Genomic DNA, 64,231 nt, shown 5'->3' with positions numbered 1-64,231 from the left:
TATGCGAGATCGATGTTCTAATGTCAAATAAACTAGTTGACTCCAATCTGAAATTGGCATTAAAGCAAAAACACCTACAAATTAAACTGCATATCATAAACATAAGAACAAGATTGTTTTAAAAGTTGTTTTCACCCATGCAATCATTGGAATATATTATTACACTTTGTGCACAGACACCGTTAACATAATCTTGTGATTGAATGGTATCGTAGTCGTGGTTTAAATGGTTTCCGCTCTGCAGATGGTTCAAGTCACTCTGCATATTTGGTGTTGGAGCTGGTTTCGAAACGACGTAAGTGTCAGTTTCATGAATGTTGTTTGCTGACAAATGGAAAATGTTATTAAATGTTTAAAGCTTTCTTGTGTCATAATTTAACCAAAAGTGAATCTCACCGACGAATAGGCTTAATCTCCCAGAAGAATTTTGCCTGCAAAACAAATTAATAGTATCTCAATGTGTTAAGTTGCAATTTCTTGTGGCTCTGTTACTACGTTGATGCAAAACAATGTTTGTTCATCGAGTAATTTTACCCCAACATGCCAGGCAGTTTAATGCGCAATTTTTACAAATGTTTGCTTTGAATATTTTCAACTCACCTTTTCTGGCCACGTTTTCTTGATAGCGCTCCCGTAACGAAGAAAATGATTAAAACGGAAATGACGACACACGCAATGGCCGTACCAATGAAAACGGGTAAATTGTTGGTGGCTGAAATATGAAGAAGTTAAATTGGGAAAACTGAGGAGAAAAACTTTGAAAATGCGAATAAACTTTACTTTGAAACTATCTTAAACTTACTCAAGAAAGAATATTGCGGATTGTAAGTGCTACGTCTGTCAGCATTGTGTATGATTATTGCCTATAGTAGGGTGTATATTTTACTATTGCCGATAGTTTCGTTGTGGGCTGTTGTCATCGTTTGAACAAACTTCTTGGAGGTTTGAAGTGGCAATGTGGTGTTGGGGTTCGATATTCTCTGTGTCATGGCTACAAAAATAAGAAAATGTACTCGAGTGCAGAAACTTTTTCTGACAAATCGGAGCATGAAGTTTGAATTCACGACCCTGGGCTAATCAGGCCCAACGCTCTACCAGCTGAGCTACAGGAGCTCGGCGGTTTCACGGGATATGTTTTGGCCAAGGTATACACTGGTGCGCATGCACACAACTTACCTAAGCTGCGAAGTCTGCAAACCTAATGCTCTTTGTACGAAAGCTGTGATCGCCAAGTAAGGACCTGTGCAGTGGCAATCATGCGATTTGCATGAAACATTACATAGTTCAGGAATTAATAAATAACTTACAAAGGGCTCCTTCCCAAAACTACATATTCAAACAAACGTTTAGAATAAATACTTTTTTGGCAGGAGTAGCTCTGTCTTAAATATTAATATGTCTGGGAGCTTCTGAATGTATCAGTGCAAAATTGTCTTTTTACCAACCAGTTGTGTCTCTTTTTCTGATGGTGGACATTTCGTCGGTGGGTGTAGTTGTGTTGATTGTTGTTGTAGTTTTTCTTGTTGGTTTTGTACTTGAAATACCAAGCGTTGGTCGAACTGAATAAAAAAAACACAAACTTCAACAAACGTAACCAAGTTCACATTGATAAAATTTCTAAAAATTATTTCTAAAATTCCTTTAATGCTAAAATGGTACCTAAATTTGTAAATGCATTGTGAATAGTTTTTGTGTTTTGTTGTACAAAAAGCTTCTACGCTTTATTTATAACTGTACATCACGCGCACAGAAATAAGAACGCTAAAGAACATACAACATTTATTACAAGTATTTCGCCATTCCAACTATTGATTTTTTAAGTTAAACTATTCTAGATATAGTTACATAATTAGGCTATAGTTTGCCAATATATATAGACGTGCAATATGTTTACCAATGGATCTTTGACAAATATATCTCCCAATGCGATGACAGTTGTAAACTCTCCATCGATAACTTGTATCGTTTTCAGCAAGCGACCCCATAAATACACAATAATCTTTGTCATTGGCGAGTTGGAGGTCACTCCACTGTCCAAAATCAACTACGTTTGTTCTGTCAAGCCACATAAAATCAGTTCCTGTGATTCGCAATGCTCCGATATAAAACCCGTATGTTGGCACTAAACATGCAACAGGGGTTAGCATTATCATTTGCACTGATTATTTATAGCCAAAAACACCTTAGTATTTAATGCGACAGCTTGGTTTTAACAATAGTAAAAAATTACTTGGGCAATTTCGATACGTTTTAGGCGCAATGAAATAGGTATTTGCAAATTGGCGTTTATTACGAACAAAAAATTAAACCTTTTTACCTTTTAAAGTACCAATGTTTCGCTTCAGAAAATTAAAGGCAGACGAAGACTTGACGAAGGCAATTTGTGCACTCATATTTCCGCAATTTCTGATTGCCCCCACATTCCAAGCGGCAGTTTGATTTGCAATAAAATATTCTGTGCTGCTATTCGATTCCATCCGGATCCACGTTTGAGCAAATGAAAATGGCAGCAAAATCATTGATAATACGTATGTCAACCCCATCTTCTATGTGATATATAAAGAAATATTAGTCTCCATAATTTTTTTCCTTGCCACATTTTGGTTGGAAATTACATGGATTTAAATTTTTGAAACCAACAAACTTGTCCATAATGTAACGCTGCTAACATTCTGCGTGGTTCGCATCAATCGTATCCGAACAACTTAATGCAATGCACGAAGTTTCTCTGGAACAACCTCCCGGCCAACTGCATGTTACTGACCCATAGTATAAGCATAGGGATTGCTGTCTGGATTCTCCTATAACCTGTATGACGACCCCATAAAGGACAAGCGGAAGCCGTACCAGGCATTTCACAGACAGACGACGGACTGGCGCTGGTGGTTTAGTGACCGGAAAAATAATTTTCGTTTTCACGTGGAAACGAAAAAATAGACATACAAAGGTACGTCTCGCGTCTGTGTCTACGCAGACTGCCTTTTTTTACTTAAAAAGAAATCCAGTCCAAGTTACTCATGCTTCAAATACTGATAGAAGAACCTTTTTCTCTTCATGCTTTAACAATAACAAACCGGCCAGACTATGAGACGCGTGCAGTGACTCCACACATTAACATGGAAGCGCCAATGGTTGTCGGTTAAATTTTCAAATGAGCGTCTCGCTATTGACAACGTAAGTCACGATACAGTAGGTTTGTTGTAGTGGATAAAAATAACAAGCATTCAAACAAAATTACATCACGTCTTTACTTATTACATCACAGCGCGCTACTGATGGCGGCGTGAAGGGAAGCAGTTATCAAGGTATGGGGTTTTGTTTCAAAATATTACAATTAAAAAAACTTACCTCAGATTATCAAAATTGTTACAACTCACAAGTTTCGATAATGTTGTATTTCGATGCTTGAAACCACTCCGCTTATTTCGATCCAATTCCCAACAAACGCTTCCTCATACACCGAGTTGGCGTTTGCGTTTTGATGGATTTGATTTGCCAGCAATTAACGTCATATGCGACTTGTCAAAATCCATCAAGTGCGAATGTCTGCGATCGTACGACAGACGGTGATTCCTCACGAGGAAATCACTTCAAACATGGACGCCTGACTTGCTAAACCTGGTGGTTTTATGCGACATCTTGTCATTTTCATGTGTCTTGTTTATTGTTCATGTGCGTGATAACTTTGCGTGCAGAATAAAAAGTGATTTGATTTGAAGATGCCAACGACCGCTATCAAATAGAGCAAAGTCAAAGGACATCTGTAACTGTAAGTTATAAACTTAGGCAATGCTAACAACGGTCACACAAGAGACAGCCACGTTATGGTCTCTGGCACAAAGCAAGGAATCACTGACTAGTTACATGGGTGCAATATTACGTCATGCGCTACATTGTCTCATAAGTCCAGAAATTAGTGATAAATAAACAAAATGGAAATTCAGCGATAATTGTATATAAAAGAAAAAAATTCACGTTTTAGAGAAACAAGGAAATTAAGACCACGGGCGCAGTTTAAAATCTCTATAGACAATGTATGAAATGGTTTAAAGAGCGTCGACAATGTGTTGCCAAAAGGAAGTAACGTTAGGTCAACAATTTCGCATCGCACCTTCTCTGTGACGGTTTCGAAATCTTACAAAGTGAAATGGCAACACCGAAGCGGGTTTTGCTAGTTTTAAAATCTAAAATCCAAACAGGTTTTGTACACACAGTAATTTTGCTTGCTTTAAAACAATGGTTCCCAACCAGGGTGCCTATTGTAACTTTCAGAGGTTGTGCGCGAGCGTGTTTACTCTTGAAAATTTTTCATTGCATTGTTTAGCGGTTGTATAATGCCATATAGAGGGCACAAATTTCTACAATGATATTAGCCCCCCATTAAGATACAGATGGTAAAACTGCTTGCTGCATTCATGGCGGTAGCAAATCTTTGTAAATTCCACAGGGGTACCTTGAACAAAGAAAGGTTTGGAGCCACTGCATTTAGTGCCCTCTAAGGACAACAATTAGGGTCCGGATGGAAGCTTTATTAGGGCCTGTTTTTATTGGGTTTCCTGACCGCTGTGTAAAGTTGATCAACAGAGGTGGAGGCAGTGGTATTCCCACTCATATGTTCAACGTTGTTCAACCGGTCGAAAGTATTTCGGTCGTTGGCGTCTACCTCAGGCAAAGGTCCGTTTCCCGATGCCTTCAAACCAGAAGGTTGATGCAACTGTAGTTGATTGTAAGTATCCTGATAGTCCCTGTCTCGTTGCACTGTGCTGTAGACATCGCCCTTAATTGCCCTTTCACTATTTCCAAAAGCTTGCGATTGTTCCGGGTTGATTGCAAGGTCGTAAGCATTGTATTGGGGATGCCTTGTGACGTCATAGGTGTTGCCTGCTTGACTGGAGTTAATTTCGGCTCTCGCTGAAGTTTCGGCATAAGCTGGCTCTGGTTCATAGTTGTCTGCTGCCGCAACAGGAAAAGCTGTAAACAAACCTCTGTTAACGTTTTAGTCATTTACGTTTGTAATAAGTTATATGGAATTCAGTTTATTTCAGGTAGAAAATCGGCCAATTAAATGTGAAATGAATTGTTCTGTTGAGTATTCGGTCCCTTGCTCTTTTCTTACCTTCTGCTGCATTGTAACCGACTGCCTGTATATTTCCAGATCGTTCAGACCTAAAAATATGTGTTTCAATAATAAGTTACCATTCTAAACATAATTAATTGCTGTAATGAATTAAAGCACCTACAATTTTCCAATGTGTATGTTTGTAAACAATAAATATGTATCTGATTAGCACAAAGATTTCTTATTCTAACCTTTAACGAAACGAAAAACACCTGCTGGAGCCGAAATTACGAAATGGTTTTGTTGAAGTGGAAAATACACTCACCGTTTCGCTTTTCGCCTTCGTGAAATTAAACAGAAAAGAAGAATGCATATAATGGCGAGTGTGATGACACCAAAAATTGAACCAATCACAACGGACAAATTGCTCTTTTCCGAAGGATTTGTGGCTGAAAAAAACAAAAGTTTAATGTCGGATTTTCGTTGAATTTCAGGGTTCGCAAGTTGTAATTTTGCTTTCTCTGAGGTAAAAAGTTGGTTTGATTCTTTTTTTTGCATTCATTTAAGCAAGCTAAACAGAATTTGCTCATCCGAGACCACGCGATATTGAACAACGCTAGATTGTACACAGAGACAATAATGTATGTAAAATAAATGTACTTCTGGTACTGGTTGCAGTGCTTCCAACAGCAGTATTGGTCGTTGTTGTTTCTAATAGAAAGCAAGTGTTGTTGGGGAGTAAAAATAAATTCCAGCTCTAATACATCAGAATTGGATGCTCAGAAATAGCATCAATCTGGGGCATAAGTTGATATTTCAAGTCACCGCCATTAAGTTTTGCAAAAGTTATGTAAATATTTGTATACTTTAGGGCGTGTAGAAATACTTTGTTGCTTTAATATATCAGCATTGGTCCATTTGCGAACAGCAAAGCTGTTATTAACATATCCGAATTTTTGTTGTATAATCATTACTTGTAAATAGTTACACAAGTTTTCTGGGTTTATTTGTGGATATTTGTAATAAAACAAGGATTACAATATCCGTAATGTAATTGCCAAACACGGTTCGATTACATTAACTCTGTTTACGGATTATTTTTTTTTTCTCACACGTATTTTTGAACCATTTAAATTTAAAACACATTGTTTCAAAACGTTACGAAATGCTGTATAAGAATATCTAACCTGACCGCCTTTCACAAATATATCGAGCTGGTTCGGTACATGGATAATCCAACCACCTCAAGTCTCCGGGTTCCCATCTCCAACCCATTGTCACACAATCTTCATCTCCACTGTCGTTGTTTGGTTCATTAAACTTTGTACCCCTAACCATCCCCACCCTCCACTGTGGATTATCAACTCTAGATCCATCTGTCCATGCAAAGTTATTTGTACTCCTATTTCGTTTCGCTCCAATGAAGTAGCCGTATGGTGGTTCTTCAAAAAAATGACAATACCTGATTACTTTAACAGCATAAGTTTAACCGTACACATATTATTTAAAACAGTTTTGAATCTCACAACCTACATGTGCTATATCAGTATACTGATCCACGTAATTGATATCTTAGCATTACACACCGGAGTTATTCAATACAATAAAGAAAATAGTGATGACTTCACATTCCAATTGTGATTTTACGATAGACAAAATGCTTACCTGTGAGATTTCCAATCTTAGCCACCAAAAAATCAAAAGTTTCGTTTGTTTTGACGTTGGCTACATGAGCCTTCCATACTTGACATGCAGTTTCTGCTTCAGGATAGCTGCTAACGTTATTCGCTCTTGACCCAATCAAATATTCACTTGTCCCATGCTTGTGCCAGGTTTGAGATAAGACAACAGGTAGTAGTGTTAACGACAACATTAAGTATCTACTCATTCTGCTTCAATATTCTGCAAAAACTCAATTGTTTTGCATTCCACGCTTGGTAAAAATCATTGATGAGATTCCAAAATGAAACCTCGAAATTACACGAAAATATCTCATGTTTGTGGTATTTCAACAACCAATGTAACCCACGACGGTTTCAAACGATATTAGCTGCACAGTTTTGTTCAAGCCCAAGGTAACCAGTTGTACCGCTTAGAGAAGTCCTCTACTTAGTATAAATTTAAATCAAGCTGATTTGCGGAAAACAAAACGTTGCTTATTGTATGGATTAGACGTTTTCTGATCAATCGATTTAATGCCGTAATTGTTGGATTCCTTTCCATCGCGACTTTGCTACAAACGCCTGCAACCACAGGCGCGGAAATTCAAACCATTATAGACTAACCGCAAATCGTCTTGCTACAAGTTTTCTTTTTATTGTAGCAGGCATAAGGTTATACATTAATTTGATTTGGCTTTACACTCTGTTTTTCATCGTTTAAATCTAATTCCATGAAGTTTGTTTATTCTGTATATCCACTGACAAAAACTGCGCATGCGCACACTACGTAGTTGTTCCTGTGTCGAGAATCCACCAGCACACACACAGCACACATCAGTATATACAGCAAACTCTCAATAAATCCAACAGGTCTTGACGTGGCAAGGAAAACTACTCGATCCTTCTTGCAGTGAACAATAACCTACGGAAATTATACAACACAGAGCTGCGAGATAAGAACTGAAAGTAACTTCAATACAGTTAGAAGGAAATGGGCGAGGAGAGTTCCTGGTTCTACGCGTACAGCGCATAATGATGGCACCACCGACTTGCACGTAAGTGTATAACCTTTTTCGCACACAGTATAGCCATGTCTCTTATACGAGTTATACCCAGTGGATTTTAAAGCTATGCCATATTTGCAAATAGTTGTAAACATTTTCAGAATTTCCTAAGAGTTATTTCCGTACGAATGCATCATAATTAGTAGTAATATGCAAAACCAAAAACGGAAAAGCATTATAGCTCATATAACTGCTCTGAAATACATTAGAAAGTTTTGATTAATTTCTCAATCATTGTGAAAGCGAATTTTGTTTGTCACAAAGCCGTGACTTATGTTGGTAACAACTGTTTGGTATGAATCGGATAAGGTTCATGCATCACTACGAGATACATTATTTCTCAACATTATGGCAATCAATCACATGGCTCTATTAACATTCAAAAGCAAAATGGTGATCAAACAAATACGAAAACCACGCGCAGCAGCGTTAACGGGTCAGGTTTTTATTGGGTTTCCTAACCGCTGTGTAAAGTTGATCAACAGAGGTGGAAGCAGTGGTATTCCCACTCATATGTTTGATGTTGTTCAACCGGTCGTAAGTATTTCGGTCGTTGGTGTCTACCTCAGGCAAAGGTCCGTTTCCCGATGCCTTCAAACCAGCAGGTTGATGCAACTGTAGTTGATCGTAAGTATCCTGATAGTCCCTGTCTCGTTGCACTGTGCTGTAGACATCGCCCTTGCTTGCCCTTTCACTATTTCCAAAAGCTTGCGATTGTTCCGGGTTGATTGCAACGTCGTAAGCATTGTATTGGGGATGCCTTGTGACGTCATAGGTGTTGCCTGCTTGACTGGAGGTAATTTCGGCTCTCGCTGAAGTTTCGGCATAAGCGGGCTCTGGTTCATAGTTGTCTGCTGCCGCAACAGGAAAAGCTGGAAAAAAACTCTGTTAACGTTTTGGTCATTTATGTTTATAATAAGTTAAATGGAATTCCGTTTATTTCAGGTAGAAAATCGGCCAATTAAATGTAAAATGAATTGTTCTGTTGAGTATTCGGTCCCTTGCTCTTTTCTTACCTTCTGCTGCATTGTAACCGACTGCCTGTAAGTTTCCAGATCGTTCAGACCTAAAAACATGTGTTTCAATAATAATTTACCATTTTATACATTATCAACTGCTGAAATGAATTAAAGTACCCACAATTTTCCAATGTGTATGTTTGTAAACGAAAAATATGTATCGGATTGGCACAAAGGTTTCTTATTTTAAAATTCAACGAAACGAAAAACACCTGCTGGAGCCGAAATTACGAAATGGTTTTGTTAAAGTGGAAAATACACTCACCTTTTCGCTTTTCGCCTTCGTGAAATTAAGCAGAAAAGAATAATGCAAAGAATAGCGAGTGCGAGGACACCAAAAATTGAACCTATCACAACGGACAGATTGATCTTTTCCGAAGGATTTGTGGCTATAAAATAAAATAAAAGTTCAATGTTTGATTTTCGTCAAATTTCATGGTTCGCAAGTTGTAATTTTGCTTTCTCTGAGGTGAAAAGTTGGTTTGATTCTTTTTTTGCATTCATTTAAGCAAGCTAAACAGAAAAAGTTGGGTGAAGTGTTTTAGTAATTTGCTAATCCGAGCCCACCCGGCTTTAAGCATTGCTAGATTGTACACAGAGACAATAATGTATATAACACCTGTATATAAGCATTGATGACAGTATGTTTTTGTAATATAAACTTTATCAACTTTATTCATGCTTTCATAGATAATGGCGGAATTTTAGTTTGACAACATACTCCAATGTAGTTTCATACTCACAATTAGGAACAGATTTGGTTGTGGTTGTAGTACTTCTATTACTGGTTGTGGTACTGGTTGTAGTGCTTGGAGCAGTAATTTTGATCGTTGTTGTAGCTGATAGAAAACAAGTGTTGTTGGGCAGTTAATATAAATTCCAGCTCTAATACATCAGAATTGGATGCTCAGAAATAGCAAAAATCTGGGGCATAAGTTGATATTTTAAGTCACCGCCATTAACTTTTTCAAAAGTTATGTAAATATTTGTATACTTTAGGGCGTGGTTCGTATACATTCAAATCAAACTGATTTGCGGAAAACAAAACGTTGCTTTGTGTAAGGATTACACATTTCTTGGTCAACTGATTGAAAGCGGTAATTGTTGGATTCCTTTCCGTCGCGACTTTGCTACAAACGCCTGCAACCACACGCGCGGAAATTCAAACCGTTATAGACTAACCGCAAGTCGTCTTGCTACAAGTTTTCTTTTTATTGTAGCAGGCATAAGGTTATACAATAAATTCATTTGCTTTACATTACGTTTGCCATCGTTTAGATCTACTTCCAAAAAGTTTGCAGATTCTGTATGTCAACTGACTAAAACTGCGCATGAACACACTGCGTAGTTGTTCCTGTGTCGAGAATCCACCAGCACACACAGCACACATTAGTATATACAGTAAACTCTCAATAAAGCCAATAGGTCTTGACGTGGCAAGGGAAACTACTCGATCCGTCACGCAGTAAACAATAACCTACGGAAATTATACAACACAGAGCTGCGGGCTAAGAACTGAAAGTAACTTCAATACAGTTAGAAGGAAACCTAATCGAATGCACATCAATCAAAAGGAACAATACCCAATTAAAGATTAACATAAATCAGTGTCGTTTTGGTAGTGCAGAGTTCTTGGAGAGTTCACGTAATGTGATTGTTGAAACTGCTCGTTGGTTGGTTGATGTGTATTTTCATGTCGGGTTGTCGTTCCTATGAATTGAAAAAAGGCAATAGATCAAAGCTAATATGGATAATTCATTCCTTGTTGTTCAAAGTGACAAAGCGATTCATCCAACTGATTCTAACGTGAAGTACACGGCTGTAAATGACTCATTAGCTTTCACTGCGAAACTGAAACACGCTCTTTGCCTTTGTTTCGCGCGGTTGGTGAACCGCACTTCCTCCGCGTAAACGTATTCCACCAGAAATCCGTTGTAATCAACATTTATGACAGCCATATGTTTTTATAAAGCATTAAACACATCGATGATCATTGGCAAACTGGTTTCCTGGTTTCAAACTATGAGTTACAGTCAATAAGCACGAGTAACTTTAACATTTATCCTCAAAATCACTTCAATTATAATAAAAAACTTAAATAAAACATGCCTGTCTGTCCTTCGGATTCCGTGGATAAGAAGGGTCTGCAAATATAACATGCCGCGTAAAAAAGTTAATCGCAAGTTTGTCAAAGTTGTTTTAATGTAGCACCGTGTATAAATTTGCCACCATTACGTAACTGACATCCATACAAAACGACACAGATAACCTTCCAATTAATTACCTTCTATTGGATGTTACGTAGAGGATAGTGTGGAGGACTTGGAAAGCTGCACGCGCCTTAACTAGTTTTCGGAAAACACTTGTCCGGTGGGGAAGCTATATGTAGGAAATTCGGCTTGTTATGATTCGAAACACTTTAATATTTTGTTTTAACGTGGTCTTCTAAAACTGCTTTCTACTCTTTTACATTTACACCCGTCTTTCTGACGCCATCGCTGGTTATCTTGCTTGCGTTACGTCTTTCAACTTGCGCTACTTCTTCCAAGTCCCCTTTGTCGCGTAATCGCCACAATTATCTCTTTGTTTCTCTCTCGTCTTTGATGTATCCCTATATATTTGCGACTCTTTCTACAAATAAACAGATCCTGGTTCTCGGTCTAACAGATCACAATGTGATCTCTCAGATCATAGTTTTCGAACTCTCAGATCATGGCTTTTGGTCTCATTTTGTTCTGTCGGGATCTGCTGCCAACATGGTGTCGAAAGCTTGATATCGGGTCTTCGCCCATGCGGTTTCTGCTTCAGAATAGCTGCTAACGTGATTCGCTCTTGACCCAATCAAATATTCACTTGTCACATACTTGTGCCAAGTTTGAGACAAGACAACAGGTAGTAGTGTTAAGCACAACATTAAATATATACTCATTTTGCTTCAATAGTCTGCAAAAATTGTTTTACATTCCACGTTTGGTAAAAATCATTGATGAGATTCCAAACTGAAACCTTGAAATTAAACGAAAATACCATATGTTTGTGATATTTCAACAACCAATGTAACCCACGACAGTTTCAAACGATGTTAGCTGCACAGTTTTGTTCAAGCCCAAAGTAACCAGTTGTACTGAAAACTGAAAATAGGCTTTGACCACCAGGTATCATAATGAATTATGAATCTGACGCTCTTCTGGTGGAGAACAACAAATATACACCTTTTGTTTAAAAAAGATTGTATTTTCTGACGTTTCGCCTGTACGTACGACTAGGCTTCTTCAGAGAATAAAACAAACACAGTAGCGAAGCGAACCAACAGGGCAAAGAAATTGAGCGACGAAAACCGAAAGGGCGTAACAGCTAAAACACAGCGGGACATAATTCAATGGACAACATCGATCATGGGTCAAACGGCCAAACATGGTCTTTAGGTTTGGTTTGTAGGTTTGTTTCCCAAACCTAAAGACCGTATTCCCATGCTTCAAATGACCGGTGTAGTTTACTTAATTCCTTGTCTTGATTGTAACACTGTGTATATTGTCCAGACTAAGCGCAATTTAACGTCCCGTATTAAAGAACAAGGCAGCCATACGCAATATGGAACCCAATAAATCTGCCCTATGTGCCCACATGCTTGACACCGACCACCGTATCAATTGGAAGGAAGCAAAAGTATTAAAACAAGATACAATTTTGGCAAAACGGTTGGTTGTGGAAAATTATTATATTAATTCGCTACCGAATGTTTTAAATCGGAACGATGGAAAAGTACTTTCGCCCGTGTTCCGCAATTTCGCCCGTAATAATTCGTGACTTTTGTTTCCCATGTTTGGCCGTTTGACCCATGATTGATGTTGTCCATTGAATTATGTCCCGCTGTGTTTTAGCTGTTACGCCCTTTTGGTTTTCGTCGCTCAATTTCTTTGCCCTGTGGGTTCGCTTCGCTACTGTGTTTGTTTTATTCTCTGAAGAAGCCTAGTCGTACGTACAGGCGATACGTCAGAAAATACAATCTTTTTTAAACAAAAGGTGTATATTTGTTGTTCTCCACCAGAAGAGCGTCAGATTCGTAACCAGTTGTACCGCTTAAAGAAGTCCTCTACTTCGTATACATTTAAACCAAACTGATTTGCGGAAGACAAAAGGTTGCTTGATGGATGGATTACACGTTTTCTGGTCAACTGATTTAAAGCCGTAATTGTTGGATTCTTTTCCATCGCAACTTTGCTACAAACGCCTGCCACCACACTCACGGAATTCAAACCGTTATAGACTAACCGCAAGTCGTCTTGCTACAAGTTTTCTTTTTATTGTAGCAGGAATAAGGTTATACATTAATTTGATTTGGCTTTACACAATGTTTGTCATCGTTTAAATCTAATTCCATGAAGTTTGTTTATTCTGTATATCCACTGACAAAAACTGCGCATGCGCACACTACGTAGTTGTTCCTGTGTCGACCATGTCCGCACACACACAGCACACATCAGTATATACAGCAGACTCTCAATAAATCCAACGGGTCTTGACGTGGCAAGGGAAACTACTCGATCAAACAATAATTGACGGAAATTATACAACACAGAGCTGCGAGCTAAGAACTGAAAGTAACTTCAATACAGTTAGAAGGAAATGGGCGAGGAGAGTTCCTGGTTCTTCGCGTAGAGCGCATAATGATGGCACCACCGACTTACACGTAAGTGTATAACCTTTTTACGCACACAGTATAGCCATGTCTCTTATACGAGTTATACCCAGTGGCTTTTAAAGCTATGCCATATTTGCAAATAGTTGAAAACATTTTCAGAAATTCTTGAAAGTTATTTCCGTGCGAATGCATCATAATAAGTAGTAATATGCAAAACCAAAAACGGAAAAGCATTATAGCTCATATAACTGCTCTGAAATACATTAGAAACGTTTTGATTAATTTCTCAATCATTGTGAAAGCGAATTTTGTTTGTCACAAAGCCGTGAGTTATGTTGGTAACAACTGTTTGGTATCAAGCGAAAGACGTCCATGCATCACTACGAGATACGTTATTTCTGGACGTTATGGCAATCAATCACATGGCTCTATTAACATTCGAAAGCAAAATGGTGATCAAACAAATACGAAAATCACGCACAGCAGCGTTAACGGGTCAGGTTTTTATTGGGTTTCCTAACCGCTGTGTAAAGTTGATCAACAGAGGTGGTGGCAGTGGTATTCCCAATCATGTTTTTAACTTTGTCCAAACGGTCGTACATATTTCGGTCGTTGGCGTCTACCCCAGGCAAAGCTCCGTTTCCCGATGCCTTCAACCCAGAAGGTCGATGCAACTGTAGTTGATTGTAAGTATCCTGATAGTCCCTGTCTCGTTGCACTGTGCTGTAGACATCGCCATTGATTGCCCTTACACTATTTCCAAAAGCTTGCGATTGTTCCGGGTTGATTGCAACGTCGTAAGCATTGTATTGGGGATGCCTTGTGACGTCATAGGTGTTGCCTGCTTGACTGGAGGTAATTTCGGCTCTCGCTGAAGTTTCGCCATAAGCTGGCTCTGGTTCATAGTTGTCTGCTGCCGCAACAGGAAAAGCTGGAAAAAAACTCTGTTAACGTTTTGGTCATTTTTGTTTACAATAAGTTATATGGGCTTTGGTTTATTTCAGGTAGAAAATCGGCCAATTAAATGTAAAATGAATTGTTCTGTTGAGTATTCGGTTCCTTGCTCCTTTCTTACCTTCTGCTGCATTGTAACCGACTGCCTGTAAATTTCCAGATCGTTCAGACCTAAAAACATGTGTTTCAATATTAAGTTACCATTCTAAACATGATTAATTGCTGTTATGAATTGAAGCACCCACAATTTTCCAATGTGTATGTTTGTAAACGATAAATATGTATGTGATTAGCACAAAGATTTCTTATTCTAACATTCAACGAAACGAAAAACACCTGCTGGAGCCGAAATTACGAAATGGTTTTGTTGAAGTGGAAAATACACTCACCTTTTCGCTTTTCGCCTTCGTGAAATTAAACAGAAAAGAATAATGCATATAATAGCGAGTGCGAGGACACCAAAAATTGAACCAATCACAACGGACAAATTGCTCTTTTCAGAAGGATTTGTGGCTAAAACAAAATAAATGTTTAATATTGGATTTTATGTAAAATTTCTGCCTTCGCAATTTGTAATTTTGCATTTTCTCAAGTAAAAAGTTGGTTTAATTTATTTTTTTTGGATTAATTTAAGCAAGCTGAACAAAAGAAAGTTGGGTGAAGTGTTTTAGTAATTTGCTAATCCGAGACCACGCGATATTGAACAACGCTAGATTGTACGCAGAGACAATAATGTATGTAAACACCTGTATATAAGTATTGATGACAGTATGTTTTTGTAATATAAACTTTATCAACTTAATTTTGGTTTGACAACACACTCCAATGTAGTTTCATACTCACAATTAGGAACAGATTTACCAACTGTTGTGTTTTTCAGCGTGTTTTCGCGGGTGGTACTTTTGATGGTTGGGGCTGTTGTGGAGCTTGTTGCGGTGGTACCACTGGTACTTGCGGTGGTACTTCTGGTACTGGTTGTGGTACTGGTTGTAGTGCTTGGAGCAGTAATTTTGATCGTTGTTGTAGCTGATAGAAAACAAGTGTTGTTGGGCAGTTAATATAAATTCCAGCTCTAATACATCAGAATTGGATGCTCAGAAATAGCAAAAATCTGGGGCATGAGTTGATATTGCAAGCCACCGCCATTATTTTTGCATATTTTAAGGCGTTTAAAATACTCTGTTGCTTTAATATATCAGCATTTGTCCATTTACGAACAGCAAAGCTGTTATCAACATGTCCGAATTTTTGTGGTATGATCATTACTTGTAAATAGTTGCAAACAAGTTTTCTGGGTTTATTTGTGGATATTTGTAAAAAAACAAGGATAAAAATATCGGTAATGCCAAACACGGTTTGATTACATTGACCCTTTTCGGGATTAATTTTGTATTTTCTTTGGATTTCTCACACGTATTTTTGAACAATCTAAGTTTAAAACACACTATTACTTAACCAAATACTGTATAAGAATATCTAACCTGACGTCCTTTCACAAATGTATCGAGACGGATCGGTACATGGATAATCCAACCACCTCAAATCTCCGGGTTCCCATCTCCAACCCATTGTCACACAATCTTCATGTCCACCGTCGTTGTTTGGTTCATTGAATGTCCTATTCCCAACCTTCCCCACCCTCCACTGTGGGTTATCAACTCTAGATCCATCTGTCCATGCAAAGTTGTTTGAGCTCCGATTTCGTTTCGCTCCAATGAAGTAGCCGTAGGGTCGTTCTTCAAAGAAATGACAATATACTGTCACAACATAAGTTTAACCGTAGACATATGATTTAAAGCAGTAGTGAATCTCACAACTTGTATGGACTATATCAGTATACTGATCCACGTATTTGATATCATAGCATTACACACCATAGTTATTTAATACATTAAAGGTAGTAGTGAAGACTTTGCATTACAGTTGTGATTTTACGCCAGATAAAAAGACTTACGTCTGAGAGTTCCAATCCTGGCCACCAAAAAATCAAAAGTATCATTTGTTTTAACGTAGGCTACGTGAGCGTTCCATCTTTGACATGCAGTTACTGCTCCAGGATAGTTGTTGACTTTATTCGCTTTTGTCCCAATCAAATACTCCCTCGTCCCATGCTTGTGCCAAGTTTGAGATAAGACAACAGGTAGTAGTGTTAACGACAACATGAAATGTATACTCATTCTGCTTCAATGGTCTGCAAAAATGCAATTGTTTTACATTTCACGTTTGGTAAAAATCATTGATGAGATTCCAAAGTTAAACCTCGAAATTACATGAAAATATCTCATGTTTGTGATATTTCAACAACCAATGTAACCCACGACGGTTTCAAACGATGTTAGCTGCACAGTTTTGTTCAAGCCCAAGGTAACCAGTTGTACCGCTTAGAGAAGTCCTCTACTTCGTATACATTCAAACCAAACTGATTTGCGGAAGACAAAAGGTTGCTTATTGTATGGATTACACGTTTTCTGATCAACTGATTGAAAGCCGTAATTGTTGGATTCCTTTCCATTGCAACTTTGCTACAAACGCCTGCAACCACAGGCGCAGAAATTCAAACCATTATAGACTAACCGCAAGTCGTCTTGCTACAAGTTTTCTTTTTATTGTAGCAGGAATAAGGTTATACATTAATTTGATTTGGCTTTACACAATGTTTGTCATCGTTTAAATCTAATTCCATGAAGTTTGTTTATTCTGTATATACACTGACAAAAACTGCGCATGCGCACACTACGTAGTTGTTCCTGTGTCGACAATGTCCGCACACACAGCACACATCAGTATATACAGCAGACTCTCAATCAATCCAACAGGTCTTGACGTGGCAAGGGAAACTACTCGATCCTTCATGCAGTAAACAATAATTGACGGAAATTATACAACACAGAGCTGCGAGCTAAGAACTGAAAGTAACTTCAATACAGTTAGAAGGATATAGACGAGGAGAGTTCCTGGTTCTACGCGTACAGCGCATAATGATGGCACCACCGACTTGCACGTAAGTGTATAACCTTTTTCGCACACAGTATAGCCATGTCACTTGTACGAGCTATACAAGTGGATTTTAAAGCTATGTCATATTTGCAAATAGTTGTAAACATTTTCAGAAATTCTTAAAAGTTACTTCCGTGCGAATGCATCATAATTAGTAGTAATTTGCAAAACCAAAAACGGAAAAGCAATATAGCTCATATAACTGCTCTGAAATACATTAGAAACGTTTTGATTAATTTCTCAATCATTGTGAAAGCGAATTTTGTTTGTCACAAAGCCGTGAGTTATGTTGGTAACAACTGTTTGGCATCAATCGGATAAGGTCCATGCATCACTACGAGATACAATATTTCTGGACGTTATGGCAATCACATGGCTCTCAATCACATGGCTCTATTAACATTTAAAAGCAAAATGGTGATCAAACAAATACGAAAATCACGCACAGCAGCGTTAACGGGTCAGGTTTTATTGGGTTTCCTGACCGCTGTGTAAAGTTGATCAGCAGAGGTGGAGGCAGTGGTATTCCCACTCATGTTTTTAACTTTGTCCAAACGGTCGTACGTATTTCGGTCGTTGGCGTCTACCCCAGGCAAAGCTCCGTTTCCCGATGCCTTCAAACCAGAAGGTTGATGCAACTGTAGTTGATTGTAAGTATCCTGATAGTCCCTGTCTCGTTGCACTGTACTGTAGACATCGCCATTGATTGCCCTTACACTATTTCCAAAAGCTTGCGATTGTTCCGGGTTGATTGCAACGTCGTAAGCATTGTATTGGGGATGGCTGGTGACGTCATAGGTGTTGCTTGCTTGACTGGAGATATTTTCGGCTCTCGCTGAAGTTTCGGCATAAGCTGGCTCTGGTTCATAGTTGTCTGCTGCCGCAACAGGAAAAGCTGTAAAAAAACCTCTGTTAACGTTTTGGTCATTTTTGTTTATAATGAGTTATATGGAATTCAGTTTATTTCAGCTAGAAAATCGGCCAATTAAATGTAAAACGAATTGTTCTGTTTAGTGTTCGGTTCCTTCCTCTTTTCTTACCTTCTGCTGCATTGTAACCGACTGCCTGTAAGTTTCCAGATCGTTCAGACCTAAAAACATGTGTTTCAATATTGAGTTACCATTCTAAACATGATTAATTGCTGTAATGAATTAAAGCACCCACAATTTTCCAATGTGTATGTTTGTAAACGATAATTATGTATCGGATTGGCACAAAGATTTCTTATTCTGACATGCAACGAAACAAAAAACACCTGCTGGGGCCGAAATTACGAAATGGTTTTGTTAAAGTGGAAAATACACTCACCGTTTCGCTTTTCGCCTTCGTGAAATTAAACAGAAAAGAATAATGAATATAATAGCGAGTGCAAGGACACCAAACAATGAACCTATCACAACGGACAGATTGATCTTTTCCGAAGGATTTGTGGCTGAAACAAATAAAAGTTTAATGTTGGATTTTCATCAAATTTCAGGGTTCGCAGGTACTTGCTGTGGTACTTCTGGTACTGACTCTGGTACTTCTGGTACTGGTTGCAGTGCTTCCAACAGGAGTATTGGTCGTTGTTGTTTCTAATAGAAAGCAAGTGTTGTTGGGCGGTAAAAATTTATTCCAGCTTTGATACATCAGAATTGGATGCTCACAAATAGCAAAAATCTGGGGCATGAGTTGATATTGCAAGCCACCGCCATTATTTTTGCATATTTTAAGGCGTGTAGAAATACTCTGTTGCTTTAATATATCAGCATTTGTCCATTTACGAACAGCAAAGCTGTTATCAACATGTCCGAATTTTTGTGGCATGATCATTACTTGTAAATAGTTGCACACAAGTTTTCTGGGTTTATTTGTGGATATTTGTAAAAAAAGCAAGGATAAAAATATCGGTAATGCCAAACACGGTTTGATTACATTGACCCTTTTTGGGATTAATTTTGTGTTTTCTTTGGATTTCTCACACGTATTTTTGAACAATCTAAGTTTAAAACACACTATTACTTAACCAAATACTGTAAAAGAATATCTAACCTGACGTCCTTTCACAAATGTATCGAGCCGGAGCGGTGCATGGATAATCCAACCACCTCAAATCTCCGGGCTCCCATCTCCAACCCATTGTCACACAATCTTCATGTCCACCGTCGTTGTTTGGTTCACTGAAGTTTATATTCCCAACCTTCCCCACCCTCCACTGTGGGTTATCAACTCTAGATCCATCTGTCCAGTTAAAGTTGTTTGTTCTCCCAATTCGTTTCGCTCCAATGAAGTAGCCGTAGGGTTGTTCTGCAAAGAAATGGCAATTTAGACAACATACGTTTAACCGTAGACATATGATTTAAAGCAATTGTGAATCTCACAACCTGTGTGGAATATATCAGTATACTGATCCACGAATTTTATATCATAGCATTACACAACAGAGTTATTCAATACATTAAAGGTAGTAGTGATGACTTTGCATTACAGTTGTGATTTTGCTCCAGACAAAAGACTTACCAGTGAGATTTCCAATTTTATCCACCAAAAAATCAAAAATATCTTTTGTTTTGACGTTGGCCACATGAGCATTCCATCCTTGACATGCAGTTTCTGCTTCAGAATAGCTGTTATTCGATCTTGACCCAATTAAATACTCCCTCGGCTCATGCTTGTGCCAAGGTTGACACAAGACAACAGGTAGCAGTGTTAGCGACAACATTAAATATCTATTCATTCTGCTTCAATATTCTGCAAAAATGCAATTGCTGTACATTTCACGTTTGGTAAAAATCATTGATGAGATTCCAAAATGAAACCTCGAAATTAAACAAAAATATCTCGTGTTTGTGGTATTTGAACAACTGACGTAACCAACGACGGTTTTGTTTAATGATGTTAGCAGCACAGTTTTGTTCAAATCCAATGTAACCAATTGTACCGCTCAGAGAACTCCTCTACTTCGTATACATTCAAATCAAACTGATTTGCGGAAAACAAAACGTTGCTTTGAGTAAGGATTACACATTTCTTGGTCAACTGATTGAAAGCCGTAATTGTTGGATTCCTTTCCGTCGCGACTTTGCTACAAACGCCTGCAACCACACGCGCGGAAATTCAAACCGTTATAGACTAACCGCAAGTCGTCTTGCTACAAGTTTTCTTTTTATTGTAGCAGGCATAAGGTTATACAATAAATTCATTTGCTTTACATTACGTTTGCCATCGTTTAGATCTACTTCCAAGAAGTTTGCAGATTCTGTATGTCAACTGACTAAAACTGCGCATGAACACACTGCGTAGTTGTTCCTGTGTCGAGAATCCACCAGCACACACAGCACACATTAGTATATACAGTAAACTCTCAATAAAGCCAATAGGTCTTGACGTGGCAAGGGAAACTACTCGATCCGTCACGCAGTAAACAATAACCTACGGAAATTATACAACACAGAGCTGCGGGCTAAGAACTGAAAGTAACTTCAATACAGTTAGAAGGAAACCTAATCGAATGCACATCAATCAAAAGGAACAATATCAAATTAAAGATTAACATAATCAGTGTCGTTTTGGTAGTGCAGGGTTCTTGGAGAGTTCACGTAATGTGGTTGTTGAAACTGCTCGTTGGTTGGTTGGTGTGTATTTTCATGTTGGGTTGTCGTTCCTATGAATTGAAAAAAGGCAATAGATCAAAGCTAATATGGATAATTCATTCCTTGTTGTTCAAAGTGACAAAGCGATTCATCAAACTGATTCTAACGTGAAGTAGACGGCTGCAAATGACTCATTAGCTTTCACTGCGAAACTGAAACACGCTCTTTGCCTTTGTTTCGCGCGGTTGGTGAACCGCACTCCCTCCGCGTAAACGTATTCCACCAGAAATCCGTTGTAATCAACATTTATGACAGCCATATATTTTTATAAAGCATTAAACACATCGATGATCATTGGCAAACTGGTTTCCTGGTTTCAAACTATGAGCTAAAGTCAATGAGCACGAGTAACTTTAACATTTATCCTCAAAATCACTTTAATTGAAAAACAAAAAATTAAATAAAACATGCCTTTCTGTCCTTCGGATTCCGTGGATAAGAAGGGTCTGCAAATATAACATGCTGTGTAAATGAGTTAACCGCAAGTTTGTCAAAGTTGTTTAAATGTAGTTTGTTTTAATGTACCGTGTATAAATTTGCCACCATTACGTAACTGGCATCCATAGAAAACGACACAGTTAACCTTCCAATAAATTACCTTCTATTGGATTTTTGTGATGTTACGTAGAGGATAGTAATGCACAAGGTCACAGTTACGGCAACACCAGCAATCACCCAACCAATGATGGCCAGGGTTTTCCAGTAAATTTGTTCACTAATAGCTGAAAAATATCACAGAAAAATAAAATATCGTCTTTTAGTTACATATGTCCCACATTTTATGCAAATTTAAACAAAATGTGTGCAAATTACTTTGGAAAAGCCATATCTCTGTGTTTGCAATCGTTACATACAATCAAATATTTGTTGTTTGCTGTTTAAGGTTACCTTGGTTTTTTTGTGCGGTATTTCTGTTTTCTACAACTGTTGAGTGCCTCAATATCACAGCTAACATTGTTGATGAAACATTCATTGTTACTGTAGCTAACGAAGTTGTTGCAGTAGCTTTTGTTGTTGCTGCAGCTTTCGTTGTTATTGCAGTTTTTGTTGTTGTTGCACAAGTACTTTGCTATGTAACTTAAAGACAAAATTAAATTTGACTTTACGGCAGTCAGAAAGGTCATTATGCAACATCGAGGTTGTTTAAAAAAACAATATTTATTTGCAGAAAAACTATCTATTCACAAGTTGTAATTTTTCATGTCATTTCTTCGGCTATGGTTTTTAACCTACGTATCTAACCTGACCGCCTTGCACAAATGTATCGAGACGGATCGGTGCATGAATAATCCAACCACCTCAAATCTCCGGGCTCCCATCTCCAACCCATTGTCACACAATCTTCATGTCCACCGTCGTTGTTTGGTTCACTGAAGTTTATATTCCCAACCTTCCCCACCCTCCACTGTGGGTTATCAACTCTAGATCCATCTGTCCACTCAAAGTTGTTTGAGATCCGATTTCGTTTCGCTCCAATGAAGTAGCCGTAGGGTCGTTCTTCAAAGAAATCGCAATATACTGTCACAACGTAAGTTTAACCGTACACATATGATTTAAAGCAGTTGTGAATCTCACAACCTGTATGGACTATATCAGTATACTGATCCACGTATTTGATATCATAGCATTACACACCGGAGTTATTCAATACATTAAAGGTAGTAGTGATGACTTTACATTACAGTTGTGATTTTGCTCCAGACAAAAAGACTTACTTCTTAGAGTTCCTATCTTTTCCACCAAAAAATCAAAAGTATCGTTTGTTTTGACGTTGGCAACATGAGCGTTCCATTCTTGACATGCAGTTTCTGCTTCAGAATAGCTGCTAACGTTATAAGCTCTTGACCCAATTAAATACTCCCTCGTCTCATGCTTGTGCCAAGGTTGAGACAAGACAACAGGTATTAGTGTTAACGACAACATTAAATATCTATTCATCCTGCTTCAATATTCTGCAAAAATGCAATTGCTGTACATTTCACGTTTGGTAAAAATCATTGATGAGATTCCGAAATGAAACCTCGAAATTACATGAAAATATCTCATGTTTGTGATATTTGAACAACCCATGTAACCAACGACGGTTTCAAACGATGTTAGCTGCACAGTTTTGTTCAAGCCCAAGGTAACCAGTTGTACCGCTTAAAGAAGTCCTCTACTTCGTATACATTTAAACCAAACTGATTTGCGGAAGACAAAACGTTGCTTATTGTATGGATTACCCATTTCTTGGTCAACTGATTGAAAGCCGTAATTGTTGGATTCCTTTCCATCGCAACTTTGCTACAAACGCCTGCAACCACACGCGCGGAAATTCAAACCATTATAGACTAACCGCAAGTCGTCTTGCTACAAGTTTTCTTTTTATTGTAGCAGGAATAAGGTTATACATTCATTTGATTTGGCTTTACACTATGTTTTTCATCGTTTAAATCTAATTCCATGAAGTTTGTTTATTCTGTATATCCACTGACAAAAACAGCGCATGCGCACACTACGTAGTTGTTCCTGTGTCGAGAATCCACCAGCACACACACAGCACACATCAGTATATACAGCAGACTCTCAATCAATCCAATAAGTCTGGACGTGGCAAGAGAAACTACTCGATCCTTCATGCAGTAAACAATAATCTACGGAAATTATACAACACAGAGCTGCGAGCTAAGAACTGAAAGTAACTTCAATACGGTTAGAAGGAAATGGGCGAGGAGAGTTCCTGGTTCTACGCGTAGAGCGCGTAATGATGGCACCACCGACTTGCACGTAAGTGTATAACCTTTTACGCACACAGAATAGCCATGTCACTTGTACGAGCTATACCCAGTGGCTTTTAAAGCTATGTAATATTTGCAAATAGTTGTAAACATTTTCATAAATTCTTAAAAGTTATTTCCGTGCGAATGCATCATAATTAGTAGTAATATGCAAAACCAAAAACGGAAAAGCATTATAGCTCATATAACTGCTCTGAAATACATTAGAAACGTTTTGATTAATTTCTCAATCATTGTGAAAGCGAATTTTGTTTGTCACAAGGCCGTGAGTTATGTTGGTAACAACTGTTTGGTATGAATCGGATAAGGTCCATGCATCACTACGAGATACATTATTTCTCGACATTATGGCAATCAATCACATGGCTCTATTAACATTCAAAAGCAAAATGGTGACCAAAAAAATACAAAAACCACGCGCAGCAGCGTTAACGGGTCAGGTTTTTATTGGATTTCCTGACCGCTGTATAAAGTTGATCGGCAGAGGTGGAGGCAGTGGCATTCCCACTCATATGTTTGATGTTGTTCAACCGGTCGTAAGTATTTCGGTCGTTGGTGTCTACCTCAGGCAAAGGTCCGTTGCCCGATGCCTTCAAACCGGAAGGTTGATGCAACTGTAGTTGATTGTAAGTATCCTGATAGTCCCTGTCTCGTTGCACTGTGCTGTAGACATCGCCCTTGATTGCCCTTTCACTATTTCCAAAAGCTTGCGATTGTTCCGGGTTGATTGCAACGTCGTAAGCATTGTATTGGGGATGCCTTGTGACGTCATAGGTGTTGCCTGCTTGACTGGAGTTAATTTCGGCTCTCGCTGAAGTTTCGGCATAAGCGGGCTCTGGTTCATAGTTGTCTGCTGCCGCAACAGGAAAAGCTGTAAAAAAACTCTGTTAACGTTTTGGTCATTTATGTTTATAATAAGTTAAATGGAATTCAGTTTATTTCAGGTAGAAAATCGGCCAATTAAATGTAAAATGAATTGTTCTGTTGAGTATTCGGTCCCTTGCTCTTTTCTTACCTTCTGCTGCATTGTAACTGACTGCCTGTAAATTTCCAGATCGTTCAGACCTAAAAACATGTGTTTCAATAGTAATTTACCATTTTATACATTATTAACTGCTGTAATCAATTGTAGCACCCACAATTTTCCAATGTGTATGTTTGTAAACGATAAATATGTATCGGATTAGCACAAAGATTTCTTATTCTAACATTCAACGAAACGAAAAACACCTGCTGGAGCCGAAATTACGAAATGGTTTTGTTAAAGTGGAAAATACACTCACCTTTTCGCTTTTCGCCTTCGTGAAATTAAACAGAAAAGAATAATGCATATAATAGCGAGTGCGAGGACACCAAAAATTGAACCTATCACAACGGACAGATTGATCTTTTCCGAAGGATTTGTGGCTATAAAATAAAATAAAAGTTTAATGTTTGATTTTCGTCAAATTTCATGGTTCGCAAGTTGTAATTTTGCTTTCTCTGAGGTGAAAAGTTGGTTTGATTCTTTTTTTGCATTCATTTAAGCAAGCTAAACAGAAAAATTTTGGTGAAGTGTTTTAGTAATTTGCTAATCCGAGCCCACGCGGCTTTAAGCATTGCTAGATTGTACACAGAGACAATAATGTATATAACACCTGTATATAAGCATTGATGACAGTATATTTTTGTAATATAAACTTTATCAACTTAATTTCAGTTTGACAACATACTCCAATGTAGTTTCATACTCACAATTAGGAACAGATTTACCAACTGTTGTGTTTTTCAGCGTGTTTTCGCGGGTGGTACTTTTGATGGTTGGGGCTGTTGTGGAGCTTGTTGCGGTGGTACTTCTGGTACTGGTTGTGGTACTTCTGGTACTTGTTGCGGTGGTACTTATGGTACTGGTTGTAGTACTTCTGGTACTTGTTGTTGTACTTCTGGTACTGGTTGTAGTACTTCTGGTACTGGTTGTGGTACTGGTTGTAGTGCTTGGAGCAGTAATTTTGATCGTTGTTGTAGCTGATAGAAAACAAGTGTTGTTGGGCAGTTAATATAAATTCCAGCTCTAATACATCAGAATTGGATGCTCAGAAATAACAAAAATCTGGGGCATGAGTTGATATTGCAAGCCACCGCCATTATTTTTGCATATTTTAAGGCGTGTAGAAATACTCTGTTGCTTTAATATATCAGCATTTGTCCATTTACGAACAGCAAAGCTGTTATCAACATGTCCGAATTTTTGTGGTATGATCATTACTTGTAAATAGTTGCACACAAGTTTTCTGGGTTTATTTGTGGATATTTGTAAAAAAACAAGGATAAAAATATCGGTAATGCCAAACACGGTTTGATTACATTGACCCTTTTTGGGATTAATTTTGTATTTTCTTTGGATTTCTCACACGTATTTTTGAACAATCTAAGTTTAAAACACACTATTACTTAACCAAATACTGTATAAGAATATCTAACCTGACCGCCTTTCACAAATGTATCGAGCCGGTTGGTCGCATGGATAATCCAACCACCTCAAATCTCCGGGTTCCCATCTCCAACCCATTGTCACACAATCTTCATGTCCACCGTCGTAGTTTGGTTCATTGAATGTCCTACCCCCAACCTTCCCCACCCTCCACTGTGGGTTATCAACTCTAGATCCATCTGTCCATGCAAAGTTATTTGTACCCCCAATTCGTCTCGCTCTAATGAAGTAGCCGTAGGGTTTTTCTTCAAAGAAATCGCAATACTTGATTACATCATTAGTTTAACCGTAGACATATGATTTAAAGCAGTAGTGAATCTCACAACCTGTATGGACTATATCAGTATACTGATCCACGAATTTGATTTCATAGCATTACACACCAGAGTTATTTAATACATCAAAGGTAGTAGTGAAGACTTTGCATTACAGTTGTGATTTTGCTCCAGACAAAAGACTTACCTGTGAGAGTTCCAATCTTGGTCACCAAAAAATCAAAAGTATCATTTGTTTTGACGTTGGCCACATGAGCGTTCCATCCTCGACATGCAGTTAATGCTCCAGGATAGCTGCTAACGTTATTCGCTCTTGACCCAATCAAATATTCACTTGTCCCATACTTGTGCCAAGTTTGAGATAAGACAACAGGTAGTAGTATTAACGACAACATGAAATATCTATTCATTGTGCTTCAATATTCTGCAAAAACGCAATTGTTTTCATTCCACGTTTGGTAAAATCATTGATGAGATTCCAAAATTGAAACCTCGAAATTATACGAAAATATCTCATGTTTGTGATATTTCAACAACCAGTGTAACCCACGACGGTTTTGAGAGATGTTAGTTGCACAGTTTTGTTCAAGCCCAAGGTAACCAGTTGTGCCGCTTAAAGAAGTCATCTGCTTAATATACATTTGAACAAACTGATTTGCGGAAAACAAAACGTTGCTTTGTGTATGGATTATACGCTTTCTGCTCAACTGATTTAAAGCCGAAATTGTTGGATTCTCTTACGTCGCGACTTTGCTACAAACGCCTGCAATCACAAGCGCGGAAATTCAATCCATTATAGACTAACCGCAAGTCATCTTGCTACAAGTTTTCTTTTTGATGTAGCAGGCATAAGGTTATACATTAATTTGATTTGGCATTACACCACCTTTGCCACCGTTTAAATCCACTTCCACGAAATTTGCTGATTCTGTATGCCAACTGACATAAACAGCGCATGCGCACACTACGTAGTTGTATCTGTGTCGAGAATCCACCAGCACACACACAGCGCACATCAGTACAGCACACTCTCAATAAATCCAACGGGTCTTGACGTGGCAAGAGAAACTACTCGATCCTTCATGCAGTAAACAATAATCTACGGAAATTATACAACAGAGAGCTGCGAGCTAAGAACTGAAAGTAACTTCAATACAGTTGGTAGGAAATGGGCGAGGAGAGTTCCTGGTTCTACGCGCACAGCGCATAATGGCGGCACCGACTTATACGAAGGTACAAGCTTTCACACACAGAGTATAGCCATGTCACTTGTACGAGTTATACCCAGTGGCTTTTAACCCTATGCCATATATACAATTAGTTAAATACGTTTTCATAAACCTTACAAATTTGTTTCGCGTAAATGCATCATAACTATAGTAAGAAAAGCATTATAGCCAATATAACTGCTCCGAAATTCATTAGCAAACGTTTTGATTGAATCCTCAATCATTTTGAATACGAAATTCGACTCACAAAGCCGTGAGTTATGTTCGTAACAACTGTTTGGAATCAAGCGAAAAACGTCCAAGCATCATTACGAGATACGTTATTTCTGGACGTTATGGCAATCAATCACATGGCTCTATTAACATTCAAAAGCAAAATGGTGATCAAACTAATACGAAAATAACGCGCAGCAGCGTTATCGTGTCTGGTTTTTATTGGGTTTCCTGACCGCCATGTTAAGTTGATCGGCAGAGGTTGAGTCAGTGGTATTCCCACTCATATGTTCAACGTTGTTCAACCGGTCGTAAGCATTTCGGTCGTTGGTGTCTATTTCAGGCAAAGGTTCTTTTCTCGATGCCTTCAAACCAGCAGGTTGATGCAAATGTAGTTGATTGCAAGTATCCTAACGCGCAGCAGCGTTATCGTGTCTGGTTTTTATTGGGTTTCCTGACCGCCATGTTAAGTTGATCGGCAGAGGTTGAGTCAGTGGTATTCCCACTCATATGTTCAACGTTGTTCAACCGGTCGTAAGCATTTCGGTCGTTGGTGTCTATTTCAGGCAAAGGTTCGTTTCTCGATGCCTTCAAACCAGCAGGTTGATGCAAATGTAGTTGATTGCAAGTATCCTGGTCGTCTCCATGGCGTTGCACCGTGCTGCAGACATCGCAATTATTTACGCGATCACTACTTCCAAAAGCTGGCGCGGTTGTTCCGGGTCCCTTGCAACGTCATAAGCATTGTATTGAAGATGCCTTGTGACGTCATAGATGTTGCCAATGGAGTTGTCAGCTGCCGCATCGCCTGCTGTAAGTATAAAGATACTGCCCTCTTCGGAATTGAAAGCAACTTCAGTTACCGTTTATACCCATGTACGGTGATAAGTCGTATAATGTTTTATAGTTTAACTAAACGTATTGTATGAGGGCCTTCAAGACGCGACTGAAAGAGCATCGCCGTGACGTCGCATCGAAAGATGCCAGCAAGACTGCGTTGGCCAATCATGCGGTGACATTGCGACATAAAGTTGACTTTGATAGAGGCCAAGTCCTGGAAATGGAGCTGGACCACGCCAAGCGGCTATTTCTTGAGTCGTTGCACCACCACAAAAATAGTGGTTGCGTCAATAACAAAGAACAATGTGTATTATTTCCCGCAGTTTACAATAATTTGTTGTAATTGTTGTGTCGTAAAATACAATACGTTTATGCCAGAAGAGCAGTACATTTTTAAATGTATTGTAGATAAGTGGAAGTACACAAAACTACAATTTTTTCAATCCATTAATTCACTGTTCGGCACCTTTCATGCCTACTACACACCTCCTGCTTCACTGTCATCAATATTTTGCAAGTTTCTTGAACGTTCTGACCTTTTGAGACATATATTTTGACAAAATTATAAGGTGACAAAATTATGCAATAAAATATAATGCGACAGAGGTTGTGCACACTGAGTGGCAACTTTAAAAGAAAATTTGATGAGAAAAAAAATCTGCAAAATAAGCATAAACAAACGTGGATGTTTTGTGAATGGAATATGTGTAGTATTGTTTGAATATTGTTTTTATTAATCCAACTTTAAAGGCAAAAATGCATCAAAAATTGTTTGACGATAAGCTGAGTTTACGTAGAGTGGAGGGTAAAATATTCTTACCTCTGAGCTTTTCGCTTTTGTGATGTCACATAGTAAATAACAATGCAAATAATAGCGATTATGACGACACCAAACATCGAACCTATCACAACTGGCAGACTGCTTTTTCCTTGTGGATTTGTGACTAAAATAACATTAAAATGACGTTTTTTTATTTCTTTAGATTTCCTAATATAAATATTATGACCGACATTAGATTCACTTCTGCCAACCTACAAAATTGTTTGTGAAATATCTTTTTAATTTGCCAATAATTTATCTGATTTGCCAGAATGCTAACTGAGGTATTTATTTTTATACCATTTTTAATGTATACTTTTTCTTCTTACAATTAGAAGAATGACTTGTGGTACTGGTTGTGGTATTTCTGGCACTAGTTGTGGTGCGCCGAAAAGAAGTTGTTTTGGACGATGTAACTACAAGAGAATATTCGTTATAAAGCTCTGGCCATTTCTGAAATATCGACTTATCTCCTGACCTGGTTACCTAAATGTGGCAGAATCTAGCCATTGATTTCGCGCAGTTAGGTTTTTTACGACGAAATAGCATCAAGCTAGGGAATATTGCGAACCAATCGACGAAAATATTTGTGAAATATGATTTTAATTTTTCATTACTCGTTATTTGTTGTTGTATTTCTGGTACTAGTTTAGGTGTGCCGAGAAAAGGTTGTTGTTGTTATTGTGACTGGTAGAAAATACATATTGTTGTGGGCGGAAAGAAATATATTCCTGTTAACATATCAGGCACTGAATGCTTACAAATAGGATCAAACTGTGGCGAATTGTTTGTGATAAACTAGTTGTACCAAATCATGAATATATGTTGTCAAAATTAGGGAGCCAGGGCTTGAGTTGATATTTCAGAATTGGGCATTTCGAGCGCCATCGATTTTTGTAAAAGTCAAACCGAATATCTTTTGAATTATTCTTGAGGCTCTTCTGAAAAAAACGTATGTATGAATTTGGTTTAGCCATCTTACCTATAGGTATTAACGGTGTTTTGACAAAGTCCACTATTTTATATGACCCCATACATAAACAAATGAAGGGTGCATTAGGAATTATGTCCAAATGCAATATCCACCGTGGTAGCTGCACAGTAGGTACACGTATTTTTACGTGGGCGATACCTCATAGAGTCGATTGTCCAGTCGTTACACCGATGGGAACTCATGAATTAACCTTACATTTCAGAAATACTGATAATATATATCGTTTAGAGGTAAAAGATTTGGGACTTAGCATTCACCATCATACCACTTGTTCTAAAGAAATTCGCACTTGTTATGGCCAAGGCGCCATCTGTACAGGAGGCATGATAATTGTGCCGAAAAATTGCAATGTCGCTATTCTTTTACCACTGATGGTACGAAAAGCGAATTTTTCCCCTGATGAAGGTCCAGATAATGTCGGACTTTTTATTAATGAAGCCATGGACACTGTCTCCGCCTCAATACATGATTTAACTACAAGTATACACTTTTTGGAGTGTCAAACTCAGTCATTATTATCAACCATATATTCACTTCTAGCAAGGCAATACCCTGGTGAAATACTTAGCAAACTCTTAGGAGGTAAGAGAGCTGGGATAACTGTTGGCGATCTTATGACGGAAATTTCTTGTGAAAGTATAAATGGTACTATTGTAGAAGAATTACGTCACAAAAATTTATTTGCCACAAGACCTTTAATCAAATATTGATTCCAAAGGTAACATGTCAGTAGGACAATTATTTAGAGATGGTTTTGTTTATCCCACAGTTAAGTTTGTTGTAAATTATGTTCCTGGCAGAGTTATGTCATTTAACATTAACAACACATTTTACGTTTATGATAACTATACCCTATCACATGTTGACTCTAAAGTAGATTTTGTAACTCCAACATTAGCTCCTGTAAAATACCATCAGGAGGAACTAGATTTTCAAACCTACGAAGATAATTTACCTCGGCCCAGTAGTGGTTTTGAAGATTTAAATTCGATGTTAGCCTTACTCAGCCAATCGCGCTTAACAAACGACAAGCTTTACCAATTTATCGACAGCAACACAGATCCTACAACCGAAGTTGATGTATCCTACTTATCTTCAACGATCGAAGCGGCTTCCAAGAACGCTTTACTGCATCTGATAAGTTCGATAACATCGCCTTTTCTATGTTTTGTCTTTTTAGTAATATATATACTAGCTGGAATTTGGGCGATTCTACTCACCGGATGGGTCATTAAAGTCTACGGACGATTAGTCTACGATAGACTGATGCAGCTTCGAGCATCGAACGGAAATGAAACTACAGAAGGTAACACTGTGGCATCTGACAGAAATCACGCGAAACCTTTATACCCTAAATTGATATAAAGACGGATTTTGCTCAAACACAGACATTTCATTCATGTGAGGTGGCTGTAACGATATATTGATTTGCAACGAACCGCCTGACTTTACCTTGTGTCCCTTGTAAGTAACTGCCAGAATCGTTGAAGGAAATTGTATAACAGTTATTCTAGATTCGACATGGCTACGTGTTTCCAAAACGTTAATGTTTATTTAATTTTTGAACTTGCTGAAGGAAAATAGCAGGAGAAATGCACAAAATGACGCGAAATTGGTGTTATAATGCAAAAGCATTTGGGCAAGCGCGACATCTCGCGACCGTGTCCCCTCGACACAGACTGAATCTTTTTTTTATTCACCGAGCAAAGACTCGAAGAGCATATAATTGCTAGTCGCAAGGCACATTAACACGCCACATTTTTCGCAAGTGATCAGACGTTACAAACTTGATTACTGAGCACTGAAGCCAGACTTGGGAGCCGTAGGTAAAAAATAATTCGCAGTGATTAACCTACGAAGTTCCAAATGCACTGGTAAAATTAAAAAGCGACTTATTTTACAGACCGCAGAAGGCATTCATCACTCTCTAAATACTGCGTGTCTATACAATGCAATGTGGGAGATTTGTGCATACGGCCAAGGCGCAAGTTACATTTCACATTTGCAAATCCTTTTTAGCCCACACTGACCGTCAAACTTTGCCAACTCTGCTCAGTACAAAAGCTTGTTCGTTTAACTAATTGGGATTTTTGAACACACGCCTCATGTCGAACCTATCTGTATTGGTATGCACGACCCTAACGGACAGTATAGTTACTCACAAGTTATGATAATCGTGTTGATTAATTTGTTCGCTGTGTCGATATTAGCGCTATAGTGACCTCACATGGCAGCAATAAAGTCCCTTATAAGACTCGTAAACACGAGCAATTCAATGTCACTCATTCATGTCCCCTACGCGTCAAAGTAGACAACATAATATCTTGATGTACTATATTATAAACTTGTTTGTGAATTATAACTTTCATGTGTTTTGTTTTGTGTTAACCTTAGGCCTAGATATAACGGCAGGATGTTCGAGTTTTTTTTGACAGACACGAGCAGATCATTATACGTTGATGATTACGTTCGAGTGTTCACAGCACGGACATCTCAATATGTACGTTTGACAACTCAACAATCTCTGACGATTTCCGGAGTTCGATTGACGCATATTTCGACGGCGTACGCGATCTTTCAACTTTCAACGATCACCACCGTCTATACTCGTGCGGAAGTAACAACTGCGATCTATATACGAGTACAACCAGGAGTTGAACAAGGAAATCACATCAAAAGATATGGACAATTCGCAACAAGAACAAATATTCAATCTATCAAAGGACAAGGTTAACGTTGAGGAACCATAAACACTTGTTCGGAAAACATTTACGAGGACGGGAGTTTTTATGTATCTGACGTCACATTTCTCGTATGTTATGTTGTGTTTACGTGGCATCTGTATTTTTATTAACGTCGAGTAATACGCCACGAACCCATTTCAACATACGGCGGATAACGCGCTGTTTATTGTATGCACGGAAGACAGCTAAATATCCGGCTATTCAAATTACGTGACCCTTCCATCAACACAGCTGTCTTTTTAAATGAGTCACGTATCAGTCCGAACCCAAACGACCCTGTATGCATTGTCTATATAAGCCACACATTTTTTGGGTAAAAGAAGAAGAGAAATATAGAGAAATATAGAGTCACATAGAGTCATATATATATAATTCAGTCTTTAAAGAGGACGATTTTTTCAGTCTATACCTCTATTCCATGATTTCTTTATAGACTCACATACAGAGACTTTAGTACGCGTGGTTGTAACGTTTTGTTGTAATAATCGTGCGACTGTTATTTATGCATTAAACCGACAGATTGACTTTGGGTTAGAGAGTAGCCTTTTTATCGGGAGTCAGATATACGGCAGTGTTAGTATTTTGTGTAGACGTTTTAAAGAACGCCCTACACTCCAATGAAATAGGAATAAGGTGGTTCTGAAACATTGGTTTTTAACCTTAAATAAAAGCCATGTAACCATTTTAGCGATGGTGTTACGGTCTTGCGGCTGTACTGTGATCAAACCTGAATGAATATTTCGCAAGCAATTCGATAGGAAAACTTTATGTTTATTGTTACGATTGTGAAATATTGTTGCGTCACAAAAAGTTTGTAAAACTTTGCAACGTTTGCAACGCAACAACACTGCAGCCAAAATGTGCATTTAGACAATGCTTACGTGTGAGAGTTCCAATCCTTCCAACCAAAAAATCAAACGCTCCTTTTGTTTTGACGTTGACAACATGAGCGTTCCATCCTTGACATGCAGTTTCTGCTTCAGAATAATTGTTGACATTTTTCACTCTTGTTCCAATGAGATATTTACTTGTCCCATACTTGAACCAGGTTTGGGAGAAGACAACGCGTAGTAGTGTTAGCAATAAAACCAAATTCATGCCCTTGAAACCTAATTCAGGTGAAGCAATCGCGAAGATTGCTAGTGTTATAAATCCTCTTCTGAGCCTCTTCTGATGTTACTAGTGTTATTCTAAACCTATCGTAATGTTAGATTGGTTTGGCGTGCCAGCATAAACAGGCAGCTTCCGCGTGGTTTGGATGAATAAGTTATTTTGGTACATGACGTGTCAGCAACAAACTAAGCTCCACATTTGTAACTTTGTAACATATCTTTTGACGAATTTCAAGTTAAGCTGTCAACATCAGAATATTTATGTATATATTCAGAAGAAATTTGTTGACCCCGCACCCAACCCCGACTTCACGAAAGTGTTTCATGCGACTTCATGACATGTATCTCTGCTGGCAGAGCGTTTGGCTTGGCAAGCACGGTCGTGAGCTCAAACTTCACCGGAAGCTTGTTTTATCAGATCTCCCGCAGACTTGTCCGAAAAAGTGGTTGCTCCAGTTTGCCTGCAAGGGCATGGTTGCAAAGACAGTAAACCTAGCGATCAACCAAATCACAATAAGAATTTTAGTTAATCCGATTTAAGTCATGTTGGAGCTAGAGTCAGTTTCTGAAATTTTCGCAAATGAAATTATTTAATCTGCGTTCCACAGTAAAGAAGGGTAGGTAACAACATAAGGAAGGAAAAACCAACAACAGTTTAAGACAAGCATTATATCCCATATAACTACTCTGAAATTCATTAGCAAACGTTTTGATTGAATTGTGAATTGTGAATGCGAATTTTGTTTGTCTTAAAAAATTCACAAAGCCGTGAGTTATGTTCGCAACAACTGTTTGGTATCAAGCGAAAAAGATCCATGCATCACTACGAGATACGTTATTACCGGACGTTATGACAATCAAGCACATGTCTCTATTCACATTCAAAAGCAAACTGGGGACCAAACAAATACAAAAACCACGCACAGCAGCATTAACGGATCAGGTTTTTGTTGGGTTTCCTGACCGCTGCGTAAAGTTGATCGGCAGAGGTTGATGCGTTAGTGTCTACTTCAGACATAGGTCCGTTTCTCGATGCCTCCAAACCAGCAGGTTGATGCAAGTGTAGTTGATTGTAAGTATCCTGGTCGTCTCCGTGGCGTTGCACCGTGCTGTAGGCATCGCCATTGTTTACGCGATCACTACTTCCAAAAGCTGGCGGTTGTTCCAGGTCCCTTGCAACGTCATAAGCATTATATTGAGGATGCCTTGTTACGTCATAGGTGTTGCCAATGGAATTGTCAGCTGTCGCATCGCCTGCTGTAAGTATAAACATACTAACCTCTTCGGAATTGAAAGCAACTTCAGTTACCGTTTATACCCATGTACGGTGATAAGTCGTATAATCTTATATAGTTTAACTAAATGTTTTGTAGATGAGTGGCAGTACACAAAACCACAGTTTTTTAAATCGATTAATTCACTGTTCGACACCTTTTATGCCTACTACCCACCTCCTGCTTCACTGCCATCAACTGCTTGCAAGTTTCTTGAAAGTTCTGACCTTTAAGACATATGTTTTGATAAAATTTTCAGTTGACGAAATTATGCAATGAAATATAATGCGACAGTGGTTGCATACACCGAGTGGCAAATTTCAAACACAAATGAGCATATAAAAACGTGGATATTTGTGAGTGGAAAATGTCTATATTGTTTAAACATTGCTTTTTGTAACTCAACTTAAAACGAAAGTGCATAAATAAGATTGTTTGGCGATAAAACATAGTGTACGTGGTGTGGAGGGCAAACAATTCTCACCTGAGCGCTTTTCGCTTTCGTGACGTCACATGGTAAATAACAGTGCAAATGAAAGCGATTATGACGACACTTAAAATCGAACCTATCGCAACGGAAAGATTGCTCTTTCCTGGTGGATTTGTAACTGAAAAAAATTCAAATGACGTCTTTTGTATCTTTAAATTTTCTTGCCTAAATAGTTTTAATTCGTTGAATTCTTCCTATTTAAAAAAAGCAAACCAATCGATGAAAATATATTTGTGAAACACTAATTCCTTGCGCGCTTTGTGTATAATCACTTTGAGATCATAAATAACTTTCAGTGTGGAAAAGAATGATCTTAACCGTAGACTGCAGATTCTGACCTGGCGATTGCTGATCGTTTTGTTGTAAAACTTACACAAAGCAATAGTTTTAAAACAGGGAAAGATATATTTCCCTATACCAGGCTGATCATGTTTTGAACTAAGTGCTTTATGTATTTCACACATTTTAATGTACACTTTTTGTTCTTCCAATAGGAAAAAAGCTTGTGTTACCTCTGGTTCTGGTTGTGGTACCACTGTTTTCGCCGGTGGTACTTTTGATGGTTGGGGCTGTTGTGAGGCTTGTTGCGGTGGTCCCACTGGCATAGGGTTTGCTACCTCGGATACTGCTTGTTGTACTTCTGGCACTGAATGCAGTACTTTTGGTAGAGGTTTTGGTGCGTCGAACTGCTGTTGAAGTTGTTTTGGCTGTAATAATTGATAGAAAATGTATATATTACTGGGGCGGGTGAAAGTACGTTATTTATACAAACATTGGATGCTCAAAAATAGCATCAAGCTTGGAGATTAGTTGATAATTCAGAATTATATATGTCCAGCGCCACTAATTTTTGTGAAAGTCGTGTATGTACCTATTTTAGGAAATGAGCCCCAATCACTGCAAATAATGTTATGTGGCAATAAACTAACAGAGCATGGATCGAAAAAAGGTACAAAACAAAATAAAAGACTTGTATATGATATTTGTCAGGTGAAATTTTTAAACTTACAGACATATTTCTATAATAATAATTAATGGTTGTAGCGAGCACAGTGATTGCACACCACTTTAAACTTGAAATTATTTAAGATTCCTTAGGTTCACAGACGATTAGGAAAACTTATAAATGATTACGATTTAGCATCTCACCTGATGATCTTTCACAAATGTATCGCGACTCATATTCGCATGGAACATCAACCCATTCAAAATTTGAATCAAACACATCACTGGTACCCATTGTCACACAGTCCTTATTATTATGGTTACATGATTTATTCCATCTTTGACCCACTCTCCACTGTCCATTTTCAACTCTTGTTCCATCAGTCCACTCAAAGTTATCTGTCCCAGTAATTCGCCTCGCTCCAATGAAGTAGGAATAAGGTGGTTCTGAAACATTGGTTTTCATTAGTTATGAAACAGCTTTAGAGAAAATCCATGCATCTTTATTAGCTACTCACAAAAACCGTTGTTCGTGAGCGAAAATTTGCCGAGATTTAGCTTTGTTTGAAATTTTTTGGTATAATGCACTAAATATCGTACATGTTAGGTTGTACATATCAGAACATACGTCTGCATTAGAGTATCGTTACCAGCTTTTGTTACGAATAAAAGTAAAGCGTAATAGTAAGACAAATTGGCCATTTAAGTGTTTTTCTGGTATAATTGGTCAAACTTTGTAGTAAACAGTGCTCACGTGTGAGAGTTCCAATCTTGGTCACTAAAAAATCAAAAGTATTGTTTGTTTTGACGTTGGCGACATGAGCGTTCCATCGTTGACATACAGTTTCTGCTTCAAAATAATTGTTGACTTTATTCGCTCCTGTAAAAATTAAATATTCACTTGTCCCATGCTTGTGCCAGGTTTGGGAGAAGACAACAGGCAGTAGTGTTAAGTACAACAGCAAATATGTATTCATGCCCTTGGAACCCAAATCAGGTGAAGGATACAACCTGTATTCCAGGGATAAAAGTTTAGAGAAATTACAATGTACATTTATACACACGATGTACAAGTTTTCGGTATCCTACTGAACATTTACCAAGGAAGCAGTCGCATAGATTTCTAGTCTCATATTAAACCTTAAAAGGGAACATTTACTTGCTTGCAATCCTCAACAATACCTTTTCGCTGAAAGATTTGCACAGACTTACACAAATTGCTACCTGAATGTTCTATACTACCTTTCATACAACTAATGCAGCTCTAAACCTATTCTGGTGTAACTAATGTAAGCCTACACCTCGTGTAGTGTCAGAATAGTTTTGTCGTGGCAACATAAACAGATAACTTCCGTGTGGTTTAGATGAATAAGTTATTTTAGTACATGACGTGTCAGCAATAAACTAAGTTCCACATTCTTCACTTACAACATGACATTGGATAAATTTCATTTTCTTCTTTAAAGTTGACAACGCCAGAAAATTGATATGTGGAATGTGCTATTGAATGACATAAGCATGTCAGCAAATATGAAAAGAGAACAGATTAGAAATGTGCTTGACAATGATCTAACGGTCGAAAAAAATGATTCAAGTGGTCTACGACGATAATACATTTTTACATGTAAATTTCAAAGTAAATACAGCCTAATATCACATGGCAACTTTTTGCAACATAAGCTGTGATAATAATTTAATAACAATTACTGTATTGAGATTCGTTTCTGGTGTTTACGTATACAGGTTGTTTGATGACCTCGTAATGGTGGTCTGTTGGGTGATTTCTGGGTGGTTGTAAGTTGTAGTACTGGGCAGTATTGTTATTGATGTAAACTTGATTTTGCTGGATATAAGCAGCTGGTCAACAGAAAGAAAGTTAAAATGTGTTTACTTGTAGACACACTCTTGCCCTCTGGTCACAAATTTAATTATTTTGAACTGGTATCTGGAAACGATGAAATCCTTGTGTTACAAGTAATGGGTAATATTGGTGTTTCTGTTGGTTTGTGTTTTAACTTACGCACTGCTTGGCCATCCAGATCGCGTGCAATTCGGCCAGCCCTAAAAAGCATGAGAATAAGTTGAATCTTAAAATATCTCGTATGTTTTCATGTATTGTCCGCTTATATTGAGCGCCTGACTCGATAACCTTTATGGTTTTATCGGTGCCCATGCGATTTGTTTCTTTGTATATTGTTCATATGCGTAGTTGTTTTTTTTCGCGAAATAAACATGATTTGATTTGATTTGTATTAAACAGTGTAACAAAACTTTTTACAATAAAATATCACAAAAATGTGTAACGCTGAAGGAAAACAAGTTTTCAAATATCACGTATTCCCAAACAACAAAATAAACTTACTCCCTTTGTTTTCTTCGTTGTGACATCACAAAGAACACTACAATGCACACGATAAGAATTGTTGCGATGCCACCAACAGTGGAACCAATCGCTATGATCATGCTGTTGTTTTCTGCCCGTGGAATTGTCGCTGAAAAGTTACAAAAATGCGTTAAAGTTGAGCATTTACCATTGAACAGAATAAGTGGTAAATTACGGTTATGTTCCACAACAATGACATTCTCAAGCTACAATACATTATCTGCGAAATGATGCTTGCATTGTTTTTTTTTATTATTATAAACACTTGCTAAATCTATTTGTTCCTGTTGAGAATTCCAAATCCTATGCCTCACTTCTTAACTAAGCTTAGGTAGGAAGGTTTTGTGATGGTTCAATTTACATTTCGACATTTTTCAGTGATCAAACTGTACGCTACACCCATAAGTTTGCTCCTCCGATCTTATAACTCCATGGGCCACGTCAGGGGACTTTTCAAAGACATTGGCATCGGGCAATGTTTGCTAAGTGCTGCAATTTAAGCTCAACCTAACTCGGTTGATACAGCAAGGACCTGCATTTCTTTTATGTAAATTTTGTAGTTATTAGAACGTTGTGTATGATCCGACATTTAAATTTAAAAAAAGTTTTGATAGTTTACGGAGAACAGGTTTAAAGTCGATAGTTTGGTTTCGTACTCACGTTTTGGAGAAATCAAACCAAGAACTGTTGTAAGTTTGCCAGATGGGTTTGATTCATTTTCAAAGGTTTTCGTTGCAAATGTTGTGACAGTGTTAACTGGAAACTCAGTGGTTGTCGCCATTCTTGTTTGTGTTGGTGGTAAGATTACTTGTTATACAGATGATGTTTTTTATCGAAGAAACCGGAAAAATAGATAACACTCTTACACTAAAATCGTGTTTAAAATGTTGATTCAAGCACTGCACAGATGGTGTAGCTTTAAACAATCGAAAAGCTTCCAGATATGTTGCTACATAAGGAATTGCCAAGGACCTTTCCAGAAATAAATTTTCGCATTCAACAATTTGTTTCCTGGTTGGGTAATTTTGTTACTGCCAAATGCAGAGGCACGTTAAAAGGATTTACATAAACACTAATCTTTTTATCTGTCGTTTTGACAACTGAGCCACTAATTATAAATTTTGCAGTAGCAAATGTGTTTCAAACGATTTTTGTTTTGTTTAACATCTCAACCGTCTTACCTGATGACCTTTCACAAATGTATCGTAACACATGACCAACGCATGGTACATCAAGCCATTGTAACTTTGGATCGAACTCGATACGATAACCCATTGTTACACAATCTTCCTTTCCTTTGAAGTTGTTTGGTTCATTCCATCCTCCACTTTTCCTCCATTCTCCGTTCACAACTCTTGTTCCATCTGTCCACTCAAAGTTATCTGTCCCAGTAATTCGTCTCGCTCCAATGAAATAGGAATAAGGTGGTTCTGAAACATTGGTTTTTAACCTTAAATAAAAGCCATGTAACCATTTTAGCGATGGTGTTACGGTCTTACGGCTGTACTGTGGTCAATCCTTAATAAATATTTCGCAAGCAAATCGATAGGAAAACTTTATGTTTATTGTTACGATTGTGAAATATTGTTGCGTCAAAAACAGTTTGTAAAACTTTGCAACGTTTGCAACGAAACAACACTGCAGCCAAAATGTTCATTTAGACAATGCTTACGTGTGACAGTTCCAATCCTTCCCACCAAAAAATCAAAAGTTCCTTTTGTTTTGACGTTGACAACATGAGCGTTCCATCCTTGACATGCAGTTTCTGCTTGAGAATAATTGTTGACATTTTTCACTCTTGATCCAATGAGATATGTACTTGTCCCATACTTGTACCAGGTTTGGGCCTTTACAACGCGTAGTAGTATCAGTAATAAAACCAAATTCATGCCCTTGAAACCTAATTCAGGTGAAGCAATCGCAAAGATTTCTAGTGTTATAAATCCTCTTCTGAGCCTCTTCTGATGTTACTAGTGTTATTCTAAACCTCTCGTTATGTTAGATTGGTTTGGCGTGCCAGTATAAACAGGTAGCTTCCGCGTAGTTTGGATGAATAATTTACTTTGGTACATGACGTGACAGCAATATACTAAGCTCCACATTTGTAACTTACAACATGACACGGGATGAATTTCATTTTCTTCTTTAAAGTTGACAACACCAGAAAATTCTAACTCCACATTTAACTTTGTAACATATCTTTTGACGAATTTTAAGTTAAGTTGTCAACACCACAATATTTATGTATATATTCAGAAGAAATTTGTTGACCCCAAACCCAACCCCGACTTCACGAAAGTGCTTCATGCGACCCAATGACATGTATCTCAGCTGGCAGAGCGTTTGCCTTGGCAAGCAGGGTCGTGAGCTGAAACTTCACCGGAAGCTCGATTTTTCAGATCTCCCGCAGACTTATCCGAAAAAGTGGCCGGTCCAGTTTGGCTGCAATGTCATGGTTGCAAAGACATAAAAAAGATTGTTTGGCGATAAAACATATAGTGTACGTGGAGTGGAGGAAAAACAATTCTCACCTGAGCGCTTTTCGCTTTGGTGACGTCACATTGTAAATAACAATGCAAATTATAGCGATGATGACGACACCAAAAATCGAACCTATCGCAACGGGGAGATTGCTCTGTACTGGTGGATTTGTAACTGAAACAAAATTCAATTCAAATTAAGTCTTTTGTATGTTTAAATTATCTTGCCTAAATAGTTTTAATTCGTTGAATTCTTTCTATTTAAAAAAAACCCAAACCAATCGATGAAAATATACTTGTGAAATACTAATATATATCGCGCTTTTTGTATAATCACTTTAAGATGATAAATGACTTTCAGCATGGAAAAGAATGATCTTAACTGCAGAATCTGATCTGGCGATTGCTGATCGTTTTGTTGTAAAACTTACACAAAGCAATAGTTTTAAAACAGGGAAAAATATATTTACCTATACCAGGCTGATCATGTTTTGTGTTTTATGTATTTCACACATTTTAATGTACACTTTTTCTTTTTCCAATTGGAAAAAAGCTTGTGTTACCTCTGTTTCTGGTTGTGGTACCACTGTTTTCGCGGGTGGTACTTTTGACGGTTGGGGCTGTTGTGAGGCTTGTTGCGGTGGTCCCACTGGCACAGGGTGTGCTACCTCGGATACTGCTTGTTGTACTTCTGCCACTGAATGTAGTACTTTTGGTAATGGTTTTGGTGCGTCGAACTACTGTTGAAGTTGTTTTGACTGTAATAATTGATAGAAAATGTATATATTACTGGGGCGGGTGAAAGTACGTTATTTATACAAACATTAGATGCTCAAAAATAGCATCAAGCTTGGAGATTAGTTGATAATTCAGAATTATTCATTTCCAGCGCCACTAATTTCTGTGAAAGTCGTGTATGTACCTATTTTAGGTACAAAACAAAATAAAAGACTTGTATATGATATTTGTCAGGCGAAATTTTTAAACTTACAGACATATTTCTATAATAATAATTAATGATTGTACACCACCTTAAACTTGAAATTATTTAAGGTTTCTTAGGTTCACAGACGATTAGGAAAACTTATAAATGATTACGGTTTAGCATTTCACCTGATGATCTTTCACAAATGTATCGCGACTCATATTTGCATGGAACATCAAGCCATTCAAAATTTGAATCAAGCACATCACTGGTACCCATTGTCACACAGTCCTCATTATTATGGTTACAGGGTTCATTCCATCCTTGACTCACTCTCCACTGTCCGTTCACAACTCTTGTTCCATCTGTCCACTCAAAGTTATCTGTCCCAGTAATTCGCCTCGCTCCAATGAAGTAGGAATAAGGTGCTTCTGAAACAATGGTTTTCATCAGTTATTAAACAGCTTTACAGAAAATCCTTGCATCTTTATTAGCTACTCACAAAAACAGTTGTTAGTGAGCGAAAATTTGCCGAGATTTAGCTTTATTTGAAATTTTTTGGTATAATGCACAAAATATCGTATATGTTAGGTTGTACATATCAGAACATACGTCTGCATTATGAGTGTCGTTACCAGCTTTTGTTACGAATAAAAGTAAAGCGTAATAGTAAGACAAATTGACCATTTAAGTGTTTTTCTGGTATAATTGGTCAAACTTTGTAGTAAACAGTGCTCACGTGTGAGAGTTCCAATCTTGGACACTAAAAAATCAAAAGTATTGTTTGTTTTGACGTAGGCGACATGAGCGTTCCATCGTTGACATACAGTTTCTGCTTCAAAATAATTGTTGACTTTATTCGCTCCTGTAAAAATTAAATATTCACTCGTCCCATGCTTGTGCCAGGTTTGGGAGAAGACAACAGGCAGTAGTGTTAAGTACAACAGCAAATATGTATTCATGCCCTTGGAACCCAAATTAGGTGAAGGATACAACCTGTATTCCAGGGATAAAAGTTTAGAGAAATTACAATGTACATTTATACACACGATGTACAAGTTTTCGGTATCCTACTGAACATTTACCAAGGAAGCAATCGCGTAGATTTCTAGTCTCTCATTCATCAGGTACGATTTATGAAACCTTAAGAGGGAACATTTACTTGCTTGCAATCCTCAACAATACCTTTTTACTGAAAAATTTGCACAGACTTACACAAATTGCTACCTGAATGTTCTATACTATCTTTCATGCAACCAATGCAGCTCTAAACCTATTCTGATGTTACTAATGTAAGCCTACACCTCGTGTAGTGTCAGATTAGTTTGTCGTGGCAACATAAACAGATAACTTCCGTGTGGTTTAGATGAATAATTTATTTTAGTACATGACGTGTCAGCAATAAACTAAGTTCCACATTCTTCACTTACAACATGACATGGGATAAATTTCATTTTCTTCTTTAAAGATGACAACAACAGAAAATTTATATGTGAAATGTGCTACGGAATGACATAAGCATGTCAGCAAATATGAAAAGAGAACAGATTAGAAATATGCTTGACAATAAACTACTGTAGAAAAAAACAATTTATGTGGTCTACGACGATAATAAATTTTAGCATGGAAATATCAAAGAAAATACAGCATAATATCACAAGGCAACTTTTTGCAACATTTGCTGTGATACTAATTTAATAACAATTACTGTGTTGAGATTCGTTTCTGGTGTTATACGTATACAGGGTGTTTAATGACCTCATAATGGTGGACGTCATGATTTGGTTGGTCCATCGGGTGGTTTCTGGATGATTGTAAGTTGTAGTACTGGGCAGTATTGTCATTGATGTAAACTTGATCTTGCTTGAGATCAGTAGCTGGTCAACAGAAGGAAAGTTATGTTTACTTGAAGACACACTCTTCTCCTCTAGTCACAAATTTAAATATTTTGTACTGGGATCTGGAAACGATGAAATCCTTGTGTTACAAGTAATGGGTAATACTGGTGTTTGTTTTAGTTTGTGTTTGACTTACGCACTGCTTGGCCATCCAGATCACGTGCAATTCGTCCAGCCCTAAATAGCATGAGAATCAACTGAATCTTAAAATATCTCGTATGTTTTCATGATTTGTCCGCTTATATTAAGCGCCTGACTCGATAACGTTTATGGTTTTATCGGTGTCCATACGATTTTATTTCTTTGTATATTGTTCATATGCGTAGTTGCTTTTTTTCGCGAAATAAACATGATTTGATTTTGATGATTTGATTTGAATTATATGGAACAGTGTGATAAAACTTTTTACAATAAAATATCACAAAAATGTGTAATGCTAAAGGAAAACAAGTTTTTGAATGATCACGTATTCTAAAACAACAAAATAAACTTACTACCCTTGTTTTCTTCTTTGTGACATCACAAAGAACACTACAATGCAGACAATAAGAATTGTTGCGATGCCACCGACAGTGGAACCAATCGCTATGATCATGCTATGGTTATCTGCTAGTGGAATTATCGCTGAAAAGTTACAAAAATGCGTTAAAGTTGAGCATTTACAATTGAACAGAATGGTAAATTAAGGTTATGCTCCAGCACAATAACATTCTCAAGCTGCAATACATTATCTGCGAAATGATGCTTGCATTGTTTTTTTTTTATTTTTTAACACTTGCTAAATGTATTTGTTTCTGTTGAGAATTCCAAATCCAATGCCTCACTTCTTAACTAAGCTTAGGTAGGAAGGTTTTGTGATAGTACAATTTACATTTCGACATTTTCAGTGGTCAAACTTTTCGCTACACCTATAAGTTTGCTCCACCAATCCTTTAACCCCGTGGGGACTTTTCAAAGACATTCACGTCAAGCAATGTTTGCTAAGTGCTGCAACTTAAGCTCAACCTAACTCGGTTGATGCACCAAGGACCTGCATTTCTCTAATGTAAATTTTGTAGTTATAAGAACGTTGTGTATGATCCGACAGTTAAATTTTAAAATAGTTTCGATAGTTTACGGAGAACAGGTTTAAAGTCGTTAGTTTGGTTTCGTACTCACGTTTTGGGGAAATCAACCCAAGAACTGTTGTAAGTTTGTCAGATGGTTTTGATTCATTTTCAAAGGTTTTCGTTGCAAATGTTGTGACAGTGTTAACTGGAAACATATTGGTTGTCGCCATTCTTGTTTGTGTTGGTGGTAAGCTTACTTGTTGTACAGATGATGCTTTTGTATCGAAGCAACCGGAAAAATAGATAACACTCTTACACTAAAATCGTGTTTAAAATGTTGATTCAAGCACTGCACAGCTGGTGTAGGTTTAAACAATCGAAAAGCTTTCAGATATTCTGCTACATGAGGAATTGCCAAGGACCTTACCAGAAATAAATTTTCGCATTCAGCAATTTGTTTCCTGGTTGGGTAATTTTATTACTGCCAAATGCAGAGGCACGTTAAAAGGATTTACAAGAACACTAATCGTTACATCTGTCGTTTTGGCAAGTGAGCCACTAATTATAAATTTTGCAATAGCAAATGTGTGTCAAACGATTTTTGTTTAGTTTACATCTCAACCGTCCTACCTGATGACCTTTCACAAATGTATCGTAACACATGACCAACGCATGGTACATCAAGCCATTGTAACTTTGGATCGAACTCCATACGATAACCCATTGTAACGCAATCTTCACTTTCCTTTGTGGTTGTTTGGTTCATTCCATCCTCCACTTTTCCTCCACTGCCCGTTTACAACACATGTTCCATCTGTCCACTCAAAGTTATCTGTCCCATTAATTCGTCTCGCCCCAATGAAATAGGAATATGGTGGTTCTGAAACATTTGTTTTCAACCTTAAATAAAAGCCATGTAACCATTTTAGCGATGGCGTTACGGTCTTGCGGCTGTGCTGTGGTCAAACCTGAATGAATATTTCGCAAGCAATTCGATAGGAAAACTTTATGTTTATTGTTACGATTGTGAAATATTGTTGCGTCACAAAAAGTTTGTAAAACTTTGCAACGTTTGCAACGCAACAACACTGCAGCCAAAATGTGCATTTAGACAATGCTTACGTGTGAGAGTTCCAATCTTGCCACCAAAAAATCAAACGCTCCTTTTGTTTTGACGTTGACAACATGAGCGTTCCATCCTTGACATGCAGTTTCTGCTTGAGAATAATTGTTGACAATTTTCACTCTTGTTCCAATGATATATGTACTTGTCCCATACTTGTACCAGGTTTGGGAGAAGACAACGCGTAGTAGTGTTAGCAATAAAACCAAATTCATGCCCTTGAAACCTAATTCAGGTGAAGCAATCGCGAAGATTGCTGGTGTTATAAATCCTCTTCTGAGCCTCTTCTGATGTTACTAGTGTTATTCCAAACCTCTCGTAATGTTAGATTGGTTTGGCGTGCCAGCATAAACAGGCAGCTTCCGCGTGGTTTGGACGAATAAGTTATTTTGGTACATGACGTGGCAGCAACAAACTAAGCTCCACATTTGTAACTTTGTAACATGTTGTTTGACGAATTTCAAGTTAAGTTGTGAACACGAGAATATTTATGTATATATTCAGAAGAAATTTGTTGTCCCCGAACCCAACCCCGACTTCACGAAAGTGTTTCATGCGACACTATGACATGTATCTCAGCTGGCAGAGCGTTTGGCTTGGTAAGTAGGGTCGTGAGCTCAAACTTCACCGGAAGCTTGTTTTATCAGATCTCCCACAGACTTGTCCGAAAAATTGGCCGGTCCAGTTTGGCTGCAAGGGCATGGTTGCAAAGACAGTAAACCTAGTGATCAACCAAATCACAATAAAAAATTTAAATAATCCGATTTAGGTCATGTTGGAGCTAGAGTAATTTTCTGTAATGTTCGCGAAATGAAATTATTGAATCTGCGTTCCACACTAAAGAAGGGTAGGTAACAACATAAGGAAGGAAAAACCAACAAGCATTATATCCCATATAACTACTCTGAAATTCATTAGCAAACGTTTTGATTGAATACTCAATCATTGTGAATGCGAATTTTGTTTGTCTTAAAAAATTCACAAAGCCGTGATTTATGTTCGTAACAACTGTTTGGTATCAAGCGAAAAAGATCCATGCATCACTACGAGATACGTTATTACCGGACGCTATGGCAATCAAGCACATGTATCTATTCACATTCAAAAGCAAAATGGGGACCAAACAAATACAAAAACCACGCACAGCAGCATTAACGGATCAGGTTTTTATTGGGTTTCCTGACCGCTGTGTAAAGTTGATCGGCAGAGGTTGATGCGTTAGTGTCTACTTCAGGCAAAGGTTCGTTTCTCGATGCCTCCAAACAAGCAGGTTGATGCAAGTGTAGTTGATTGTAAGTATCCTGGTCGTCTCCGTGGCGTTGCACCGTGCTGCAGGCATCGCCATTGTTTACGCGATCACTACTTCCAAAAGCTGGCGGTTGTTCCGGGTCCCTTGCAACGTCATAAACATTGTATTGAGGATGCCTTGGGACGTCATAGATGTTGCCAATGAAGTTGTCAGCTGCCACAGTGCCTGCTGTGAGTATAACGATAGGACCGTCTTCGGATTTAAAAGGATCAGTAACCGTAGGCCAATTAGTGGATAAGTTGCGTAAGCTCTTATCGCTAATTTAACTTTTTGTTGATGAGTGGAAATCCATAACATAAAACACCACAGTTTTTTAATTAGATTAATTCACGTTCAACACTTTTATGTCCACTACCCACCTCCTGCTTCACTGCCACCCAATGTTTGCAAGTTTCTTGAACGTTCTGACCTTTAAGACATATGTTTTGACAAAATGATAAGGTGACAAAATTATGCAATGAAATATAATGCGACAGAGGTTGCGCACACTGAGTGGCAACTTCAAAAGAAAATTTGATGAGAAAAAAATCTGCAAAATAAGCATAAGCAAACGTGGATGTTTTGTGAATGGAATATGTGTAGTATTGTTTGAATATTGTTTTTATTAATCCAACTTTAAAGGTAAAAATGCATCAAAAGTTGTTTGACGATAAGCTGAGTGTACGTAGAGTTGAGGGTAAAATATTCTTACCTCTGCGCTTTTCGCTTTTGTGATGTCACATGGTAAATAACAATGTAAATAATAGCGATTATGACGACACCAAACATCGAACCTATCACTACTGGCAGACTGCTTTTTCCTGATGGATTTGTGACTAAAATAACATTAAAATGACGTTTTTTGTTTCTTTAGATTTGTTAATATAAATATTATGACCAATATTAGGTTCACTTCTGCGTTATTATGACCAACCTACAAAATTGTTTGTGAAATATCTTTTTAATTTTCCAATACTTCATCTGATTCGCCAGAATGCTAACTGGGTTATTTATTTTTACACCATTTTTATGTAATCAGTTTAGGATCACATATCTTAATGTATACTTTTGCTTCTTACAATTAGAAGAATGGCTTGTGGTACTTCTGGTACTGGTTGTGGTATTTCTGGCACTAGTTGTGGTGCGCCGAAAAGAAGTTGTTTTGGACGATGTATCTACTAGAGAATATTTATTATCAAGCTATGGTCATTCCTGAAATATCGACTTATGTCCTAACCTGGTTCCCTAAATGTGGCAGAATCTAGCCATTGATTTCGCACAGCAATGTTTTACGACGAAATAGAATCAAGCTGGGGAATATTGCGAACCAATCGATGAAAATATTTGTGAAATGTGTTTTTAATTTGCCAATACTCGTTAATTGTTGTGGTATTTCTGGTAATAGTTGTGGTGTGCCGAGAACAATTGTTGTTATTAATGTGACTGATAGAAAATACATATTGTTGTGGGCGGGAAAAAATATATTCCTGTTAACATATCGCCACTGGATGCTTACAAATAGGATCAAGCTGTGGCGAATTGGTTGCGATAAACTAGTTGTACCAAACCAAGGATATATGTTGCCACAATTAAGGAGCCAGGGCTTGAGTTGATATTTCAGAATTGGGCATTTCGAGCACCATCAATAGTTTTAAAAGTCGTACCATGTATCTTCAAAATGTTTCTTGAGGCTCTCGTGCATGAAAAAATTTAAGTATGAATTTGGTTTAGCCATCTTACCTAATAATCTTTCACAAATGTACCGTGACTCATAATTATCGCATGAAACATCAACCCATTGCAACATTGGGTCTAATACATGACTATAACCCATTGTAACACAATCTTCTCCTCCTTTGAAGTTGTTTGGTTCATTCCATCCTCCCCCTCTCCTCCACTGTCCGTCCATAACTCTTGTTCCATCTGTCCACTTAAATTTATCTCTCCCAGTAATTCGTCTCGCTCCAATGAAGTAGGAATAAGGTGGTTCTGAAACATTGGTTTTCAACCTTTTATACAAAGACGCATTAAAAAAGCCACACCCTTTTTACGTCTGTTGTTTGGTCGAACCCTGATAAATATTACGCAAGTAAATCGCCCGCAAAAACTTTATGTTCCTTATTATGATTACGCCGCAAGAAGTTTGTGCAACATTGGCTGTGCAACGTAATAACAGTACAGTCAACCTTTGTATTAGACAAAGCTCACTTGTGAGAGTTCCAATCCTGCCAAACAAAAAATCAAAAATATCTTCTGTTTTGACGTTGGCTACATGGGCATTCAATCCTTGACATACAGTTTCCGCTTCAGAATAGCTGCTGACGTTTTTCGACCCAATAAAATATTCACTTGTCCTATGCTGGTGCCAGGTTTGGGGCCAGGCAACAGGTATCAGTGTTAATAACGGCAGCAAATATGTATTCATGCCCTTGCAACCCAAACCAGGTAAGGATACAACCTGCATTCCAGGCATAAATGTTTTTGGTAAATATACATTTATACACACGATGTACGAGTTTTCGGTATCCTACTAAGCATTTAGTAAGGAAGCAATCGCATAGATTTCTAGTCTCATATTCGTCTGGTGCGATTTCTGAAACCTTAAGTGGGAACATTTACTTGGTTGCAATCCTCAACAATACCTTTTCACTAAAACATTTGCACAGACTAACACAAATTGCTACCTGAATGTTCTAAACTATCTTTCATGTAAATGTAAACCTATTCTGATGTTACTAATGTAAGCCTAGACCTCTTGTAGTGTTGTATAGGTTTGTCGTGGCAACATAAACAGACAGTTTCCGCGTGGTTTGGATGAATAAGTTATTTTGGTACATGACGTGCCAGCAACAAACTAAGCCCCACATTTCTAACTTTGTAACATGTTGTTTGACGAATTTTAAGTTAAGCTGTCAACACCAGAATATTTATGTATTCAGAAGAAATCTGTTGACCCCGAACCCAACCCCGACTTCACGAAAGTGTTTCATGCGACCTCATGACATGTATCTCAGCTGGCAGAGCGTTTGCCATGACAAGCAGGGTCGTGAGCTCAAACTTCACCGGAAGTTTGATTTTTCAGATCTCGCTCGGACTTATCCGAAAAAGTGGCCGGTCCAGTTTGGCTTCAAGGGCATGGTTGCAAATACAGTAAACCTAGTGATCAACCACATCACAATAAAAATTTTAGTTAATCCAATTTAAATCAGCTGGGTGCAAGAATCATTTTCTGAAATGTTCGCCAAATCGAAATATTGAATCTGCATCCAACGGTAAAGAAGAATAGGTAACAATATTAGGAATTTTACGTTTTTGGGCATAAGACACATTAGTTCGAGAAGGTGGGTAGGCAAGGTTGCAATACTTTGGCTGCGATGCGTAACTTCCGGTTCGTAGTTGTCAACGGCTTCAATGATATTCCACCCAGTTAATGTATTTGACAAATTTGGGTTTAACCCATATGATTGTTTGTAAATTGTAAATGTAGGCTTGAATTTGTGTAGAAACATATGATCGCTATGCGAGGTTTTGCTTAGATTTATGTACTTACCACCTGCATTGTTGCCAACTGCCTGAAACTCTCTTGGAGGCACAGACCTACATACATTCGAATGTTATATACTAATATCAAAACAATATAACGAAATAATCCACATGTAAACAGGGTTACAACATACTCCTGTTGTGAAGTCTTTTCCACGTTGAAACATTACGACACCCAGCACGTCATATGTTTACTTCTGTTGGTGTGTGCTTCATGTACATTTGTGTCCAATACATCTGTGTATTTTTAACCCTCATTATTTTTTTGTGAAAACAACAAATTTAACAAATTTTAATGAAACAAAGTTAATTTTAGGACTTGAATAATAGCTCTAGCCCTCGGTTAGGCATTGTTTATTTGTCTGCGACCCCAAACTGCTTACTTGGTGTTTATAGTGAAGCAGCAATTAGGCCTCTGATTTACGTCAGCAGATTTTATTTTGAAAAATCGATTTCGCTTATGTAGGTTGCCATAATCATCGTCAGTTTCTTATTCATATTTTTCAATTATCGAAAACCGAAACAAATACACTCTTTTATTTAAGCCCAAGTGAATTTCCACAGTAGCATCCCGCTCACTAAAGTACGGTAGGAAGATGAAAATATGAAACACATGAAATGTCGGTTAACATGCCGTGACATATGGTGGTTGGTTGCCAGCTGGAGTCAATGACCTGAGGCCCTGCCCATGCAGAAGCATTGGGATTTTACCCTTATTAATTAACCCCCCGTAGTTTACGAACAACTGAATCAATCCCAACATGGAAACTTTTTTATGTAAGTTAACGCGCCGGTATATCTTATTAATTACTGATTTGTGTTGTGTTCCACCATCATTTGCTTGTCATAACGATCGTTGTTTCTTATTCAACTGAATAACGATTAAAAGGAAAACATGGAAAGCTATTCGCATACACATCACCATCATCAAATCAGTGGCAGACAAACGAAAGGAGATTTGGATGACGGACAAAAAAAAATTAACCATTCATGTGGCATTAACAAGCAGAAACTGCTCAATTTGCAGACCTCTGGGTTTCCCAAAACTAGTAGTATCACTGCAACCCACAGCTGGTATTCAAGATGAATCATTAAACCAAGTATTACGTTTCAGTTAATCCTCCCACAAGGCTTATTATTAGGAATGTTAAAGAAAGTTTGGATGAGCTGTGCGCTTGTGGTTTCGTCGCAAGCGGGATCGAAGATATGGAACCGGATAGTTTTGATCTTAGCGGAAAGACCCCAAGTCTTGCAAAACTGACTGTGGTTGTTGTTATGTTTTCTATTCAGTGGCACATTTTTATGTTGTCATTCATCTACATTTTGGAATTGAGCGCTGCCTACGAGTTCGCGTCATAAATGATTTATTTAATTCGCCACAATCAACCACTAATGTATTTTTCGCAATATAGTTGTAACTAGAAATGTTGGAATCATTAAATAAAAGTCAACACAAAGGAAAAGTTATGACATCACACCCAAAATGACGTCATGTTATGTAACTGAGCAAAGAAACGCACCATCCTCGTCTTATCGAAGTACAGAGTAATGTCGTTGCTGCAATACCCTTTGGTCTTCCAATAATCGGGAACAAATAAGCCTTTGGTTTGTGACGTCACAGTGATATATTTTTGAGTGATGTAAAACCTTGTCCTGACCATTGAGGTAACGTATTCTGTGGATTCCCCAATGTTTGAAACTATTCGATATCTGCAATATAAAGCGCCTTCTCCTATGTAAAGAATGCATTTTTTTCGACGCGAGCGCCTTATGTGATTTTTTTGGATACATGTTTGTTGTAAATGTACCTTTAGTTTTACGCAAAGTTGCCATGATCGTGTCATACGCACTTCAACGTTTCTGAAAGTCCAGAAACATACAGTAAGACAACTATACCGTGGGGTGCCCTCCATCACATTTCTTCGACAAGCCACGATTAAGCCGGAGAAAGGTGCCAGGATAACCGTTAGCGAAAAATGCCTCTTTAACGTAACCCACCGCTTGATGTCGCTCACCATCTCTAGTTATCAGCGATTCGGTACGAGAATACAATGAGCTTACTACTGCCCACTTGTGTGCGAATGGGTGCGCCGAGCGAAACGATAAATATGTATTGGAACGGGTCGGCTTGCGGTATACGTTTGAAGAGAGGGTCCCTCGCTCTTCTCATCAACGCGCTCCATGGTGGACCCATTGCTCGGATTAATAGAGCTGAGATGCGTGAGCAGTGACTGCAGATCATCCCGTCGCACGACCACGAATGTGTCGTCCACATAACGTCTCCAAAAACTACTAGGTGGGTTAACAAACGTTGCTAACGCCCTGTTATCAATCGACTACATTACTTTGTTCGCAACCACAACCGAAAGTAGTACCAAAAATCTGTTTAGCCACACTGTAAATTTTTAGGGTGGAAAAAAGGTGGTAATTACGAACATAGCTTGGAATTTTCCAACCTATGTTTGACTTTTCCACCCCGAAGGGGAATTTTATCATCTTTACGTGTTAAAATCCACCCCTTTGTTGTAGTTTTCCACCTGAAAATTTTTGGCGTGTGCTTTTCCACGCATTGATAAATTGTCGGTGTTTTTTGTCAAAATAGAAATATTCTGTAAAGGTGAAAACATATGTATTGTGAATTCTCTTGTGCTTTGAATGTGCTGATCACTGATCTTTGTTTTCCTAAAACTTTACCTTCTTGCTGCCACAGTATGATGCAATCTAATTACCACTTTTTTCTTTTCGAGATTTGTAACCACTATTATAACATTTCTGTTTTGTGCAAGAAACATTGCTTCTGATAAATATACTAGCTCTAAACCGAAAGTAGTATCAAAAATCTGTTTAGCCACACTGTAAATTTTTAGGGTGGAAAAAAGGTGGTAATTACGAACATAGCTTGGAATTTTCCAACCTATGTTTGACTTTTCCACCCCGAAGGGGAATTTTATCATCTTTACGTGTTAAAATCCACCCCTTTGTTGTAGTTTTCCACCTGAAAATTTTTGGCGTGTGCTTTTCCACGCATTGATAAATTGTCGGTGTTTTTTGTCAAAATAGAAATATTCTGTAAAGGTGAAAACATATGTATTGTGAATTCTCTTGTGCTTTGAATGTGCTGATCACTGATCTTTGTTTTCCTAAAACTTTACCTTCTTGCTGCCACAGTATGATGCAATCTAATTACCACTTTTTTCTTTTCGAGATTTGTAACCACTATTATAACATTTCTGTTTTGTGCAAGAAACATTGCTTCTGATAAATATACTAGCTCTAAACCGAAAGTAGTATCAAAAATCTGTTTAGCCACACTGTAAATTTTTAGGGTGGAAAAAAGGTGGTAATTACGAACATAGCTTGGAATTTTCCAACCTATGTTTGACTTTTCCACCCCGAAGGGGAATTTTATCATCTTTACGTGTTAAAATCCACCCCTTTGTTGTAGTTTACCACCTGAAAATTTTTGGGGTGTGCTTTTCCACGCATTGATAAATTGTCGGTGGAAAGTTACACCCATGTGGTTGTTGTAGTTCCACCCTTGTATGCTCGGTGATCATTGCAATTGTAAAGTGAACTAACTAAATTTACCATCTGGAGGACGTATCTTTGTATTTCTGTGGAAAAGAGTTTCTTGGTCGGGAAATGCCCTTCTCGAACTCTTGCGTAACAGAGTTAATTGTGTGCAACAATGCAATTGGTCATGCATGGGTGCTGGTGTTTTGATTGAATGAGCGCAAATGAACAGGCTGTTGCCAGAGCGATTCAGCGAGCTTGGGGCGGTTTTATTATGGTTTCTAGGCAGTAAATTGGTAGAGGGTGCTGTTGAACATGTAGCTGAAAAACTACCAAAATATTGAGGTAGATTTTGTGGAAAAATGAATCACAGAAATTATGCTCAATTTGTAATTTTCTGTTAGTCCTGACCCTTGTTTGGGAATTCTGGTCAAAACTATTTTCTGTTAACCAGTCGTAGTTCTCCTTCATAAGTCATCAGACCCGGCAATTGTTTTTGACAAACAAGAGAAACAGTCACCAGGTGCATGAAGGCGAATGACCTCTAAAGCTCAATTTTCAAGACTTGGGAGATACGGCCCACATGTGGCTTTTTTGCAATCAATGTATTAGACCAGGGGCGGCATTACGAACACATCTCGCTAAGTTTAGCGAGCTCGGTATTGACGCACGACCTCGTTAAGTCGAGATTTGGTATTACGAACTGCCGTCTCGCTAATCGGGCCTCGCTAAACTCCTCGCTAAGTAGCGAGGAGCTTGGACCACTCGCTAACTCCAAATGATTCCGGACAAAGCCGTACAGCTGCATCAGCAATTAATAATGGCTGTCTATTTTGCCGCTAAACGCTCATACAAACGAAAAAATGTAAGACAAAATCCCTTGAAAATGTCGGATTTAGAATTAATTTCAGAATATCGAATGCGTAAAGCTCTGATAATGGATTTGTGCAACCACTTGCACCAAGATTAAAACCCAAAGAATGCCAGCAAAAGATGTCTTACAGTGGAAGAACAAGTTTTGTTACAATATTAATGTTTCACAACCAACTGTCAGCATAGTACCAAGTCGATTTATGGATAGTTTGATTTCAAAACAACATCAATTCATCCACATGCCAAACAGGGTGCCTTCAACAATGATAAAGCAAAAATTTTACTCAATTGCACGGTTTCCTGGCGTCATAGGGGCCATTGATGGAACACATATTCCCATAATTGCACCAAGTGAGGAAGAACATCTCTTTGTCAACAGAAAGGTTTACCATTCCATCGATTTGCAGGCAAGTTGCATACTTTTCCCTTGTCATAAATTGGTTTTGACTTCAAATTATTGTTGCAGGCTATATGTGACGCCAATATGGTGTTCCTGGATGTGGTATGCAAGTGGCCTGGCTCATGTCATGATTCATTCATTATGCGACAATCAAATGTGTACCAGGAGTTTGAGAGTTGAAAATATCACGATGACATTTTGCTGGGTGACAGTGGTTATCCATTAAAACCTTGGTTAATGACACCTCTTAGCCATCCAACTACCCCTTCACAACAGAAGTATAATAAGGCTCACAAACAAACAAGGTCAACTATAGAGAAGTAAGTTACACTTGTCTTGCATCTCATAAAATTAACATAAATAATAATAAAGCTTTTTTGTTTAGGGCATTTGGTGTTTTAAAACGGAGATGAAGTTTGTAAAATTACAATGTGTTGTTTCATTCTGCACAATATTTGTCGCCTTCACAATGTGCCACTGCCAGCAAATGCTGACATACATTCACTACCAGACACCACCACAACAAATGAAATTCATGACTTGCAAGGTAGTACTGTGAGAGATTCAATTGTTTCTACATTCCAATAAAGTGATGTTTGTGAAATGTATTTGTGTTTGTTTATTGAAAAAAGTGGCTGCACAGAAACACAGAAATGAACTTGAAAAGTAGGTAACAGAACACTGATCGAATATGAAAGTGATAAGGTAGTTAAAAAAGAACAGTGAAGAATATGAAACGGGCAATAAAAAACAGTGAACAAGAATGAATAAAAACCCTGACAGATTTGGGCCTTTAATTAAAAACCAGCAGTGAATAAAAGAAAATTGAAAAACACATGCAGAAAGCAAAAATTGTTAAAAATGCAAATTAGTTCTAATCATCAACTGTGAAGTTGTTGAATTATAGCTATGTTTGATATTTGGACAAATTCCTTTTGTATGTCAACTATGTCCTATTCTGGATCACGACGGCGGCGCTTTGCTTTGTAATGATGCTTCGGAGTGTGATGATGCAGGGCTCACTGGTTCGTCAATTATTTCAAAAAGGCTGTCATCCATAGTTGAACATGTGAATGCAACCGGTTCTTCAACATCTTGAGGTGCATGGTTAGTAGTGGCAAACTGGGAAACACTTTCTACAAAAAAAAAACAATTAAGCATTACAAGTGCACAAACCGTTTGTAACATGTCACTGCTTTTAAGTAATGATGCACCTTTTATTCCATAAACTGCTTGTTGTCCAATTATGTTGATGATTTTATAATGCACACCCGTTTTAGTTGATTCTTTTTTCCATTCCGACACTGATTTGTTCCACTTGGTCAATTGTGCGATTAACACCAGTGATGTTTACTGAATTGACCTGCAAATATCATAATTTATGTACAGCAGTAATAAAAAAATGTTGTGCTGAAATCTTACCATAGTTGTCACTACTTTCCACGCTTGTTGTTTTGAAGCAACTGTAATTTCTAGTAAAAATGAACCCAGAATGCATTTTGCATTTTTTTCCACTGCATTAACTAATGTCTCTACTTCAACAGCTGTCCATCTTGGAGATCGCTTTTTTACTGCTTTTTGTATGATCAATTTCTACTTTTTAAAAAAACTAAAGTTTACACAATTACTAAACACAAGAAATAAAATTATTCGGCGTAAAACTTGCAAAATAATGCCCTCAATGTCCACGTGAAGCTCAACTACAAACACAAAAAAGCCTTCCGTAAGATGTCGCATAGCGCGACTTTCTAATTTTGCTGCGTCAGACGCCTTTTTTCTCACGATTTTGACGCATTCTCTCGTTTTTGCGTCAGGCTTTAGCGAGGCGTTTGCGAGGGCACTTCGTAATACCAAATACGTTACCGAGTTCCTCGCTCGTTAAGTCCTCGCTAAAAATTATTTTAGCGAGCTCGTTAACTTAGCGAGCGAGCAAGTGTTCATAATGCCGCCCCAGATTAATTGAAAATTTTGAATTAACATTCAATTTTGCATTGAGTGTTCAAAAATAAAAATAAATTAAGCGATGTATTGTTGTTTAACAAGCATTACGTTACCCAAAAGAAAATTGTAAAAATAAAAGGAAAAAACATATTCGCATAACATTTTTATGTTTTGCCGCGTATTTTCGAAACTCGTTAATTTGGAAGAAAAATACTTGGCTAAAGTTGACTTGCTGTTAGAGTTTATTTAGTGAACGATGCGTTTTGGAAGGAAAGCTGCTTGTTAAAACTTAAGGTAGGTAATTATGTTTTAGTTTTGCAACCCACGTCAAATTATACCATTTTTATGCGGTTGTGTGTTATACCAGTACCAGTTTGTGTATTAAACAAAAACTTCCACAGATTCAGACATTGAAGTATAGCCTAGAATGACATTTTGGCCAGTTAAGTATTTCACATTACAAATATGAAATTACTCAAATGATTGCTTTTGTTTAGGTTTATGTGCTTACCGTGTGCACTGTTGGCAACTGCCTGTAACTCTCTTGGGGCCACAGACCTAAATAAACTGGAGTATTATATATACTTACATTAAAACATTATAATGCAACTTCACACGTGTGAACAGTCGTACAAGCCCACAGTGGTCACTTCGCATTGCTAACCCATTTACACTGATTCAAACTCTGGACAAACAATCTATGAACGAAGGAGACTTACCTTTGATTCTTTCGCTTTTGTGAGATCACACAGTAAACAACAATGCAGATAATAGCGATTATGACGATGACACCAACAATCGAACCAACCACAGTTGGAAGATTGCCGTTGATAGGTGGTGATGTACTTGTTTCTAACACACAAACATATCACTTCATAGTTGTTTCAAAGCGACACCATTGCCCGTACAGGCCACAAATACGAGTTAAAACAATATACAAACTTATATTGAATTATAAATGGAGTTCAAGACTACAGAAAGGTTGGGAACCTCTGTGTTACATAAGTATGAAATTTTAAGTGTTGTTTAAAGAAGCTTGGTAAGTTTAGAACGTACGGTTTTGAGAAAAGCTTAAAAGTGTAGTTGAATCCTTCGTAGTCGGCATAGATTCGTAACCGACTGTCGTTTTGCTGGTTCTCGTTGCAAATGTGGTGACATTGCGGATGGTTTTAGTGTTAAGTGGAGAAGTGATAGTTGTGGTTGCTGATCTAGTGGTTGTTGTAGTAATAGATCTTGTGGTTTCTTTGGTGGTTTCTTTGACGGAACCCGTTGTGGCTCCAGAGGACGTTGTAGTTGGTTGAAACGTCGTTGAAACTGTAAATAGGCCATTTATCATTATGTCACTAATTACTCCATGAAATGCCCAACAATATATCCCATAATTGTACACCACCCAATTAGAAAAGCATTTAAAAAAGAATCAAAGGCCACTTCAAGCATAAAATTGCTCAGCATTTCTCTTGCGGGGCAAAAGATAAACATACAGGATATGGAAAATAAAAATTGGTATCATCATAAACTGACTACCACCTTTTTTGTGTAATTTTGAACTGACAAGAATATAGAACAAGAAATATATAAAAAATGCAAAGGTGACTTGTTTACTTTGTTCTGTACCACTCTTTATGTAATTTTAAAACTTCTATATTTATGTTACCACAAGATTATTATCGAGCGATTATAATCATTCATTACTGCAAGTTATGACTGCCATTGTTTAAAGAAAGACATTTATAAATTTTACAGCAGTATGTTTGGGGTTTACCTGTATATGTAAATGGTTGTATATTTTTTGTTTAAACCTTCTCAAGCATCTCACCTGATGATCTTTCACAAATGTATCGCGACTCATACATGCATGGAATATCAAACCATCGCAATCTTTCGTTGAAATGGTAACGATATCCCATTGTCACACAATCTTCACTTTGATTTATGTTGTTGGGTTCATTCCATTTTGCTCCATTTGTTCCTCCCCCTTTCCTCCACTGTCCGTTTACAACTCTTGTTCCATCTGTCCACTCAAAGTTATCTGTCCCATTAATTCGCCTCGCTCCAATGAAATAGGAATATGTTTCATCTAAAATTGAACACGTGTTACGAATTTATTCCAGATTCAGTTCCATGTCAGCCAAAAACTTTCGCAAATGTTTCTATCTAACCATTTATAATGTTCGTAGACTTTAATAAAATAATGTCGGTGCCAGAACAATTTTTTATTTTCGTTTCAGTAGCTTTGAATTTACCCCATTTTTCAACGCAGTAAAACTTTAACTGCGAGCCAGACAAGACTTATGTACAAGAGTTCCATTTATGTTGAATATATTTTTCAATAAGGGTGATAGCATTATGCCACATCAATTTGCATTTACCTTTTTTAACAATCCAACAACACAATAATCAAACTGTAAAGCATGCAAGACTTACTTCCTAGACTTAGATTTCTGATCTCGGCCACCAAAAAATCAAAAGTATCGTTTGTTTTGACGTTTGCTACATGAGCATTCCATCCTCGACATGTAGTTTCTGCTTCAGAATAATTGCTGACTTTATTTGACACAATCAAATATTCACTTGTCCCATGCTTGTGCCAGGTCTGAGACAAGACAACAGGCAAAAGTACTGATATTGCCACCAAATGTAGATTCATGCTTTAAAGTCAACTTGTATATTTCCACAAAATAGTTTGTGTTAAACTACAATACAAAATCACAACAAAAGTTTCTTATTTCATGTGTTTACCAATAGTCCTTCAACACTCCTGGCAAAAGTTTTGGAATAGGCAATCTTGATAATATTAAAGCCTAAGTTACAACGAATAAGTTGCTTGCCGTCATTTCGTTTTAATTACAATCCAAATTGTTGCAAATGCCAATTGGCATCTTTAAATGGATCAATTGATTGCTTGTTTCATATCACTAACAGCTAAACCGCTTCCAACTGGTATTAGATTGGCTTGTAGTGGAAACATAAGCGTTTTTGAATCAGAACTCCTACGTAGTTGGAATGAATCAGACATCTTAACACAAGACGAATCAGCAGAAATAAATCCATGCCATTTATTAGTCACAACAAATCTTTACGTGCATTGAATTTCCGCCTTAGAAGGTAAGTCGATAAAGATAGTTCAGGAAATTGGTACATCGGGTGGTTTGATTTGTAAAACACAAGGAGCGATCTTTACAGAATTTGGTAAACCCACACTTTACATCATTTGTTGACACTTTTAGTTACATTGCAAAAGTATTACGATGATTAGCGAGGATAACGAAGACACTGCATGGAAATGTTAAATATTACAAAACTATGTAAGGGTACAACGCAAAACAGGAAATAAGCAATGAGATTAAGACGTGCGTAAAAACAATTCGCACCATCAGTGATATAAAGTCTTATACAAATATTCGTGCGTTGGTCTCTCACATATAATCGTTCGGCTCCAGAATGTATATTTTACGATGCCCTATGATCCCCCTGTTGCTCTAGGTACATTGGTAGTCAAACAAGCACATTTTGAACACATTTTACAGTGAAGTCGTCAATTTAACACATTAAATCATATTATGTACAGAGTATGATTGCAAAACTACATATTAAAGAATTTGGGATGTATGGGGCCGATGTCCTTTCAAGTACATTGTTTTGTGTTGGGTTTCCTGACCGCTGTGTAAAGTTGATCAGCAGAGGTGAAGGCAATGGTATTCCCACTAATATGTTCAACGTTGTTCAACTGGTCGTAAGTATTTCGGTCGTTGGCGTCGATCTGAGGCAAATATACGTTTCCCGATGCCTCCAAACAAGCAGGTTGATGCAACTGTAGTTGATTGTAAGTAGCCTGGCTGTCCCCGTCGCGTTGCACTGTGCTGTAGACATCGCAATTGTTTACGCGATCACAGTCTGCTTGTTCCGGATTTGTGGCAACGTCATAGAGATTGTATTGAGAATGAGTAACGTCTTCATAGGTCACTGTGTGTTGCGGGCTGACGTGGGTTACGGTTGGAGTTTCGGCGTATGTTTCTTCTGGTTCGTAGTATTCTGCGGCTGCAATGACATTTTGCCAAGTTAAGCATTCCACATTTTATGTCAGGTTTACCAAAATGATTGCTTTTCTTTATGTGCTTACCATATGCATTGTTGACAACTGCCTGTAAATCTCTTGGGGCCACAGACCTAAATACACTGGAGTATTATGTATACTTACACTAAAACAATATTACGAAACTTCACACATATAAACAGTGGTACAAGCCCACATTGGTCACTTTGCATTGCTAACCCATTTACACTGATTTAAACTCTGAACACACAATGGTCTATAAACGAGGGGGACTTACCTTTGATTCTTTCGCTTTTGTGAGATCACACAGAAAACAACAATGCAGATAATAGCGATCATGAAAATGAAGCCAACAATCGAACCAACCACTATGGATATTTTGCCGATGTCAGTTTTTGATGTACTTGATTCTAACACACGGACAAATCACGACATATTTGTTTCAAACCGACAATATTGCCTGTACAGGCCACACATAGGAGTTACAATAATACACAAATTAATAATGAAGTAGAAATGGAGTTCATGACTACAAAAAGGTTTGAATCTCTTTGTTAGATAAGTATACAGTATTGATTAAAGTAGCTTGGCAAGTTTAGAACTTGCGTTTGTGAGCAGAGCTTAAAAGTGTGGTTGAAACCTTCGTAGTCGGCATAGATTAGTTACCGACTGTCGCTCTGCTGGTCTTCATTCCATTTGTGGTGACATTGCGGATGGTTTCAGTGTTAAGTGGTAAGGAGATGGTTGTGGTGGCTGATTTAGTGGTTGTTGTGATAATAGATCTGGTGGTTCCTTTGGTGGTTTCTTTGACGGAACCCGTTGTTGCTTCAGAGGATGTCGTAGTTGCTTTTAACGTCGTTGAAACTGTGAATAAGTCATCTATCATTATGTAACCAATTACTCCATGAAATGCCAAACAGTAAATCTCACAATTGTACACCACGCAAGTAGGAGAACACTCAAAAAGAAATCAATTGCCACAAACATAACATTGATGAAATGAGCTGTCTCAGCGTTTCCGAGATTGTCGGGCAATAGATAAACATACTGGATTCAGGAAAATAAAAGTTTAAACTTAGTCTAAATGATATAGTCACTGAACACTGAACTTTTGTGTAATTTTGAAGAGTCTGAAATAGGAAACAAAAAGTAAATGCTAACGTGACTTGTTTACTATGTTCTGAAACACTCTTCACGTAAATTTAAAACTTGTATATTTATGTTTCGAGAATATTAATTATTATCGAGCGATTATAACCGACAATCAATTTTCAGAAAAGGAATATTCGATGTTTTGTCGTGAACACAGTGTTCACACGACAACTATAACCAGAAAAGTATTCTTCGCTTTCTGTGTTGAAACGAAATATTCAGGACACCTTGACTATGTTTTTTCATAGTTTCTTTTGAATACGTTAAATTTAGGATCAATTTGAATGAGAGGTGTTTATTACTACAAGTAATCGGTTGATATGATTGCTATTGCGTTTATAGGCGTTTTCTCTGATAATATAAATGGTTGTACATATTTTTCATTATTATCTTCT

The 64,231-nt window shown here is 37.7% G+C and overlaps 4 protein-coding genes and 1 pseudogene across 4 annotated transcripts; 1 reads left to right on the top strand and 4 right to left on the bottom strand.

Moving 5' to 3' along the window:
- Positions 1 to 3,676: 3,676 nt before the first annotated feature.
- Positions 3,677 to 6,952, bottom strand: LOC145908442 (uncharacterized). The gene is made up of 6 exons (XM_082995725.1): positions 6,725 to 6,952; positions 6,247 to 6,501; positions 5,720 to 5,770; positions 5,385 to 5,508; positions 5,117 to 5,166; positions 3,677 to 4,971 (listed from the first exon to the last, which is right to left on the bottom strand). The coding sequence occupies exons 1-6, from the start codon at positions 6,945 to 6,947 to the stop codon at positions 4,532 to 4,534; spliced, it is 1,143 nt and encodes a 380-aa protein (XP_082851851.1). The 5' UTR covers positions 6,948 to 6,952; the 3' UTR covers positions 3,677 to 4,531.
- A 6,399-nt stretch (positions 6,953 to 13,351) lies between these two features.
- On the bottom strand, positions 13,352 to 16,576 carry LOC145890550 (uncharacterized). Its single transcript, XM_082981662.1, has 6 exons — positions 16,354 to 16,576; positions 15,881 to 16,135; positions 15,261 to 15,425; positions 14,789 to 14,912; positions 14,521 to 14,570; positions 13,352 to 14,376 (listed from the first exon to the last, which is right to left on the bottom strand). Exons 1-6 carry the CDS (start codon positions 16,574 to 16,576, stop codon positions 13,934 to 13,936), a joined length of 1,260 nt encoding a protein of 419 aa, XP_082837788.1. The 3' UTR covers positions 13,352 to 13,933.
- A 555-nt stretch (positions 16,577 to 17,131) lies between these two features.
- Positions 17,132 to 19,531, bottom strand: LOC145911418 (uncharacterized). The gene is made up of 5 exons (XM_082998747.1): positions 19,428 to 19,531; positions 18,887 to 18,970; positions 18,705 to 18,828; positions 18,437 to 18,486; positions 17,132 to 18,291 (listed from the first exon to the last, which is right to left on the bottom strand). The coding sequence occupies exons 1-5, from the start codon at positions 19,513 to 19,515 to the stop codon at positions 17,858 to 17,860; spliced, it is 780 nt and encodes a 259-aa protein (XP_082854873.1). The 5' UTR covers positions 19,516 to 19,531; the 3' UTR covers positions 17,132 to 17,857.
- Positions 19,532 to 24,233: 4,702 nt separating this feature from the next.
- Positions 24,234 to 26,960, bottom strand: LOC145890541 (uncharacterized). Its single transcript, XM_082981651.1, has 6 exons — positions 26,738 to 26,960; positions 26,266 to 26,520; positions 25,558 to 25,809; positions 25,089 to 25,212; positions 24,821 to 24,870; positions 24,234 to 24,676 (listed from the first exon to the last, which is right to left on the bottom strand). The coding sequence occupies exons 1-6, from the start codon at positions 26,958 to 26,960 to the stop codon at positions 24,234 to 24,236; spliced, it is 1,347 nt and encodes a 448-aa protein (XP_082837777.1).
- A 3,646-nt stretch (positions 26,961 to 30,606) lies between these two features.
- Positions 30,607 to 32,011, top strand: LOC145890530 (uncharacterized; annotated as a pseudogene).
- The last annotated feature ends 32,220 nt before the right edge of the window (positions 32,012 to 64,231 follow it).

This window comes from Ascidia mentula, chromosome 1, assembly GCF_947561715.1.
Source record: "Ascidia mentula chromosome 1, kaAscMent1.1, whole genome shotgun sequence".
Taxonomy (NCBI): Eukaryota; Metazoa; Chordata; class Ascidiacea; order Phlebobranchia; family Ascidiidae; genus Ascidia; species Ascidia mentula.
The sequence above is the reverse complement of the archived record's forward strand: the minus strand, read 5'-3'. Positions and strand labels throughout refer to the sequence as shown.

Bases quoted from the DNA above. Each gene is read 5' to 3' on its own strand.
- LOC145890550 (XM_082981662.1), bottom strand. From the start codon at position 16,576: ATGAGTATACATTTCATGTTGTCGTTAACACTACTACCTGTTGTCTTA. The intron at 16,136-16,353 runs GTAAGTCTTTTT...ATTTCTTTGAAG, and splicing joins CAGGATTGGAACTCTCAGAC to AACGACCCTACGGCTACTTC. The intron at 14,377-14,520 runs GTAAGAAAGGAG...GTTTTTTTCCAG, and splicing joins CGGTTACAATGCAGCAGAAG to CTTTTCCTGTTGCGGCAGCA.
- LOC145890541 (XM_082981651.1), bottom strand. From the start codon at position 26,960: ATGAATAGATATTTCATGTTGTCGTTAATACTACTACCTGTTGTCTTA. The intron at 25,810-26,265 runs GTTAGATATTCT...GTTTTCTATCAG, and splicing joins CATTTGTGAAAGGCGGTCAG to CTACAACAACGATCAAAATT. The intron at 24,677-24,820 runs GTAAGAAAAGAG...GTTTTTTTACAG, and splicing joins CAGTTACAATGCAGCAGAAG to CTTTTCCTGTTGCGGCAGCA.
- LOC145908442 (XM_082995725.1), bottom strand. From the start codon at position 6,947: ATGAGTAGATACTTAATGTTGTCGTTAACACTACTACCTGTTGTCTTA. The intron at 5,167-5,384 runs GTGAGTGTATTT...ACATATTTTTAG, and splicing joins CGAAGGCGAAAAGCGAAACG to GTCTGAACGATCTGGAAATA. The intron at 4,972-5,116 runs GTAAGAAAAGAG...GTTTGTTTACAG, and splicing joins CGGTTACAATGCAGCAGAAG to CTTTTCCTGTTGCGGCAGCA.
- LOC145911418 (XM_082998747.1), bottom strand. From the start codon at position 19,515: ATGGGTTGGAGATGGGAGCCCGGAGATTTGAGGTGGTTGGATTATCCA. The intron at 18,829-18,886 runs GTACCTGCGAAC...TATTTGTTTCAG, and splicing joins TACCAGAAGTACCACAGCAA to CCACAAATCCTTCGGAAAAG. The intron at 18,487-18,704 runs GTGAGTGTATTT...ACATGTTTTTAG, and splicing joins CGAAGGCGAAAAGCGAAACG to GTCTGAACGATCTGGAAACT.